This window comes from Homarus americanus, unplaced genomic scaffold, assembly GCF_018991925.1.
Source record: "Homarus americanus isolate GMGI-L3 unplaced genomic scaffold, GMGI_Hamer_2.0 scaffold40841, whole genome shotgun sequence".
In the NCBI taxonomy this organism is placed as follows: Eukaryota; Metazoa; Arthropoda; class Malacostraca; order Decapoda; family Nephropidae; genus Homarus; species Homarus americanus.
The window spans coordinates 98,449-160,459 of NW_024739413.1; the positions used below are offsets into that span (position 1 = coordinate 98,449).

General features: G+C 40.3%; 5 protein-coding genes across 7 annotated transcripts; all 5 read right to left on the reverse strand.

The window, feature by feature from the left end:
- Positions 1–2,590: 2,590 nt before the first annotated feature.
- Positions 2,591–6,082, reverse strand: LOC121874735 (adhesive plaque matrix protein-like). 2 transcript variants are annotated; one of them, XR_006090477.1, is made up of 4 exons: positions 5,977–6,082; positions 4,275–4,466; positions 2,793–3,689; positions 2,591–2,729 (listed from the first exon to the last, which is right to left on the reverse strand). XR_006090477.1 is itself a non-coding variant. In XM_042379013.1 (3 exons), exons 1-3 carry the CDS (start codon positions 5,986–5,988, stop codon positions 3,318–3,320), a joined length of 576 nt encoding a protein of 191 aa, XP_042234947.1. In that variant the 5' UTR covers positions 5,989–6,082; the 3' UTR covers positions 2,591–3,317. The 2 variants fall into 2 exon arrangements, 1 of the variants encoding a protein (XP_042234947.1); XM_042379013.1 differs by having other exon boundaries at positions 2,591–3,689.
- Positions 6,083–21,048: 14,966 nt separating this feature from the next.
- Positions 21,049–28,619, reverse strand: LOC121874737 (proline-rich extensin-like protein EPR1). Of its 2 annotated transcripts, none has more exons than XM_042379014.1 (3): positions 28,555–28,619; positions 25,981–26,412; positions 21,049–22,998 (listed from the first exon to the last, which is right to left on the reverse strand). In XM_042379014.1, the coding sequence occupies exons 1-3, from the start codon at positions 28,573–28,575 to the stop codon at positions 22,849–22,851; spliced, it is 603 nt and encodes a 200-aa protein (XP_042234948.1). In that variant the 5' UTR covers positions 28,576–28,619; the 3' UTR covers positions 21,049–22,848. The 2 variants fall into 2 exon arrangements, with proteins under 2 accessions (XP_042234948.1, XP_042234949.1); XM_042379015.1 differs by lacking the exon at positions 21,049–22,998 and adding an exon at positions 23,006–24,906.
- An 8,334-nt stretch (positions 28,620–36,953) lies between these two features.
- On the reverse strand, positions 36,954–40,079 carry LOC121874724 (cuticle protein 7-like). The gene is made up of 4 exons (XM_042379002.1): positions 40,020–40,079; positions 39,188–39,316; positions 38,540–38,674; positions 36,954–38,236 (listed from the first exon to the last, which is right to left on the reverse strand). Exons 1-4 carry the CDS (start codon positions 40,029–40,031, stop codon positions 38,111–38,113), a joined length of 402 nt encoding a protein of 133 aa, XP_042234936.1. The 5' UTR covers positions 40,032–40,079; the 3' UTR covers positions 36,954–38,110.
- A 3,525-nt stretch (positions 40,080–43,604) lies between these two features.
- On the reverse strand, positions 43,605–46,431 carry LOC121874726 (cuticle protein 8-like). The gene is made up of 4 exons (XM_042379003.1): positions 46,370–46,431; positions 44,605–44,679; positions 43,984–44,121; positions 43,605–43,857 (listed from the first exon to the last, which is right to left on the reverse strand). Exons 1-4 carry the CDS (start codon positions 46,379–46,381, stop codon positions 43,732–43,734), a joined length of 351 nt encoding a protein of 116 aa, XP_042234937.1. The 5' UTR covers positions 46,382–46,431; the 3' UTR covers positions 43,605–43,731.
- Positions 46,432–55,623: 9,192 nt separating this feature from the next.
- Positions 55,624–60,107, reverse strand: LOC121874744 (cuticle protein 21-like). Its single transcript, XM_042379026.1, has 4 exons — positions 60,025–60,107; positions 59,460–59,531; positions 55,961–56,098; positions 55,624–55,849 (listed from the first exon to the last, which is right to left on the reverse strand). The coding sequence occupies exons 1-4, from the start codon at positions 60,034–60,036 to the stop codon at positions 55,727–55,729; spliced, it is 345 nt and encodes a 114-aa protein (XP_042234960.1). The 5' UTR covers positions 60,037–60,107; the 3' UTR covers positions 55,624–55,726.
- Positions 60,108–62,011: the final 1,904 nt, after the last annotated feature.

Here is a 62,011-nt window from a genome sequence, read left to right on the forward strand (position 1 = left end):
CACATATACACATACACACACACACACACACACACACACATGACCTCTCTCTCACTGTTTACCGTTCCAGTGTGTCGAGCAGACGTCAGAATGAGTGTCATGTCTGTCTGCACTGTAGACGGGTGAGGTATGGTGACTTATTGTGTGGTGAACTGAACTGTAGTGAGATGTGATGAGCTATGGTGAGGTGAGGGTAGATGAAGTATTTTGTGGTGGTATGAGGTCAACTATGTTAAGGTGAGGTGAATTGTAGTGAGATGAGCTATTGTGAAGTGAGGGTAGATATAGTGAGGTGTAAGTGAAGTGAGGTTAGCTGTACTATGGTGAGGTGAGCTGAAATGAGTTGAACTAAGCCGAAATCCTGAGATGAGGTACGGCTGTAGTGAAGTGAAGCAAGATGAGATGAGTTGAACAGAGCTGGTAATGAGGTGAGGTGAGTGAAGTGAGTGAGAGAAGACACGAGAGGTGTATTTGTTTAAGGAGTCTACCAGGTAAAACCAGAAGGTAAACGTCACCTGTTGACCATATGTTAGTGAAAGTGGTACGAGGGAGGCAAGGAGGGTGGGGGGGAAGGGAAGGGGGGTGGGAGGAAGGGTAGGAGGGATGGAGGGTGGGCGTGAGGGAGGGGGGAAAGGGAAGGGTTGGTGAGAAAGGGGGGTGGGAGGTAGGAAAGAGAAGTGTGGGAGGAAGGGAAGGGTAGGAGTGAGGAAACGCAGTACACCACTAGTTTGGTGGGGGATTTTCACTCGTGTCCACAATTTACGTTTTTCCTTATCGTGGCTGTTGAGCATAGTTGCTACACATGGCCCCGCGGTTGATAAATGGTGATGGTAATGGTAATGAAATGGGTAATGATGGTAGTGGTGGTAGTGATATCAGTAATAATAATGATGATGATGGTACCGGCGGTTCCATGACAAACCCCCAACGGACAAAACCCCAATGGGGGTTGTCATTTGTCAACACTAACGTTACCTAACCTAAGCTTAAAAGTGTTTTATTTTATATTTTATATATGAGACTGGGGTTTTGTCCGGTGGGGTTTTATCCGGTCACCGGTACCGGCAATGATATCAGTAATAATGATGATGGTAGTGATATCAGTAATGATGATGATAGATATAATGCCAGTAATGATGATGATAATACTGGTTAATGATGATAATTTTACCGGTAATGATAATGGTAATCATTACATCAGCAATATTGATACACTGTGTTTTTTGTTCACCAGGTGAGGTAATTAAAAAAATGCACTGATAATAATAATGATAGTAATGATGATGAATATATTGTTTAGGAAACACAGGTGAGATTGAAATGAAATAATGATGATAATTACTGTATCAATATTTCTCAGGTGTTGTAAAATAGTTCCATGTGCTCATTTACCTTATAGATATATGTGTGTGTGTGTGTGTGTGTGTGTGTGTGTGTGTGTGTGTGTGTGTGTGTGTGTTTTATCTTTTTATTGCTATGCCTTGATTAATAACACTATACTTTCCCTTCCCACTTAGGCAACCCTAAAATAAACGTAATCAAAACAAAAAAATAAAGACTGGATGCTATAAGTCCTTGTATTTTCATCACATAAATGGTATAATTATCGTTCCAAATCCATTTTTAGTTAAGTGGATCTGAATGCTATTAAGAATCGAAGAGTAGAATCCATGGTCGAGTCAGTGATGTCAAACCTCTCTCTCTCTCTCTGTCGAATTTCCAATATTTTTTTTGTATTCACTTTGTGTGTTAATCGTCAATACACAGATAGAAACCTGAAGTGAAAACGACGTATTTTTTCCTCCCTGTGTTGTATTGGTAATGTTTTCGGCACCAATGTGGTAGATGTAAAGGCGTAAAAAGTGTACATTGGAGATTGGAAGAGCCGTGAACGTGGGATTGGTAGTATGTGATGGTTATTGGAGAGGCGAGTGATTATTGGAGTAGCCAGAGTTAGGTAGTGGCGTTTGTTGTTATAGTTGGGTTATAGTATAATGGTGGAGGGGGGGGGGGGTTAACCCAAGGCGATGGTGCCCAACCCTAGAGTATAGTATTTTATCCCACTAAGATATCTTTAACCCCTTTGTGTATGGTAACGTAAGCCTTTATATACTATGTCTGAACCCTTTGAATATGATGAGTACTCAGCGGTTAAGTCATTGTACTCGTGGGATTAAGTCAACGTAGCCATAGGGTTAAGTAATGTTTTTGGAGTTGAAGAGTAAGGATGATAATTGCTGATGATGAAACGTGATTGTATATCTGTTCCGTATTTCATGTGAATAGTTCATTAAAAGTGGAAAATCATAAGCCTTACGACTCGCTTGGGGCAGTGTGGACACAACGTACTGGTGTAGGAGGAGGCAATGTCGTTGACTATTTTTCGCCTTTAAAGTTGTGCACATATTTTTAATTTTCTGTTCATTTTCCTTTTTGTTTGTCTGTTTAATTATTATTAGTATTCAGACCTTTTCTGTTTATATTTGTATTTTAGAAATTGCATTAAGTTTAGATAGAACTGGTACACACACACACACACACACACACACACACACACACACACACACACAGGACACAATAAAACACCGTGTTTTATGCAGACATGTATGTGTTATTACGGTGGAGTGCAGGATGGCACAAACAACAATCTTATAGTGACTAGTGGTGGCCTCGACCTGCGAGATGTGTCCACCTGGGGAGGGGGAGTCCTCTTGGGGGAAGTGATCCACCTGGGAGTTCTCGTGGGGAAGTAATCCTTTTGGAGAAGTGATCCTCTTGGGTAAGTGATCCACACAAGGAAGTAATCCTGAGTGAGGTGATCCCGTAGTATTGAACTATACCTGGAGTCCTTATTGAGCAGTGATCCTCATTGGGTCGTGACCCACGTGAAGCAGCGGTCCTTATGGGGTGTTGATCCTCACGAGGAAGCGGTTGTCATGGACAAGTGATCCTCATGATGAAGTGATCTTTAGGGGGGTAACCCTTATTGGGCATTGGTCCTCCTGGGGAAAGTTACTCTACGTGAGGAGGGGGTGGAGGGTAGGGGTGCCTAAGGCCACACATTGAGCTGCCATTGATCGGCCGTCCACCTACGTCTTGTTCGTGGTTAGGTCTAGTGGCCAGCCATTGGTGGGGTTGATGAGTTGTTGGGATACTTCAAGTTATACTCGACCAGAGCGTGCTTCTAGGAGGGTGCCAGGTATGGGTTATATCGGAGGGACGTTTTGTATATTCTTCGTTATACTCAATCGGGGTAGGAACTTTATAGACGGGTCCTTTTAATGTGGGTATATCGGAGTGGCGAGTCGCATACCCCTTTAGTTATACTCGACTGGAGCTGGCTCCTCAGGGTATGACTGAACTGGGGCATCATAGACTGGCTCTTGGGGTGAGTATGAAGGTGATGGGGCGGGGTATGATGGTGCTGGGGCGGGGTATGATGGTGCTGGGTATCCTGGCTGGTATTCTTGAGTTTCGGGGTACTGGGCCTCACCCTTGTACTCGACTTGGGCCTGGAAGCCATTGTAGTGGTCGGCCTTGTAGGAGACAATCTGGGTGCGGCCGTCGGGGAGGTCCACCTGGTAGGACCCGACCACCTCCTGCCCGTCAGAGTTTTCGTTGTGGCCGTAGTTGGCGCCGGAGTAGCCGTCGTTCACGCCGTATTCAAAGGCGTATGGCTTGGGTGGATCCTGAAGGTGGAGGAACGTGGTAATTAATGATTAAATTGAATATACTAGTCGTCATGAGGCAGCTGGTATCAGGGTATCTTAAAACCTTACCTAACTCTAACGAACACAAGAATCTGTAAGAATCCTGATGTTCTTTGTGATTTTTTTATATTCCATTTTCTATTATTATTATTATTATTATTATTATTATTATTATTATTATTATTATTATTATTTATCGTTCAAGGTGTTGTTCCTCATTTTTCTGCATAATTGTTACGTCTTCACTCATCATACTTAAAGCATATATTGAGTATCCAATGCACGTCCCACTGAACCAATCACTTGCAGTTATAAACATTACATGACCCTGTACTTTTGTCATCTTATTGGTTAATCTTGTCCATCATATTACTCACTATCTGCCATTCAACTGATGTCTAATTATTATTATTATTATTATTATTATTATTATTATTATTATTATTATTATTACTACTACTACTACTACTACTACTACTACTGTATACGTTACTTGTATGATTACCTCTATAGATCATAACAACTAGGGGTAGGAGGCTGTGTATGAGGGTTGGTCACACTCACCTCCTCGTAGGTCTGTGGGTGGGGGGCGTACGAGGGTTCCTCCTGGTAGCGGGCAGGGTAGGAAGAAGGGGGCTCGTACGAGGGTTCCTCAGGATGTGGGGCGGAGTACGGGCCGTAGGCAGAAGGGGCGTCGTCAGGCTGGGGGAGGGGCCCGGCAGAGGCCACGCCCAACACAGCTGCTACCAGACAAACCTGAGGAAGAGAGAGAGGCAGAAAGCTGACATGTGTGTGAGTTTGTGACAGGTGTTTAAAAGCGCTGCAGCCACCACTTACATACAGTGGGGGAGGCAGCGGTTTCCCCCATTTATATTTTAATGGAGCTTGGTACAACTTGGGATAAATGGTCTTTTAATGGTACCTTAAAATTTTATAATAATAATTTGAACACTTGAGGATACAGAGTCGATTATTACTACACCTGGTTAACGGAAATCTCCTGTTGACGTTATATTGTTTTATTGTGCTTTAGCATCGAAGGTTTTTAAGAGGTTTATTACTGGGTGCGGTGGCCAAGTGGACACAGCGTTCGCCTCCTGTTCTGAGGGTCGCTGGTTAAAGCCCATGGCACCGCTTCCTATCGTCTACCCAGCTTTGACCGAGTACTTATCTTTGCATTTGAGGAAGTGAAGGCAATGGAATGTTATGCCGGCCACACTACCTCCTTGTGTTCCGAAATCAGGCTTAGTCTACAGTGTGCTGTTTCCACCTTGCTTCTTACGGGTCGTCAGGTTTGGGAACCACAATTTAAATACGTTCTTGCATCTCCAGTTAAGGGAAAGATGTACGAGACTCTGAGAATTCACCGTCGTTAAGCAGGGCCAGGAAAGTTTAAGGTGTGATCACAGCTAAACACTCACAGTAAGACCTCGAAATACACCGCCACTCAATGCACGCGGCGTAAACAATGATCTTGTATTAACGTAAATATATTATTGAGTGACTTGTCTCGTGGTGTTCCTGAGACCATCTGGCATGTCTCGAGACCTGACTTGATTATTATTAATTCACCTTGCAAAGTTTGATGATAAATACAGGTGACGTATACCCCTTGTCCTTTACACTGCCTCTTGTTACATACACCGTCCGAGTAGAGTAGTTAACATACACTGCACAACACCTTGGTCTAGTTCTGTCTTGTACGATTTATGATACCAGGTACATGTCCGGGTTTTCCCAATCAATTTAAAAGGTGTATTAGAAGCTTTATAGAAATACGCATATTAATACCTAATGGCACTCGAGCAGGATTATAATAACTCATTATGTTATGTTTATTAATTCTAAGACGGAATTTTTCTTTATAAAATTCTGATTGATACAGACTTCTATAATGAGTTGAAAAAGGAAATAAATTATTTTTGCAAGTGATTATTGTTGAATGAGTGGCCAGAGTCTGAGCTGCCGGAGTCAAATGTTGTTATTAAACACGAATTATTTACTCTTGGAATAATAAACGACCTGGAAATTTTAATGACTATTTGGTCTTTGTAGATTTGTGGGGGGATGGAGTGTGGGCGGGTTTTTTTTTATGTTGTTAAGGAGCTGTTGGTTAATGACCAGTTATTGGGTACTGGCTGTAGCATACGTGTTTAGGTCAGACAGTGACATCTGAAGGTCGTTCGTGAGGATTGACAGTGAAAACTTTTGTGTGTATTTAAGTTGGAATATTAAGAGGGAGACCAGCGAGAACCCTGTGTCTTACCTTGAGGTTCATGTTGAGGAATACGAGTATGGAGTCCGCGCTGTGTGTGTGTGCGTGGCGATGGCCGAGCAGCGGGTGAATGATGTCCCACCGGGTAGGTGTCCCCCTTATATACCTCTACGTCTGAAAGTGTCCACGACGACGCACGGGGGACACGACAGCAGGGGCGAGGAGCAGCTGTGGCAGGAGGACGACAGCGGCAATAACAGGAGGAACAGCGGCAGGAAGAGCCAGTGGTTAGAAACAGATGGCCTGACTTCATTTGGTAGTCACCTGATGACACACTTTCTGTTATGCCGCGTTTGTTGTCACGGTGTCTCACAAGACCAGCATTACTTGTTATGTTTGTGATGCACAACAAATATCTTGATTACCTGCAGTGCCTTCATGACGCACAACATTTCTTCTGATTCTTGGCTCAGGAGTGTCCTCTAAATACCTTATGTACTGTACATTCATAGTACAGTAGGAGTAATTGTGGTATTGGTGTATTACTTCGCAGTCGTCTATAGGCAACAGACATATTTATTTTAAGAGTAATTGTATGATTAGTTACTGAAACGATACACAGAAGGATGAATTAATAAAGCCGAGTTTTTTATGCTTTTAAGAATAAGTATTGAGGTTAATAACCGTTGTGGAATACTAAAATATGTGAATAGGAACTATACTGTTCTTAAGAGACCTGGTGGTTATGAATGATAGTGGAGGTGGAGCAGTTTGTTGTTACACGTGAAGCAGTTTCCTGACAGCCTGTTGAGTCAACATCACGGTGAGTGAACATGAGAGCTTACTCACCCTAGCTAACAAGACCTTCACTCTCACTGTCCTGCTACTTACTTCTCTCTACTCGTCCGTCATCTCTCCCCTCCCCTCAGATCCCTTTTTATACTACCAATACTGTTCGTGATATATCGGTATATATATATATCACCTCACCTCAGTCCTCGCTATACACCGTCTGTCTCTCTCCCCTCACTGCTCCCTCCTATCATACGGTGCTCTCCAGACCTGCTTATCACTATTACACAAAGTTACATAAAGTTACTCATCACATCTGTCCCTTACTTCCTCTACGTCATCCCTCTATAGGAGACGACCCATATCTTCACTACCTCTATTCTGCTGCTGTTTCCATGGTTATTTTGTTAATTAAGTTCATCCTATCACCCACCCCTACTCTCTCTTTAACCGTGACCACAACACACACCGTTCCCTATCATTCCGCCCCTGATAACGTGGGAGCTCCCATAGTCGAACCTCTATAGTTTCCTTCATTCATCTATCATCCTGATTATGGAGTCCCCTTCCCTCTTACAACCTTCCCTCACCCTACATATTATCTTACTTAGCTTGAATATAGGTTACTTAGTAGCATTATTCTTCAGAGGACACATTACCTTAGTCCATTAGCGTTGACAAAAATATATATAAGCCTACTATAGCGCCTGTGTATGTACCACCTCTCTTGGAGTCTCTGGCATGAGCCTTATGAAACTGACTCTAGGAATAATAGTAAACTGCCGTCGTATTTTAACAACATAAACACTAACATTTCATCATCCATGGTAGCTCACACCTGCCAAAGAAAACGATGACAGACTCAGGGCAAATTTATTAAATCCTACAGACAAATTTCGTGACGCTGTCTCTCACTATGGCCGAGAAGTGAGTAATTCTCGAGGAACTTACCTAACCTAACTTCCAGCGAGTGACAACGTGGCGAGACTTCTCTGTACGATTAACCACGGTGAATTTAATTATGGTCAGAGAGAGAGAGAGAGAGAGAGAGAGAGAGAGAGTAAACTAAGTATATATGTAGGATTATATGCAGACTGTTAGGGTTTGTGGGCCTCTGGATGTGGAGTGAGGGAGTGTAAGTGTGTGTGTGTGTAGACGATGGTCGGCGGGGAAAGTTTAGGTATTAACACTCAAGAGTAACCTGTAACTCGTGGTTCAACATTGACTCATTTCGCCTCCTGTGTGAGTCACGACCTATACACTCACACGACCTATACACTCACACGACCTATACACTCACACGACCTATACACTCACACGACCTGTCACCCCAACGACCCGGAACACTGCTCGGTATCAGCTTGAAAATAACTAGCTTGAAGCATCAAATGATAATGCTTTCATAATGGTAATAGTGATGATGATTATTAATAATAATAATTGTAATAATAAAGTTAATGGTGACAGTAAGGTTTATTGCAATACAACCGATGAAATATGAATAAAGTAATAACAATAATAATAATAATAATATTGCTAATTAAAGTAATAGTCAAAATATATAAAAGACAGCATGAGTATAGATAGGATGGTGTAGGTGTGGGTGGAGCAGCGTGGGCGTGGTTAAGACTGTGGGCGGAGGTGAAAACTATGGGCCTGGATGGGAGGTGCGTGGGCATTGTTGATACAGTATATAGGCATGGGTGGGCCGTGGGTGGTGTGGTATTGAATCTGGGAAAAGGGTGAAAGCTGCCCATCGCGAGGAGCCTCAGTGTGTGGTCACGACAAGACAAGTTCACTACCTGGTCGTCTGTTGTCTGACCCTTGATGGTGTAGGGAGCGTGAGTAAGGGCGTTAGTGCGTTTGTGAGGGCGTGAATAAGTGGCTTAATGAGTACATTTGAGTGAGTGAATGCATTAGTTGTAGATGGTGTGTGTGTGTGTGTTAGAATGATTAAACCATTAATCTTGTCAAAAAATCATCATCATCATAATTATTACTAGATTAAATATCATCCTTGAGTTAGTAAATTATCATCCTTTAATACTTAAACCATTATCTTGTTAAACCATCATCCTCGTAAGGTTTAAATCTAGCCTCTCAGATTCTTGTTTATTTATTTATTTATTTAATTAATTCCTAACCTGGACCCAATCTTCAGTGGCCATAGTGACATCGTTAGTTACAATATCACTTGAAGTTTTGTTCCTTAGGCATTTATATTCTTGAATTTTTTTTTTCTTCCAATTAAAATTATCCATCAGTCAGGTCATGAAAGTCAGTGGCGTTGTTTGTGTCGTGACGCGAGTGTGTATAAACAAGTAACTTCAAACTGCATTAGAATCAAAGGTTGAGAGTTTAGACTGACAGGCGAGTGAGTGGTGAATTTCTCTGGTAATTAACTTTGAAATAACTTGGCTGAAAACGGCCTGGAGCTTATGTGCTGTAGATGAGTTTCCTGTTGTAGATGTGTTACCTGTTGTTGTAGATTAGTTACCTGTTGGAGTAGATGAGTTACCTGTTGGAGTAGATGAGTTGCCTGTTGGAGTAGATGCGTTACCTGTTGTAGTAAATGAGTTACCTTTTGTAGATGAGTTATCTGTTGTCCGAGATGTTGTAGATGTTTTACCCATTGTTACAATATTGAAATGTTGTAGATGAACGATACTTCAAGGCCCTGTCCACTGAATCACTTTAAACCACAACAGAAACTAAGACTCAATAAACAATGCTTCAATACCCTCTAGCCGTTGAAGCACCACAACACACTAAAGCAGCAACAACAGCAACAGCAGCAACATCATGAGAGGTGTTGTCCAAGGTGGAGTGTGTGTGTGTGTTAAAGCAGTCAATTGAAGGCGAGATATGAGTTGGCTAGATTACCTTCCATTTGTGTTATTGGCTTTTAGGGGAAAGGAAAGTTGTTTGAAGACTAGAGGGATAACGTCGATACAAAGCCTGGGTAGCACTTTGTGGTTTGGAAATACTGTACCTGGAAACTGCCTCTCTGTAATAGGGTGTGGGTTATCAGTGCTGGAAGTGTAATTTATCTCGACAGTGACTCAAGTCCAGGTGATATTTTAGTTAGTAATTCATTCCAGGTACAGGTAATATTTTAGTTAGTGATTCATTCCAGGTACAGGTCATATTTTAGTTATTTTATAATTCCGGGTAATAATTTGGGTGGTTGTTTTTGTAAGTTGGAAGGTAAATAATAATCCATGCTGGCATATTTATTATTGCTGGTTAATTATTCCAGGTAGGCGGGTATAGGAAGGGTCTTATTTAGTCCAGTATTATGAAGTGAGGATTATATTTTGTTAATGAGGCTTTATACAGGTGGATGGAGGGCTAGAGAGAAGAGTGGGCGGATAGATAGGTGGATGGATGGAGAAATAGATAGATGGGTAGAATGATGTATAAGTAGATGGATAGATGGGTGTGTAGAGGGATAGGTGGATGGGCCTTTAAATCAATGTCATTCCGGAGTTGTCATGACACACACACACACACACACACACGTTACAAAAACAACATCGGGTCAACTTTGAAGCCTTAATATGACCTCGTAAAGGCCAAGTTCACGAGTCAAGGGCGAGCCATTGTGTTATTATGAGCACCTGTAACGAGGGTTATATAGAGGTGGGTAACCATTACTCCGTCTGTACCTCCGTCAGATTGTGGTCCCCTAAAGTTTGTGTAGAGAATGACATAGTGTTAATAAGGTGATGCTGTTGATGAAAAGGTCACGCTAATTACCTCCTCATTACCGTACTGGGTGACGTTGATGACTTGTCTTACCTGTTGGTAGGTTAATGGTTATGGAACATACAGTAGGTGTACTACTAAAAGGTTAAAGGGAAAAATTATTAGATAAATAAATATAAAACTTACGTATTTGATGTTTGTCCTCGCTAAGATCCACCCTGGTGATACACGATACAGTTTACATAAAAGTCTTTGGTAGGTTAATGAAGAAAAGTTCATTTAAAAGAGGCGTGAATAAGGTAGAATGCACATATTAGTTGTTAGAGGTTGTTTAGTTAAGGAATTTAAGATATTTTAGGACCTTGGGTTCTGTGGTGTCCCAATTCCGAACACAACAACGAGATACAGTAATTAGAGCAGCAAGGCAGATGACGATGATGGTGAGAGTGAGTGAATGACCTCGTCGAGTATCGGTAGGAAATAATTACCAGAGGAGAGGATGGTCGTTTACACAACAATTAACTCCTTCTGTTGTCACTTAACAAATAGTGTTAATTTAGCGAGTCGGCTCAGCACGATGGAGTTGAGTGGATGGAGCTCGTGGGTGTCCAGGGCTCGTTGGTGTCCGGGGCTCGTGGGTGTCCAGGGCTCATGGGTGTCCGGGGCTCGTGGGTGTCCGGGGCTCGTGGGTGTCCGGGGCTCGTGGGTGTCCAGGGCTCGTGGGTCTCTGGTGTGAGCGCTCGTCACTTGACCAACGACCCCGTAAAACTTACCTTCAAAATGATGATGGGATTAATGACTTGATTTCCTAAAACGAAAATTGTTCAATAGAATTATAATTTTTTCCTTCTTAAATTTACCTGAAGTGGTAATTAGTCTCTTCAAAGGCACTTTTATTACCTGTGTATTTTTTCCCTTTTGCGTATTAATGCCAGTTTGTCCTCTGTTTTAGTCAGTGTACATTTGCATCTTTAATGTACGAAAAGGGCAGATAAATTAGCACAGGAAGCATCACAGAAAATACAGAGAAGAATAACACCCTGGCTACTCTGTTGTTTTGTTAGTCCCTGTACACCTGAACATGTGGGGCAGCAGTACATTGTAGTGACGTGTGTGTTGTTGTTTTGCTACCCTCATCATCATCATCATCATCATAATACAGGACCTTGATGTGTCACTGTGACGCACTCAGGTGACATTGGTGGTTCCCGGTAGCTTAAACCACAGGTGCTTACTCGATATATGGGATCACTGGGAGTTACACGCTAGTAGCAGTAACACCTGAAACACCTCCCCCCATCAGAGACTATCTACCTGCAAGGAGTTAATATTGGTTAGCCATTGCGAAATATAACAGTGTGGGAGGGTGATTAGATATGCCAGAGATCTCCCCCTCCCGAGAGAAACATAGTGAGTAAAAAGACGTAATGAATGTAAGGAGGAAGGCAGATGATGGTGATGGTTAGAAGGATTGTGAACGTTTCTTATACAGCATATGGCAGTGGAGGGTGAGGGAGGTGTGTGTGTGTGTGTGGCAATACTGATGGATGGATGGAAGGAAGGCTGTGTTAGGAGAAGAGGAGGGATGGACAAGTGGATGACAGGAAGTGAAGGGCTCACAGCCACGCCCGTCCCCCGCCACAACACACCTGTTGGAGAGAGCCATCTACCTGTCTGGCACACACACACACACACACACGTCACTTAAACATGTACGTAGACGTGCTCATGCCCTCGTATACACACTTAACACGCAACCTGTACACAAGAGAGAGTGTGAGGAAGAGAGACGAAATGACTGACTGACGCGACTTTAAAAGATTGTTCAGTGACCACAAATATTCAAGCATACTAGTCTCTCTCTCTCTCTCTCTCTCTCTCTCTCTCTCTCTCTCTCTCTCTCTCTCTCTCTCTCTCTCTCTCTCTCTCTCTCCCCATTATGAGTCATCACATGTCGTGGGAAACCTAAGCTGTGTATGTCAAGTTTGTAATCGATAAAATAATGAGTTAATTATAATAACAAACAAACGCAAGCATAAAACCTGACGACTTTTTTCTGTTAATATCAGTTTAGTTCGAGAAGCCAGAATATCACAGCCAGTCTCGATTGTGATTTAATTTAATTTATCTTAACCTTGCCTTGCCTTGCCTTACCTTACCTTACCTTACCTTACCTTACCTTACCTTACCTTACCCTTCTTTACCTTACCTTACCTTACCTGAGCTAGAAAGTATTGTCCTCAAATCTCACATAAATAATCAGTTACTTCACACACACACACACACACACACACACACACACACACACACACACACACACACACACACACTCTACCATGTACGACTCGTTCCGTATGTGTTCGCCCATTATGGTCAATATGCACTCACAAAAACAATCCTTTTGATGTAGTTAGAAAAAAAAATAGTTAATTCAGGATTATTTTTCTCATGTTTCTGTACTTAGATTGACGAATATATTACCGATATATACACAGATGCTCTATGGCTCAGGGATGACTCGGCAAGACTTAATGTGAAATATATTGAAAAAAAGTAAAATATATTGAAAAAAAACTGTGAAATATATTGAAAAAACAAGTAACTTAGAATAGTATCGTTATTATATGGGAATTATCATATCTATACTGTATACCTAGATAATAAAAGTATATAAAGTTTATACACGATTATACAAAATATAAAACTAATAATAAAGATAATAATATTAAGGCTATATTAATAAAGATGCAGCAGTATTAAAAGTAAACCTGTACTTTCACGTAGATATTTATAAATCAGTGTGTGTGTGTGTGTGTGTGTGTGTGTGTGTGTGTGTGTGTGTGTGTGTGTGTGTGTGTGTGTGTGTGTGTGTGTGTGTGTGTGTGTGTGTGTGACAGCTGTATCCAGTTGGGAGGGGTGTAACGTCACCACATCAGAACACTCAGTGGATGTATTATTGTAGCTGTGGCGTGATGACAGGGAGATGTGAATGCCTTACCACAACTCCCTAGAAAGAGTAACCGATTCATCAATCATCTCTTTCTCCCCTTGTGGAATTCTTTGACTCTATCCCCCATCGAAATTTGACAGATCTACTTATTATGGTATTTAGTACTGTATATAAACCGCATGTCAGTCTTACATGCATAGAGGAAACGCGCCATGTCCCTATGCCTTACCCACCTTATAGCCACCTACCCGGGTAAAATATTGATGGGCTGTCACGCACTCAAAGGCCCTTGGGTATACGTGAACGATTTAGGGCTGGAAGTAAGATTAAGTGGCGGATATTACCTCATACCTGATATATATCCGATTTTGTATACCTTGGGGGGGGGAGGAGGGCGGATTACAGCCTATGAGTAGTAGTTTCTCTGGGGACTTCGCTGCTGACTGGGGATAATGTTATACGATATCCGAACATTAGTATCAGGAGGGATATCTAACCTAACCTAATCTAACCTAATTTAACTTTACCTAACGCAATTTAACCTAACCTAACTTAAACTAACGTCACCTAACTTAACCTATCTTACCCTGGTCTAACCAACTTAACGTTCATGTTGTCAGTATGCGGTTGGGTCAGTCAGTTGAACGTTCAGTCTGTTTGTGGGTGGTTAGGTCAGTCAGAGGAACGTTCAAGCTGTCAGTGGGTGGTTAGGTCAGTGTGTCATTTAGCTTGGTTCGTGAGGCTGCCGGTCGGGTGGGAGTGATGGACTTGTGGTGTGGCTGTGGTGAGGACGCCTGAGGATGTCACGCCCCTCTCTCTCTCCTTTATTTCATTTTCTTGTTCCTTTCTTCTTCTTTCCTCACACAGCCAAAGTGTGGAATGCTCTGCCTTCTTCTGTGTTCCCATACTCATACAATCTGTCTCACTTCAAAAAGCTGGTTTACCGACATCTTCGTGGTGTAGATTAATATGATCTTTTTCTTTTATATTTTTAATTTCTTTTTACTCTTATTTTTTCGCCCCCTAGGCCCCGGGAGGTAATGAACGAGAATAAGGGAAAATGAGAGAAAGATGCAACGAGAAAGAGAAAAACAGTGAGGGAGGAAAAGAAAAGTCTGAATGTGGAACGATATAGTGAAAATGAGATAAGTGAAGAGAGAAGGTTAAGGGTGGCTAGAGAGATAACGAGAGAACTTGAGGGAGAAAAGGGAAAGAGGCAACGAGGAGAGAGAGATAAAGTGAGTTAACGAGATAGACAAAATATCATTAATGTATGTTTCTTACCATAATAATTTGATAATAATAATAATAATAATAATAATAATAATAATAATAATAATAATAATAATAAGATTAATATAATATGATAATTATGCACTTTTATAGTTTTGTTTCCCATTTTAGAAAAGTCAAGAGTTTTGTTAGGTGTTGTGGTGTAAGTAACGAGTGATCTCTTGTGGTGTAAGTAACGAGTGATCACCTAGCTAGCGGAAAAGGTTGATTCATTCAGCGGTAAAAAATGTACTCCGCTTGGCCTCTAATTACGAGTGGGCAGCCGTGTCGTGCAAAGCGGAATTGGTTATTACCCCAATTTGGTTGACCATTACTTAGTTGAGTGAAAAAATGAAGGCCCTTTTAGTAGCTATTTTCAGTGAGGTGGCTTTTTTTTTATGCCAGTGATGCCTACCGTGTGTGTTATTGCATTTGTCTGTTTATCTGTCTGTCTGTTAGTCATTTAGATAGATAGATAGATCGATAGATAGATAGATAGATAGATAGATAGATAGATAGATAGAAGCATGGCAAACATTAAGTGTAAGTCTCCTAGGAAGTGTGTGTGTGTGTGTGTCTGTCTGTCTGTCTGTCTGTCTGTCTGTCTGTCTGTCTGTCTGTCTGTCCTGAGTTTAAATGAACCAAGAGTCTCCAGTTCGTTAGGTTTTTGTAAGTGTTATGTAAGAGAATAAATAACATTACGATATGGGGAACATTAACGTCTTGGGGTTACGTAACCTAACATTAACCGCCTGAGTGATAACGCGCCTTGTCATAACGTTAACCACTTGGTATTATTTATCGTTTTGTTTATGTAATTCAGAAATAATGGTATAGTTAGAATACAGAGATTACAAATTGATATCACTACACAAGCTGTATTCTAGATCGAAGTGGGGTGGTATTACGTAATCGTTTATGTATTAAGAGTAACAACATTTTATTTTTTACTTGTCGAAATTATTCATTGGTTAAAATTGTTGGAAAAGAACACACACACAACACTGACGTCTCAGGTAAACTAATCTATCTTTCTCCTTCCCCTTCCTTCTTCCCATCCTTCCCCTCCCTCCATCCATCTTCTGAGCTTTCTTTCTCTTCTTTACTCTCTCCCTGTCTCTCCCTTCCTTGCAACCCACCTCATCCATCTCTGCCTCCCTCCCTCGCCACTCCCCCCACCCATCTCCTTACTCTCCCTCCCTCCTTCCCTCCCATCTACCTAATGCATCCCCTCATCAACCCTCCCTCGGTCCCTCCCTCTCGCTAATGGGGAGGGAGTGGGAGGGGATACAGGCCACCTGACGCCTTCATTACATATTGCACAACACGCGTAAAACTCCCATTACAGTTCTCGACATTTTCTATCGTGTGTGTGTGTGTGTGTGTGTGTGTGTGTGTGTGTGTGTGTGTGTGTGTGTGTGTGTGTGTGTGTGTGTGTGTGTCATTATCGTTGGGAGATAGTACACACTCTCTCTCTCTCTCTCTCTCTCTCTCAATTTTAAACTGTATAATTTTAATGTGTTGTATAATTTTGTTGTATGATTATATAAAAAAAGTTTTCACAATTAAACCGTCAAGCTTGTCTGTGTTTTCCTGAGAAATTAACTGCATCCATTTTGTCTCGGTAATTTGCATAATGTTTAATGTGTTTTTTTTATGCTAGAACCGTCACGTATGCTAATCCATATTCTTCTTCAGTAACTCTTTAATTCTTCCTCTGTGTGTGTGTGTGTGTGTGTGTGTGTGTGTGTGTGTGTGTGTGTGTGTGTGTGGACCTAATAATAACAGCCCCTCACTGCCTCCCTAAGCTGAATTAATAGCAATTAATTACCACTGAATACACGTGATAACATTGTGGCTGGTTGGAGAGCATTTCAAGCAGTCAAGTATGAGCCTCAACTCAAGTACATTATATTATTTCATCCCAAAAACCAGATATGAAATTAAACCTCTTAAAAAAAATCGTTACTATTAAACTTGATACAAATTGACTATCTGTAGCTAAGAAAATTAATACATGAAAGCAATACAGCCTGAACAGTCAATTACAGTCATTCGTTCCTCTCTTACCTGTTATAACAATCGCATTAGTCTGTATTCTGAGTAAGTGTTGTAATTATCGTTAGGCACTGTAGATGTTCTCAGTATTTTAGTTGATTAGGAATAGCTGTTTCGTTTTCTGTTCACTCCTTCAGTATAATCACTTAAACTCTTGAGTATGATGACTTAACCCCTTGAGAATGGCTTAACCTCTTCAGTACGATGACTTAGACCTCTCAATACGATGACTTAACCCCTTGAAAATGGCGACTTATGCTCTTTAGGAACATCGTTTAATTCAAAAGGGTTAAGTCATGGGGGGGTGGAGTATGCAGTAAGACGTGGGAAGTTTACAACAAAACATCAAGATCTATGCAATAATGTATCAACAGTATGCAATAAATATCAACAGTATGCAATAATAAAATCAACAGAATGCAATAACAAAATCAATAGAATGCAATAAATATCAACAGTATGCAATAATAAAATCAACAGAATGCAATAATACATCAACAGAATGCAATAACACCTCAGGAGTGGGTGAGCGTTTTTCTTTGGTATGGAACACGAGGGAGACGTTTTACTGTAGCTTATTTCACGGGTTGATTACCACTGTCTTGCCTCTTCCTCCTTCCCACAAGAGCCGCCATAAACAACGACCCACTGCCTTACTTCCCTCCAGTTGAACGAGTAGAATGTTGCTAAATGGTGTTATTGAATGATGTTATAAATGTGTAGAATGTTACTAAAAGGTTTGGAGGTGTTGATTGATGTTAAAATGGTGTTGAATGTTGATGTAAATGGATTGGAAGATTACTGAGTGATGTGGAATGTTAGGGTCATTAAAAAAGATGCATAATGCTACCATGAATGTGTAGAATGTTAATATTAATGTGTAGAATTAGTTACTGGAATCACTGGAACCGCTCTGGCAGCAATAAGGAACATGTCTTATCAGTAGTAAGAGTTGTAATCCACGGTATAGAAAGTTTGTGTTGTTCGTCATGAAAAGTATAATCCTCATGTGTTATAAGAAAACACACACACACACACACACACACACACTTACACACACACACACACACACACACACACACACACACACACACATTCATATATTCCACTCAGGTTTTTTTGTTTTTTTATTGTTATTTAAAGGACAGAGGTGCGGTAACACAGGCTTCTCCTTCTCCCTTCCCCTCTGTCATGTTAAGGCACCATGGTAATCACTATTCTGGCCGCGTCGACGAGGTGACTTTTATCCCGTCTTGAGAGAGAAACACCCGAGGCCATGTTACAGCTGTGTTCGTCGCCACTGTTACCACCACAATCACCACCACCAATACCAACACAATCACCACCATCAATACCACCACCATCGCTGCCACTACTATAGCACCATCATTACCACTACTGTTACTATTACTACTGAAAAAAAGGTGAATGTGGGTCTCATAGGCTTGACTGCCCATTAGGGACAGTGTGGATACAGCGCAATATACTAAGCCTTCGGTACACAAGGAGGCAATATGGCCAGTACTGCACACGACCGCATTCACTTGCCTTAGTTGTTAACTTAGGTACCCATATACCGCTGGGTGACCTGGGAGTGCCTGGGGATCGAACCACCGACCCATAAAGCCTTTATCCACTCGACCGCCACTATTACTACTACTACCACCACCACCACCACCATAACTATTATTACCACTTACTCCCATAACTATTATTACCACTTACTCCCATAACTATTACCACCAACCTTCACCATCGTCGCCACCACCAGTACGTCTACCTCCCTATCACCACCACCACCAGATGGTAAAATTATACACTAGTGGAAGATGAAACACTACGACGTGTGTTTATACCTGCCTCTCACACATATTGTGGGGGAGTTGTGTTAATGATAGTAATAGAAGTCACAATAATAGGTAATACGAGCAGTAGTTGAAGTACTTACGGTAATAGAAGTAATAAGTGCTAGAAAAACACTAACCATGGGACTTCGTCTGGTACACTGGCTGGCTAACAGTACTTCTCCTCCCTTGCAATATAAAACGATTTCCCTCACGTTTCAGGAGCTAGTTACCATATCCCAGGTTTATCGTAGTGGTCAACCAGCTATTGTAGTGTATTGCACCCAATATTTTTTAGCAACTTAAGAAATTGCAAAGGGAATGAACTTTGGTTAACCGGATCTCGGCCCAATAAAAGTTGTCTTCATGTTTCTCAGAAGTTCGTGCGGTGATATTTTCTCCTAACTGGTTGACTTACAAAAAATAAATAAAAAAAATAAAAAACGCAAAAATAAGAGAAAATAATAAGATAAACGAGAGAAATAACGTAAAAAAATGACAATTAAGACTTAAAATAGGTAAACAATAATTAATAGGTTCACAAAAATTAATGTTTAGAATCTTTGTGTCTATACGGTGTCTGTAGTTACATGGTTCGGTGTGTGTCAGTGTGTGGGGAGTGGGTTAGTTATTCCGGACCATAAACTTAACCTCAATTTAGTTCGTGACTGAGAAACCAACACTGTAGAGGGCGGAGCAGGAGGGCGGGAACTGCGTATGATGTTACTATTATTATTATTGATTTCTTGACATTATTTTACTATTCTCTTTGTGTTTGTGTTTATCTGTTTTATATCTACACTATTTATTTAATTCTCTATTATTTTTCGTCTTTACGCTTATATTCACACTATTGTCTTTATTTGTATTACGCATTGTAAACACTCTTAAGTTTATTGAATGTGAAGTAGTTTTATAAATCTATCTTGTGTGGATAGGTAATAGGTATATTTCCTGATGGGTGTGGATCAGTTATGGATATGTGTGAATGTGGATCAATTATAAACATGTGGATATGAACCATTTATAAAAGTGTGGATATGAACCAATTATATACGTGTGGATATGTGGTAATTCAAGACACCTTATGTGGATGTCAAACAATTTAGGTCCCTATTATGTGAATTAAGTTTGGTTTCAAGTCAATAGATTAAGTTCATAATTATAGTTTTAGGTTTAAGTTTTTATTGTTTTGTTGATGCTTTAAATGGTTTACGGGTTTACTAATGACTTTTAACTCTTATTATTTACTTTTACTGAGGTAACATCTGTGCTGACATGGGTTAAAGTTGATTTATATCTCAATTATCTTTCTTAAGCCTTGAGGGACTTAGTGTTTTAATTATCAAGGTGTATTTTAGTTTTATATTTAGAAGCCTTAGCATTTTTATATGATTTTAGTGTTTTTGAATATATATGAATTATTTTGTCTCTGAAGCAACGTTATATATGGTTTTTTTTTTAAGTGTTAAATTTTGTTCTTGAATTACAGATGTTAACATTTTGTAATATTATGTTTATGCATAGATTAAACTTACATCTTCGAAGCTTATTATACTGTATATGATTCAAACAAATGATTTTATGTATTTATTTATATATTTAGTTTCATACTTTACAACTATATTATAAAACATTTACTGTTTATCTTAGGTGTGTAAACTTTTGCAATATTGAAATCTTTATAAGTTTATGTGATTATTAATGACTATAAGTAAAACTAATTTGGTTATCTTTTCTCTCCCAACAGGTAAGTGCGTCTGTGTGCGTCTAGGACTTTCACCTGTGTGCCTGGAGCGAGGAGGGTGCCGCCGCTACCTTCCTTTCAGGCAAGTGTACTAATGGGTTTGGGATTTTCCACAGTCAATTTGGTAAAAAAAAAAAATGTTTAATAATTTGATATTCGTGTGTGTATGAGAGAGAGAGAGAGAGAGAGAGAGAGAGAGAGAGAGAGTTTCATTATTACCCAGTTTCGGTTTCGCGGAAGTAATACAAACAGGTGAGACAGCTCCCAGAAGTACCTTTCCGATCGTAATTAGTTGTGGGATAGTGTCGAATTATCTCTCTCTCTCTCTCGTGTGTGTCATCAAGCCGTCATAGAGTCTAGTTGTTTTTACATCAGGTGACGGCTCTCAGCTGGCCAGGTGAGGCAGAGTGTGATACCCGGTGTGTATTATGCTGTGTAGTGCTTATTGAAGGATGGTCCTGTGGCTTTGCTGGACTGCTTAGGAAGTTATAGAAGGATATCACCTCTTAGTGTAGCGTTATAGAGCTAGCCTTAGGACGTATTGAAGGATGTTATTTCTAGTATGATGTTGGATGAGACTAGTTAAGGAGACAATCTTGAGTGGTTGGTTAAAATTAGCCTTGCTAGAAGACACTGAGATGCTGAAATGAATAGATAGATCCAACTTATTTTATCTTAGATGGGTTTGAAGTAGAAATGAAAGTTATTCTGTTAAATTTTTATTATATTTTTATATATATATATATATTTATTCAGTTATTTATTATGAACAATAACAAGTTTGGAGAGAGTCAGTTTTGCTTTTGATTTTTGTCATAGCTTGAAAAGAACTTCCAGGAGTGAAGATTTATATACATACCTTTATCGTCATTTGTTATTTTACCTTGACCTATATACAACGTCTCTGTCATATTTCATCGTCTATATTATCATCCCATGTCATAGAGGTTAATTGTACGAGTCCTTCCACACAGTCTGTATCACCTGTGTTCTATGGCTCAAGGTGAAGGTGTTGTACAAGGTGGTGATGGAGACAACTGATCACACAATCGGGTCTCTCTCTCTCATTCAGTTCAGTAATTTCACATACTTGACACATCTGGCTGAAGACACCATCTGTATAACACTGTCAGCACCTGGGGATTACTCTACCTGTGTTGCCGACCTACCTGACTAGATTAAGGAGTTTTTATTTGTATAGTCAAGTGTGAGTTAAGGTATAATTTTTACACTCGTGGGGTGACTATATAACTCAGTGTAGATGACTAGGTTATAGGGAGTCAAGTGTATAGGTATTTTAAGGCACTAATTTGATAACATTGTCACCACAAGGGAGTTTATTCTACCTGTGCTGTCTACCTGAGTATGTACTTGTATTTATATTTATATAATTAAGTACTTGAATCTGGATTAAAAGGTGGATAAATGTCGGATTATTTTTTTTCCCGAACGTGATGACACTGACAGGTAAAATATATGATAATCAGAACTTATGGTTTGGAATTATCAGTCAGGGGTTCAAGATGGTCGACGGGTCAGAGATTTTTGGTCAAGAGTAAAGCGACACATTGACAGCCAGGGGGAAGGTTAAGAGGAGTCCCGTTGTCAAGGATACTTAGGCTTATTATGGGGGGTGGGTACAGAGGGAGGAATGAGAGTAATAGAGAGGGGGAGAAGTGGGGGTAGTGGAGGAGGGAGTCGGGGGTTGGAAGGGAGGAAAGGAGGAGACAGGAAGAAGGGGAAGGGGTAAAGCCAAGGAGGAGGGATAGATGGGGATAAAAGAGGGAAAGGACGGAGAAGACTGGACGGGAGATGGTGAGACTAAGAAAGAGGTATAAAGAAAGGAGAAGGGGGGAAAGGAATGGAAGAGAGAGGGATAAAATATGAAGGAAGTCATAGAAACAGAGAAGAGGAAAGAGATTAAGGCTATAAAAAGGAATGGAAGAGAGTGGGGGAAAGAGGATGGGGGGGGTGTGGACCCCCCTTTTAGAGTAATCTTGGAGCAGGGTGTGACGTCTCGTTGCCATGGTGACCTCCCAGCATGGATGGATGGAGGCTGCGGAATTGTCGTGGTAAGAGGTGAGTGGTGGAGGGGGAGGAGAGGGGGAAGGGAGAGGGGGAAGGAAGGTAGGGGATTTAGTGGGAGGTGGTGGTGGCTGGGGAAGGAGGATGTTAGACTCCATTGTTGCATAATAGTAATCACCACTTTTTTTTGCCAGTACTTAGTAACGATCTCTTTGATGTGTGGAATTTTGTTAGTAATTGTTCTTGATAGTTGTAATTTGTAACTTCTGCCGCCTTTGTGTTAATTGTAATTTAACTTTTATCGCGATACGTAATATTTGTGAAGTTATCATCCAGTCACAGAGAAGATTTAAGCTGTTAGCCGGCCAAAGATGAAGGTGTCGTTTATCATCCGGCCACAGGTGAAGATGTGGTCTATCATCTGACCATAGGTGAGGATATGGTGTATTATCCGGCCACAAGTAAAGTTGTAAAGTATCATCCGACCACAGTTGCAGTTGTGTCATCCGGCCACACAGATATAGATATCAGCCTGCGACGTAGACGAGGTTGTGGTGTGAGTTGGGTTGACGGAGACTGAAGGTGCCAGAGGCTGTCCGTCCGTCGTACTCCTCGGCGTGAGTGAAGGCGCTGACCTCGCTCTTCACCCCGTACTTGAAGGAGTAGAAGTCTGGTTCCTGCCGAAGGAGATAATACGTTGAGGGAGGTAGTGTCTGCAGGTGTTAGTGACAGGTGCTCTCATTCCATCTCATTTAATAAATCAGAAACAAGGTAGAGGTGCAGGTACAGGTGTAGGGACATGTGTATATGAAATAGATTCTATCTAAGTGAAGGCATAAATACAGATGCAGGCAACCAGACACATCATTACAGAACAAATCATTAAACACAATAATAGGTCAATAAATACTTTTCTATCCCCAATAACATGTGGTGGACACGCACGCACACACACACACACACACACACACACACACACACACACACACTGTAACTCAGAAACAGTCAAAATAAAACAATTTATTTTATCTCTTCCACCAAACAAGTAATAACGTCAAGGTGAAAATATTGTAGCTTCTTAAAGAGATAAGGTGGAGGTGTTCCCCAGGTGCTCCGAGACCCTGACGAGGAACAGAGAGCAATCAGTCTTACTTTATTCTCAATTAACTTGGGTGGTTCAGGTGTAGGAGCCTCACACGGAGTAAGTCTGTCTATATAGCTGTTCGTTATCTGTCTGTCTGTCTGTCTGTCTATATCTATCGATCCATCTAACAGTTTATCTACAGTACATATTGTCTATTTTTCGTCTTTTCTCCTCCAGTTTTATATGGAATGAATTAAGGGATTTAGGAGGACACACACACACACACACACACACACACACACACACACACACACAACAAAAAAACTACTGCATTTAAAACTATTTCATCATCATTGGTGTTTTAGAGAGAGTCATAATGTGTGTTTACCGCCTCATGATGTCTGGTGTATTTGTTCGACCTTGTAAGTAATGAATTAAAGCCACTTAGTGAGATAGTCCCCCAGTTCCTTGAGTGTGATGACTTAATCCCATGAGTGGAAAGACGTCTTAATTAATTAACCCTTTGAATACGGTGGCCTGCCCTACTCGCCTTAATGGTGGTGATATTGTACTCGAAAGGTCAAATCATCGTATTTAAATGGAGTTTGGGTTATATTCAGTGGGTTAATTCAGAGTATTTTTGGGATTAAACCTTGGTACTCATTTATTCATGGGGTTCAGGTATTATACTCAGTGGGTTAATCTTGGTACTCTACTCAGGGGTTTAAATCATCGTACTCTGGGCTAATTCGTTTTTCTTTGGGGGGTTTAAAATATCATACTCGATTGGATAAGATTTCATAATCATAACTAATCCATTATACTCAGAGGATTAAGTCATCGTACTCAATAGGCCAATTCATTTCACTCTGGGCGGGGAGGAGGTTAAAATATCGTACTCAAGGGTGTAAAATAATCATGTTTTAACCTTTGGTGAATCTAGGTGTACACGGAATATATATACACCTAATGTAAAACCGATTCACCCTTACCTAACTCTTATTGTTCTCATTAAATTATAGGAAACGTTCATTGTTATATTTCAAGGTCTCCCGCTGCTCCTCCACCTGTCTGTGTGTAGGATAAAAGGTTAATTGGTTGTCCTTCTCCATGCCATTTATTTTGTGCACCTGGACCGGGTCATTCAGGTGAGGTTGGAGTCGATACCTTGAACATTATTAAGCTATGGGATTTTGTTCTTCAGATATTTCGTTGTTGGGATTTTGTCCGATTAGGTAGTTTAGTTGATGGGATTTTGTCTTCAAGTCGTTTGATTGATGGGGTTTTGTTCTCGGTATTTCAATTGGGATTTTGTCATTTTTGTATTATTTTTTCGTAGTGTGATATTGTATCTTTTAGTACTTTCGTCGTGTGATTTTGTCCTCCTTTCTACACCAATAGATGGTATTTTGTCCAGTGGGATTTTTTTTTTAAAGTAGTTTCACAGATGTTCTCTTTGTCATATAGGGAATGATAGTGTGTGTTGCAGAAATCTGAAAACCTGAAAGAGAAACAGGTGCATCAATATTACAGGTGTATATCCTCCCGGTATGTGTACAGGTGTATATCCAGGTATGCGTACTGGTGTTTATCCCGGTATTCTAGGATGTGCACAGGTGTATATCCAGTGTGTGAATAAGTGTATGTATATCCTAGCATGCAGTCAGGTGTATATCTCACTAATTATACAGGTGTTCATCCCGACATAACCTGAAAACATTAAAAAAAGCTGACACTTTTTAAGCTGGCACTAAGGTGATACATTGTAAACAAATTGACACTTTAACTGATACACATTACCAAAGCTGACATTCATGCACAAACTGACACAAATCTGACACTCGGCATTTAAGCTGACACTGTCCCGGCACACTGGACCTAAACTGACTCTTAAGCTGGTTTAAGGTTCCTAGCAAAAGAAACAGCTTAGTGGAGACAACAGGTGTTATTACAGGTAACATGTGTTTTGTTCTTACTCAGGTATTTTAACATTGATTAACAAATTACAGGTACGTATAAGCAACAGTTAATAGTGAAGTCAACAAACTGAAGTATATTTCGTGATACAGTACACGAGTCCGTCAGTAAAACGTCGTAAAAATCTGTAAATGAATGAAATTGCTGGAAAGTTCAATGAATATGTCAGTCAGTTGAAATAATTGACTCGGGGCCTGTAATTTCGTTTGAATATGCTTCTGTGGATAAAAAAAAAAAAATTTATAATTTGGTTAAGTCAGTCAGCATTTAAAAAATTTCTGTAAGCTAAAGTCAAAGAATAAAAATTATAATACAAGCAGATATTAAATTTTTTACTGAAATATTATCAAGTAAATGAGTCATGAAATAAAAATTTGTGAAAATTCAATATGAATCTTTAAATATACGGGATAAAAATTAACCCAAAAATCTTCTTAAAATCGTCAGGAAATCATACTATTATGAACTCAGTCAATGTAAGAATTGTAAACAGTACTTAGCCCAGTCAGTAGTAGTAGTAGTAATGTCAGGTCGCTGTCAGCCAGGTGTGTGCATGTGTCAGTCAGGTTATTCTCCTGGACCAGTCACCTTGCCATACCTCGTTGTTGACCACACCCAAGTCGCCAGTCTCGTGGGCTACTGCTGGCTTGTGGAAGAGGGGCGTCTCTGGCTTGTGGAGGAGGGGCGTCGCTAGCTTGTGTGTGTTCTTCACCCTCTGCGGCACCCGAGGGCTGTACACTGGCTGAGGTCTTCTTGATACCGGTGGGCGTCGAGGTGGGGAGGAACTGCCCAGGGATGGTCGGTGGGTGGAAGGTGTTGTTGGCGATGGAACATAAGGGGTGGTGGGCGCGGGGTGGGTTGCCAGTGGGGTTGGGGCGGGTATGATGGGTGGTGGGCGGTAGGGAGGGTGGTAGACGGGCGTGGGCGGGGGTTGGCCAGCGTTGTAGACGGGGGGGAGGACCTCAGGGACGAAGACTGCGGTGACTACGGTAAAGGAGTTAGTGGCGCACATCATCACTGCCAGTGTTGTCTGGAGGGAGTGGCAGTGTTAAAGAGACTAGTGGCAGTAAGTGGCGGGTGATTCATAAGTGATGAAAGGAAACCTCAACTGTGGTGAGAGTAATGACCTGCTGTGTGTGTGTCTCTCTGTCTGTCTGTCTGTCTGTCTGTCTGTATGTCTGTCTGTCTGTCTGTCAACTAGTCATGGTCAGGTTTTCCTCATTGGTTTCATCAGCACAAGTTGGTGGATTTACGCTTAAGCTGTGACAGGAAGCTGCAGGGGGAGTGATTAATGAAGGATGTACTTAGATAAAAGAGCTTAAAGGTTAGTAATTGTTTGTGAAGCTCCGGGGACGAGTTAAAGATGTATGAGAGGCAGAGAGTCCACTAGACTTTTGGGTGTAAATGAGATTCAACTTCCTAAGATATGTAAAATATATCGAAAGGTCTTTTGAGGTTCTTGACTTGTGCGTATATTTGCGTAGATGTGTCTTGAGTGCATAGAGTCCCTCAGATTTTAACGTATTAATAGACTGTCTTCCTTAATGCGTTCCTGTGCGTAAGTATACCACAGTTACAAACAGTTACGATTGACCAATCATTATCGAGGTTCTTCTGCCATCAACCAGTTACATTACGAGATAAGACTTAGAGGCACAAACATTTACCGAACGATGAGTAGTTTTTCCGGGATGAGTTATTCCTCTTCCCTGAAATTTGTGTAGGAAGTCAATTTACTCTTTTAACAGAAGTTTAGCGAGCTTGAAAAAACAACTCGCTGAAGTATCCACGATTCTAAGAATATACACAATAAACAGTTGTGTGTGTGTGGGGGTGGGGGTATGTGGGTGGGTGTATACAGTATGTGTGCGTGGGTGTGTGTGGGAGATGGTTGTTCCCGAGCTTAATACTGAAAATGCATTTAATTAATCTTGTCTGTAATTAATCTCACTACAATACACCCACCACCATTACGGGTGAAAAATTTGGGTATATTTTATAGAGTTTGTGTGTGTGTGTGTGTGTGTGTGTGTGTGTGTGTGTGTGTGTGTGTGTGTGTGTGTGTGTGTGTGTGTGTGTGTGTACAACAATAATTAGATATTACAATCATTCACACCCTAGGAAATACGTTAATTTTTTTAACCCTTTATGCACTATTAATTAACCCATTGAGTATGATGCAAATTCCTGTAATGAAATTAATTAAACTCTTGAGCATAGGATGACTAAACCCTTTGAGTATAGTGACAACCCCTTAAGTGTGATGTAAATCCCTTTATTACAATGAACTAACCCCCTTGATTAAGATGACTTAATCCCCCGAGTACGATGGCATTATGCTCAAAGGGTTTACAAATTATTGAATAAATCACATAAGTCGTGAACGATATTGTAATTGTGAATAATATTTTCGAAATATTAGACAAGTACAGTAGATGTAAAAAAAATGAAAGAAAAAATATGAATGAAAACAGGCGAAAAATGCTCCTTTCAATTTCTTAGGATAAAAAATCGTAAACGAATAGTAAGAAAAAATAAGGGAAATGTTACTTTGTTTAATTTGCTTGTATATTTAAAATTACTTATTGATTTTTTTAATAATATGAATTGTTATGAAGTGCTGTATATGTCAAATACAGTATATATATATATATATATATATATATATATATATATATATATATATATATATATATATATATATATATATATATATATATATATATATATATATATATATATATATATAATTAGAGTATGATCAGGCATGTGTATAAATAATACATGACCAACTATATGTATATTCATTTAATTCATTGACAACCATGTATATAGTTTATGTATTATTCGCCATGTGTGTGACTTACATGGTCAGTCATATGTGTAAAGGTGATATAGGCTCTGCTAGACATGTAATTAAACGTGAACAGCCAAAAATTAATTGGCACACTGTTAAACATGTGTATACTGTATGGTCAGCCAAGTGTATGGAGTAAATTTATGAATGAACAAACAAGTATGATCTTTGTTTGGGATAATTGTGAATGTCTCGTTTGAATGAATAATGCCGTGTGTGTGTGTGTGTGTGTGTGTGTGTGTGTGTGTGTGTGTGTGTGTGTGTGTGTGTGTGTGTGTGTGTGTGTGTGTGTGTGAAGGATAATAAGAATCTCACCAGCGTAGCGGCAGCGTCCATATTGTGGAGGTGGGTGGCGGAAGCCTACCTGAGGAGGAATGAAAGTCCAGGCGCTTCCCAACACCGTGTTTATATACCTGTGTGGTCCCTCCCCTCCCCTCTCCCCCTCCTACCATTACAGTTGCTCCTTCCCTTTCCTTCCCCCCTCTCTCCCTTCCTTCTCTCTCTCTCCATCCACCCCTCACCACTACTGTTGCTCCCTCCCTCCCTCCTTTCTTCCCACCATTACTCCTTCCCTTCCTCCCTCCCTCTCTCCCTCCCCTCTCTCCCTCCCCTCTCTCCCTCTTCTCTACTTCCATTCCTCTATCACCTTGAACTTTTCCTTCTCATCTTTCCACTTTTCCTTCTTCCTCGTCCCCCAGCTTACCTTTTGTGGGTGCGTGAATGCCTATGTGATTGAGCGAGTGAAGTGCATGAGTGAATGGAGTGTGTGTGTGTGAGTTAGAGAAGTGTGTGTTAAAGAAGTGTGAGTGAGTGAGTGAGAGTGAATGAGTGAGTGAGTGAGTGATGTGACGTGAATGCGTGATAATAAAGGATAAACAAAACGAAAAAAAAAATTAAATACACCCAATTACGTGTCAATAAAACAAGTCATCTGCTAAACTTAAGTAATAACAACAAACACTAAAAAAAACACAAACATCAAAACACCACCTCATAAACCCAAGCTCTCGTGTGAATGTTGCAAATTACATAAAACGCAAAGTACGATTTCAGTCCAGCTGTCGATTGCTTTTTTGAAAGTTGACGGACGGACGAACGAACGAACGGCCGTAATGACTAATAAAACGAATTGTTTGCAAAAAAATAAATTAGTCTTGATTTCTTCTTCTCGGCCTAATATTTTTCCTGATATTTTCTGTTTAATTCAATTTCATTTTGTTAATTGAGAATGCTATAGCGGTACAGGTGTTAATTAAGGATGTTAGTACAGGTATATGGAGGTTTCAGGTCAGTGATAATTTACACACACAGACACACACATATTTCTCTCATACATATATACGTTTACACGACAGTATACATGTGCCTAACAGTTACAAGGATGGATGGATGAGGGTGTCAGGTGTGTGTTGTTAGGGGGTGAGCTTATTACGTGTTTAGGGTGCTCCTTATCGTGTTACTTGTGTTTACAGGAGAGGTAGGAGGAGGAAGAGAGGTAGGAGGAGGAAGAGAGGGAGGAGGAGGAAGAGAGGGGGGGAGATGGGGAGCAGGAGGAGGTGCTAATGGGTGAGGGGGGTTTGGGAGTTGTATATGTGTGTGTGTGTGTGTGTGTGTGTGTGTGTGTGTGTGAGGTGTGTGTGTGTGTGTGTGTGTGTGTGTTTTATCGTTGTAACCATACACTGAATAACTAGTATTGATTGATATATTAAAATTAGACGAGAAGATTATATACCATCTTTGGCAAATTAAGTTTACGAACAGCTTCAGTTTCACCTGGAATTAACTTAGACTTTACCTGAGTTTGAAGTCTCGTGTGTGTACCTGGCAGCCCCCGTACACCTGCAGCTCGCATTCATGGTCCTCTGATCAATGAAACTGTTAGTGTTTGCTGGCCACGTAGCTCAGTCTAGTTTGATCACGTTTACACTTTGAGCAACTTGTCAGAATTAACCCATGAGTTCTGGCCGTGAAGTCAGCCCACCAGGTGTTTCGGCAGGTATAGGTAAAATAAATTCGAATAATGGACTTGATTTGCATTTGGTTTATGTGACTGATTCTGTGGTGGTGTTTTAGTTTGAGTTACATGATTTGTTTTGTTTTTTTAATTTCCCATTAGTTAGTCACCAGTCCTGTCAATATTTTTTTTACACCTGTGAACTGAACGGTTATGTCTCTCTTGTTTAACATCCGAAGTTTTTAGAAGTTGACGCGTTTCATTGAGATTAAAACAAGACGTTGATATCTTTTAGTCTTGCTCCAGTTAACTAATATTACCAGCTTTATAAAGAAGTGTCTTTACACTGTCATATACTGTATTAGTCTCATGGGAATTATTGATACACAACAATTATACACCTGTGGTAGAACTAACTTATACCATCGTCATCAGGTCAGGCGAGTCTTCATTACCCATCATGTTCTTGTGGTTACTGAAGGTGAGAATATGATGCTTAGTTACATTTTCCACGATTGTCTTTTTGTACAAGTTCCAGTGTTGGTGTTGCCTCCAAGAAAGTCATTGAAATTCCTTCATAATTCAGTATACTTATTATATTAACGCTTCTTTGGTGTGTGGTGGTGGTGTGAATGAATAGGTGGGTTACAGGGTGTGTTATTTTGGTATGAAAGGTTGGTGTAATAGATGGAGAGTAGGGGAGGGTAAGGTGGTGAGGGGTGGTGTAGATGAGGGAGGAGTTGATTTTAAGGTGATAGGAGGTCAGGGAGGAGTGGATGGTAACGGAGGAGTCACTGGTGAGAGAGATGTGGATGGTGAGGTAGGAGTCATTGAGGAAGGTGTAGATGCTGAGGAAAGAGTGTGTGTGTGTGTGTGTGTGTGTGTGTGTGTGTGTGTGTGTGTGTGTGTGTGTGTGTGTGTGTGTGTGTGTGTGTGTGTGTGTGTGTGTGTGTGTGTGTGTGTGTGTGTGTGTGTGTATGTGTGTGTGTGTGTGTATGTGTGTGTGTGTGTGTGTGTGTGTGTGTGTGTGTGTGTGTGTGTGTGTGTGTGTGTGTGTGTGTGTGTGTGTGTGTGTGTGTGTGTGTGTGTGTGTGTGTGTGTGTGTGTGTGTGTGTGTGTGTGTGTGTGTGTGTGTGTGTGTGTGTGTGTGTGTGTGTGTGTGTGTGTGTGTGTGTGTGTGTGTGTGTGTGTGTGTGTGTGTGTGTGTGTGTGTGTGTGTGTGTGTGTGTGTGTGTGTGTGTGTGTGTGTGTGTGTGTGTGTGTGTGTGTGTGTGTGTGTGTGTGTGTGTGTGTGTGTGTGTGTGTGTGTGTGTGTGTGTGTGTGTGTGTGTGTGTGTGTGTGTGTGTGTGTGTGTGTGTGTGTGTGTGTGTGTGTGTGTGTGTGTGTGTGTGTGTGTGTGTGTGTGTGTGTGTGTGTGTGTGTGTGTGTGTGTGTGTGTGTGTGTGTGTGTGTGTGTGTGTGTGTGTGTGTGTGTGTGTGTGTGTGTGTGTGTGTGTGTGTGTGTGTGTGTGTGTGTGTGTGTGTGTGTGTGTGTGTGTGTGTGTGTGTGTGTGTGTGTGTGTGTGTGTGTGTGTGTGTGTGTGTGTGTGAGTTATGAGTGGTGTGGTGAGGAAAACACGGGTATTCGCTGAGAAAAAGGAAAACAGTAGCCATTTGTCCATCAGTGAGTCATAAAAGTTTCTTCCTTCCCGAGTCTCACGTGTGTCAAAGTTGTCATTAGAAGGGCGAGACTCCCCCACTCAACCTTTTTATTATATGTGATTGTGGTAAGGCGGGTTCTGCCGGATGGTTTCTCTTCTAGGTGTGTCCTGTGAGGCGGGTTTTATCGCTAGAACTCTGGAATGAGTTCTATTTGAGTTCTGTTGCATGGGTTCTGTTCTGGTATGTCTTTTATAACGGCCAGTGTCAGGCATTTCGTATTGCTGATCGTGTGTAGGACAACCCATAGCAAGGCTCCTTTAAGACTGAGTTCGATGGGTTCTATTATGTCAGGTCCTGGTCAAGCTCGTGACTGTGACCACAATGTTACTGCGGGACCACAATCTTCACCCTGCGGCACACCACACTCACCGGAGCGCCTAAAATATCCCCCCTAAGCCCTCATTATAGCTTGTTGCTCCGACGGGGAAGTAGTCGCTTGGCCATTTCTCAATACTGTGGAGGAGAATAAGCTTAAACACGTAACTCGAAGGTCTAGCCTGATTTTTTGTGTAGGAACAGACGGAGATAGAAAATGGGAAGAAAAAGAAAGATTGAGAGAGAGAGAGAGAGAGAGAGAGAGAGTTGAATATTGGAAGTGACGACGTTTCTCCTTACATGATACAGAAGGACCAGAAAGGTATTGTGTTGATGAATATTGTTATTTTAATCAACACTAAACCAATCTCAACCTGACTATCTCCCATATTGTCAATCATACTGTAATACGCATCACTACCTCACTCTCACATATTGAATACAAAGTTGCATCTGTATTCTCTCCTAAGATTCGTACATTAAACAATGACTCAACAGATAAGTTTAAGATAATGTTTTGTAGTCATGGTAGATTCGTGGTTTAATTTTGGCGTTTTAGCATTCAATTTCTCTCACCTCTTTAAAACATTGACGGTACGAATATGGATCTAAGGTACTGGCAAACTCGTTATGTGTTATTCAATTTTACGACGACTACTATGATGTAATTTTACGAAATGTCAGATTAACGTCATGGTTTTGGGTTGATGAGCGGCCATTATTAGCGAGGTGTTAGTTGAGTAAGGAGCGTGAAGACGTTCTAACCTGGCTGGAATGTCTAAATAAGTGTAAGCCTCAAGACGTGGGAGGGTGTGGCATACTTATGTGTTGATGATGTAACTTTCTCACCCTTCCGCTCTTTCTCTGTCGCACACATAACTAACTCGTCTTTTCACACTTAACCTGTTTATTTTGCTACTGTCTCACCCCTCATAGTAGCTCCTCCTGCCTCTCACACCAATCCTGTTGTTATCGCATCTGTCGCACCCTTCCATCTGCTACTCGCACCACAACACGGAGACCAGGTATGAGTTATGTTGATATTACCTGGAGGGGAATCTAGGCGTTGCGTCACCTGTACATGGATAACTCCGTCACCCAGGAAATGAAATGTTCTGGGGAGGGAGAGGAACTTGGCTTGGGTGATGGTGATGGTGGTGGTAGTAATAGTGGTGGGGGTGGTGGTAGTTAGTTGTAGTAGTAGTGGTGGTGATTTTAGTAGTAGTGGTGGTGGTGATTTTAGTAGTAGTAGTGGTGGTGGTGATGGTAATGGTGGTTCTAGTAGAGATGGTGGTGGTTGTTATGTTAGTAGCAGTCGATAATAATGGTGATAATAATGATGGTGGAGATGGTAATGATGGTGCTGGCAAGGGTGCTGGTGAAAGTAGTGATGGTGTTGGTAAGGGTGGTGATGATGGTGGTTCAGGTAGTTACAGCTGTCAAGGGGTGGTGGTCGTAATAGGTGTCGGGGATGTCAAATTACCATATAAACAGCTGTCCTCCAATGGTCATCCCTTCTCCGTTACTGCCAGTTCCGTCTGTCACCTGCCACTCCCTGCCTCACATTTCCTAATATCTCTCTCTCTCTCTCTCTCTCTCTCTCTCTCTCTCTCTCTCTCTCTCTCTCTCTCTCTCTCTCTCTCTCTCTCTCTCATAGGCCTATGGACAGTAGTTGTACTTAATTCGAGGCAGGAACTACTTGTTGAGGCGTCTATGCGTCTACTCTTCTTCCTCATCTCAACATTTTTCGTTTTACTTTTGCTCTTCTTCTTCTTCTTCTTCTTCTTCTTCTTCTTCTTCTTCTTCTTCTTCTTCTTCTTCTTCTGGTATTGTTGATTTATATTTTTCTTCTTTTCTCCCCTTTTTGTTCTTTTCTCATCTTTCTCTATATTTCCTGATTTATTTCCCTCTGATTTCAACTTTTTCTTTCATCCATTTTCTTTCCACTTCTATCCGTACTTCTCCTGTCTTCTTTCTCCCTCTTTTTGCCTCTTATACCTTCTTCCTCCTTTTTTGCTCCTTTCACTTCTCCTTTTCACATATGTCCTGGGTGTTTTATTGTCTGGGTATTCCTTCATGGGTGTGATTTATTCATTATTGGGGTAAAGGACGATGCCACTTCAAACTTGCCACCCACGGTCCTCGGCACCCCTCTGTCTGCTCTCTGGTGACGAAGGTAATATGGACTCCGTGGAAAGAAAGGTCAGACATCTAAGTCCCGGGGTCAATAGTTCTTTGGTCCCAGATGAAGTCAGGGTTCAAGGTCAGATGGTATCCTACAGCGAGTGAAGGTCAGGCGTCAAGGTCAGTGCTAGGGTGTTACTCGCTCCTAATGAAGGGTCAAAGTTGAAGGTCACACCAGTACCCTTCTCACTTCGGTTCGGGGGTCAGATAATGATAATTTGGTGTACTGGCCGAGTGATGCCCCAGTTTATATATCTCACTTGTCTATACCTAATCTCAGGTCATACCTCATTTAGATATATAGTACATTATTATAGAAGGTGGTAGAGACATAGGAGTCTGTACATCACTCCTTTATGATATTATAAAAGTTTTAATAAAATTAATTAATATGACTCGTGGAGTGGGCTTGTATAACAACAATGCGGAAATGTGGAAATTTGCCTCTGGCTTTCCTACTCGTGTTAAATTTAAAAACAAATAAAATATAAATCAGATTGTGCGCTACCTTTCTATGTGACAGGTTTAGTTACATGGTTATATTATTATATTATTAGTATTTGACAGACTAATGGATATATTTCATAGAGTGGAGGGGAAGAGGTTCAGAATTGTTTTCGACTGAGAAAAAAAAATAAAAATAAATAAATAAAAATCTGTAAGTTGTTTCATTATCGTTGTAAGTCTTCAACATGCTTCTACATGTAAGGCTTTTAAGCACAGATGAAAAGGTCAGTTCCTGCATTAGATAATAACTAGTAAACATTAAGGAAATAAACCTTTCTCTGCCACGTGTACAGTGTTGCTAGAAACACCACGTATCCTGGGTGTGGGGTAGTTCACAGCCCTGGATAATTTTTACTTGACCATTTATATATAAACTATAAATATGTACAGTATTTACATTTAATCTCGGCCGTGGGGTTAAAGAATAAAAATCCAGCTTTGTTAAGTTTGTACTGAACGTGTCTACCATATGGAGACCCTCAGATGTAGTCCAGATATTAATAGTTTATTTCAGTGGATTATTTCGTTTCCTCTACCTGTACTCGACGTCCTTGGATTTAATGTCATGCTTGGAGCTACGAAGAAAACATTATCATCTCGACAGTAAGAACCTTCCGCTGGTGCTGGTGGTGGCGGCGAGGGTGTTATTTCCCGGTCGACCATCTGTCTCGCCTCTGCTTGGGGGACGAGGAAGTCATTTTGCATGGTTACATTGCACAATGACGTAAAGAAACAAATTTTTTATTTGAGTGTTGCACCGAAAAAAAAATCACTTTCACCGCGGGATGGTGTGTGATAATGTTGAGTGATACCTTTGGGCGATGGTGATTGAAAGTGAGGGAGAGTAGCGAGGGAATATGGTGAAGGAGAGTGCAATTCTATATATGGTTGTTAACTGTAGACTCATAATGTACTGTAAGTTTGTTGATAGTACAGATGGTGTCGCTATTCATATAATCCATCTGGGGCGTCTAATCATCATGTAACTACACTGAGGACACTGCAGATCGTAATGCTAAAGTAGTTTAATGAACCCTGAATTTGTACCCAAGTCAGTGACCGAGGCAGGAGTGTGTATACCTGAATGAGAAGACCACGTCCGTGCATCCGTCCGTCCGTCCACCCGTCTTTCCGACCGTCCGTCCCGTCCCGATCATTGTTTGTTGTCCTCCAGGCACACGGTGGTAGGGGGTGGGGGACGGACACTCATTTTCTGGGACCTAGTTGGAATATAAAGGTAATTTCACGCTTCTCATGTGACGCCGCTACCTCTTCCAGGGTCCAGAGCTTCGAAAATTACTACTTTAATTTTTCCCTGTATTGAGAGATAGAGAGGGTCGTTATCAGGTTCAGGTCGTGGGCTTGTCCTTTATCCAATCGTGGTCGGGTCGTCATCCAGTCGTGGGCGGGTCGTTATCGAGGGGGGAGGGGAGGTGTTCATCAATCCTCACGTATAAATGACTCTTAATTATAGAAACATCTGCATTTAATATTAGTGGAATAAATTGTAGTAAAGTTTTATTAAAAAGAAACATTAGGATGAAACATGACAAAAATGCCGTATCAAATATGTTCAGTATTCATGATTTAGTAAAAGATGAACAGTTAATAGTGTGAGAGTAACTGGTGATACGATGCAATGAAAAAAAATAGGAAAATCATTAACATAAGTGGATTGTAAACAGTGTGTGGGTGTGTGGCAACAAAGAAAACGGTGTGTTGAGTGGGAAAATTTACACCTTAGGGGTAGCTATTAAATATTACATTTAATACTGACGTTACAGTTAACCTAGATCTGTAATAACTTAAAATAAAAAAAAAACGTGAAAATCCCTTGACCGCTTATGAGTTAGAATAAGGAAAGTTAGGATTTGTTTGAGATTACAATACATACAATACAATATAGGTACTTACTAAATCATCCAGGCTGTCAATCATACACTTATTTTTATTATTTTTATTATTATTATTCACTGTATCGTGTATGTTAACAAATTGGATGTGGAAACTATTGGGTTAAAAATCAACTAATCTGTTTTTATAACTTTATTTATTTATAACAATGGAAAGGGATTTAAAGCTTATATGGATATTGTATATACCGAGGTGTTTTATTGCGAAAAAAAATTATTAAAATTTTCTCTAAAGTGTTAAACATTTCGGGCAGTCATTCACACTTGATATAACGTTATAAAAAAAATTATATGAATAATAATAATTTGTAGTTATTATTTTTGGCTCAGTTTTTCAATTACCAAGTTATTAATTAAGTCAGTACGCCAGGACAGGGGAGCTTAACTCTACCCTAACTGAACCAAAAAATACCCGATTGATTTACAGTCTGCTGCTCTGTGTCTGGGTCACCGGCGACTTGTTTTTATTATTCTCAGTCATTAATCATCACTGTGTTTGTCTTTGTCACTATCAGAAATATATGTGAAAAAATACCCCACCTTTACCTCTCTTCTGAGATATAGAGGGAATATACACAAAGGTATTATCATTAATATTACCTGTGTGTTCGTTAATATATTACACACCTCCCAATTAATATCGTCCAGATTAACATTAACACTGCCTGGAGAATATATTATCGTTAACAAATGAATGAATATATTCCCTATACATTGTTACTGATGAATGTAGTGAGTGGGACCAGGAAGTGTTGACGAGTGTGTCTGTATAACCTGTTACTACAACTACTGCCACAACAAGATACCTTATGTAGTGAGACAAGTTCATGACTCGGTGACTGTTAAGGTGGAGGAGTTAAGAGGAAGCCACTAGCAGCGGGGAGGTCAACTTTAGTGTGTAGGATGTGTCTCATAGAAGGAGGATCGATGTGTGGAGGTGAAGGTGATGGTCATAGTCAGTGGATGGGATTGAAGGTGATGGTCATGATCGATTGGTGATCCTGAAGTTGATAGGATGGTGATAGTGGGTGACCTTGAAGGTGACGGTGTCATGATCAGTGGATGACGCTGAAACTGATGAACATGGTCGTGGTGGGCTTGTGCATGTGGTTGGGATGAGTATGACTCGTCATGAATTGGTAAATGGCTGAAAGGTGACCGTAGTCTTTGAAGGTGAGGTGTGACGGGAATATCTAGGGCGGCAGATGAACCTGAAGTTGACGCTAACGTGTGACGGAATTGTAAAAGGTGGGTGGCTGGGCCTGAAAGTGACGCTGAAGGTGACGTGTGATGGGACTATGAAGGGCGGGAGCTGGGCTTGAAGGTGATGGGGCCGCCGTACTGGGCGATGGGGTGTTGGGCGTCACCATCAAACTCCACGTCTGCCACGTATCCGATGACGTGGTCCGCCTGGTACTTCACCTGTGATCGAATAACAGTGTTTTATTATGAGATCACCCAACCTAACCCAACCAAGTCAACCAAACCCAACGTAACATCACCTCATTTGCCCAAAATAGAATTAGGGTGATTAATCCTAAGGTTAAATATGCTAGAGAGGATATTCTTCAGGTGATCCTTTGCAAGATAATGGAATTGCCGAGTTGTTGCAGAAGAATGAATAAAATACACCAAGATGCAATAACAGTATCAATAAAAAGCAACAGATAATAATCATTAGATCCACAATACAAAAACTAGAAGGAAAAAAAAATATGGCGTTACGGTTTGGAGGCGGCCGTCGGGGAGCGCCACGAAGTACGACCCCTTCACCAGGTGCCCATCAGAGGTCTCGTCCTGGCCATAATCAGCGCCTGCGTAGTCGTCCTTCACCCCGTACCTGAACGAGTATGGCCGACCCTGGTGGACATATTTAATTAGTTTTATTACCAACCTATCGAATGGTAATTTTTTTTTATCGTATGAATTTCTAACTTACGACAATGCATTAATGTTTATGAGTGTTCGTAAGTTCCTGTTATGACTGAATGTTTAAATGTTCTTGAAGTGGTCGTTCAATTATTATTTTAGTTAATAGAAGTTCATATTATGTTTAATGATTTTTTGTATTAGTTCAAGAGTTTCATTTTCCATTTTTTTTAATAAGTTAACAAATTTATTATCATAGGGCATTTAAAAGGTCATGTTAGTGTGTGTGTGTGTGTGTGTGTGTGTGTGTGTGTGTGTGTGTGTGTGTGTGTGTGTGTGTGTGTGTGTGTGTGTGTGTGTCCCGTCACGATAGTCACCCCTTAAAAAAGCAATTCACAAAACCCGCACGGTGTAAATATTTCAACAAGTGACAGTCGACTCTGGAAAGCAAGAGACATAAGGTAGTGGTAAGGGACAGGTAACAGAGAGGTGAGGGACACAGACCTGCTTGTAGGAGGGCTGGGAGTAGGGAGGGGCGTAGGGTGGATCTGCTGGTAGGGAAGGGCGCGCTGCCACTACCCCCACTAACAACACTACCACCATCACGCCCACGCAGATCGGGAGACGAGGAACCTGTGATAATGACGAGGACGACATGATACATTTTGAAGGTGACTAATGTTGTTGTTCTTCATTCTATTGTTATGTGCCTTGTGATAGCTTAGGGTAAATAATAATAAGAGCAATTAAAACAAACAGAAAATGGTGCGTATAAAATTTTTCGAATATTACAGATAATTGTCCATCAGTGCGGAGGAGTAATAGCCTTCAACTCTAAGAAAAAAAAAGATTATGAAAGTAAAAGAAATCGTAACATCTACTCTTAGTTTTACCCTTACTCATCGTTAGTAAGTCACCGCCGTCAGTTGTAACTTCAGGAAGGTTTCTCGTGTGTTGGCAGATAAACGCTGTCACGTTGGCCACAGAAGAGCTTAATGTTCAGCTTTAAATGACCGCAGGAGACTTTTGAATTCATTATCTTCCCCCAATCCTGACTATAGGGGAGGGGGGGGGGCTAGGTTACAACAGACTGAATGCCTGTAAGTCTATATCTATCATCAGAAGTTGTCTCTATAGTTAAAAGGTCGTAACTTAAACTATTACAAAAATATTCAACTAAAATTCACTTCACGTGGTATAATTGGGGATGGATGATGCGCTTGTGTCGAGATGGTTCCACTCCGATGATGTCTGGCCGAGTTATGACTGTGTCGTTCTTAATATAGCACAGGTGAGTTTCGTTTGTAAGTTGAGGTGCGTGAGATGTAATAATAACCTTAGCAAACATACTGGAGAGGAGTGCGAGAAGTGCTGCCAACAACCTGGTAATGGTGACTGTGATCTCTTCCCCCTCCACTTGCTTATATACCAGTTCTGACCACCCATCCTCCCTCCCTCCCTCCACCTCCCTGTGTGAGTCCCTGCCACTCCCACCAGAGAGGTTACGGCACCTCCTCCCGTCTGGCACTCACAAGGAAGTTGGTTATTGGTCAATAGTGCCTCGGGTGGTCCATATTACATCAGGGGATGATGAGTAATTACATCAGACACTTTGAGTTGTATGTTTGTGAAAGTAGTCTAGTGTATATGGACTAATTATAATGTGTTTAAGTCCTGTATAAATTGTAAGATGGTGGGTTTTTTTGGCAGTTCACATTAGTAATACGCTCGTTATATTCTGTTTTGTATTTTTATTTTTATTTTTTCGAAAACTGAAGATTATAATTAGCTTTACTGTATATCAAGAGGAACGGACAGCCTGTTTAACTCGAGAGGGAAGGGTAACAAATATCTGGTGAGGCAAATGGACAAACAATGGGCAGACTCAGAAGCTATCGTATTGAAATTAAATCCTGCGGAGTTTGACCCTCCCTTCCCAGGGTAGAAAAAAGTCTCGTCACTCGTTGATGTTTCTGTTAACTGATGACAAATTTCATCAGTGTAATGTACGTCAGTATCCCTGAGGTGTATTTTTATATTATAATAGTCCTCCTGTGTGTGTTGAATGACCATTTTTTTTGTATTTTCATCAGACAACTTTGTAACAGTATACCATTTGTTTAGAGAGATTTGACTTTCAAAATTAATTTTCTAGTGAAACAAAGTAGACTTGATCATGATAAGTCACACCTGTAGTACTTTAGCTAAAGCAGCAGCAGAAGTAGTGAATAATTTGATGCTATTACACATTGTGTACGTTAATTATAACAGCTCATGATTTATTTATACGAATTACAGGTTTGAACGTATAGAACTGAATATTGGACGCCCCAGCTTTTTTTACCTGGATATTAACCACTTTGACTTCTTCACTACGGGGACGCCACTTTTCGTATGTAATTTAGCTGACGCCAGACGATTTTTATTCAGCACAGAGGCGGCACCAGACAGAAGGGGTGGTTAACGCCACCTGGGAGAGTTATGCTATGTTCAGTTAGGTTAGCAAGTGAAATAAACTCGTTTGTGTAATCTTTAGATGATCCCAAGAATCAGATACAAGTACCCACGTACGTTTACATATTTACGCAAGCCCTCTGTTATATATTATGACATGTTGTCTCGACCACTCATAACCATGAATATTAAATAAATGGAAGCACGGTAACTAAACAGAAGCCATAACAAGGAAGTCCTAACCACAAAATCCCTCGCCCTTCCCACAACGTCTGTATTCGAGATAAAGGAATTAGCCGCTTGTTGGCTTTCACTAGTATACCTGTATATCATACGTACGCGCTGGTGAATAGTGTAATTAGCTCACCATAAAGACCTGTGATGATGGCAGGAGGAGGGATGTGTGGCAAGGTGCGGTCTACCAGGGGACTCCTTGGCTGCTGGGTCCTCTGTTGTTTTTTATGTGTCGTTGTGTTATCATTGTGCACCTCCTGATTTTTTCCTTCCTCTGTTGATGCTGACCACCGGCTGCAACTCTATTAATAAACCGTTTATTATTATTATTATTTTACACACGCCAAAGCTCATACGCAATCCCAACCACAACTCCGAATTCCCTCTCCCTCCTCTGCCCCTGTCCATCATCCCTTCACCTCCCCCATTACTTTCACGATGCTCTCTACTTCAGCCTGCTGCAACGCGTCAAGCACTGTGCATGTATGTATCTGCCAACTTCCAAATGTACAGTACACTCGAGTGGGAAAAAAAGTACTGTATTCGCTCAGTAATGCAAAAAACAAAAAAATATTAATGGTCTCTCTCTCTGTTTATTTTTAAAATGATTTATTTGACTATCGGTTGACTATCGGTTGACTATCGGCGTTGTCGTCATATAAGCTTGTCCATAAGTCACTGGCTTTTGCGTTGTCGTTGTCGTCAGCCTTGTCGTTGAAGTCATAGGTGTTGATGTCGGATTGTCAGTTTCGGTCGGCTATTTACGAAGTCGTTGTTGCGTTGTTGTTGCTGTTATCAGGTATCGATACTGAATGACTGCCGTTGGGTTCAGGCGTTGTAGGTCACTGGCGCTGAAGTTTTGACAGACTGTGGGAATTTGAACATCACTGGCGTCGATGTTGGCACTGGTGTCGATGTCGAGGTCTAAATTAATGTCAGTCGAGCGTGCGAGAAAACAAATGATCGTCTACTTATGTCGTATCTTTTTTATCCTGACATTTAAAAGCCACTTTGAGGCTGACCTTTGATTTCTGTTATTTTCAGAGTATTTATATTTTTATGATTCTTGTTATGTTTAAGATATCTTTTATTTAACGATACATTTTATTTTTACGATATATTTAATGTTTACGATGCATTTTATTTTTACGATACATTTTATTTTTACGATACATTTTATTTTTACGATACATTTTATTTTACGATATATTTCATTTGTAAGATCGTAATATTTTTATTTTATGTGATAGTTAGATAAATGGAAACTCAAAATTATAATGTATTATAAATCAGGCGTCTGCAATACGATAATATTTTTTATATTTTTTTTTACCTTATTAAAGTCGTTATGTTAGAGTTACAATATTTATCAATCACTTACAATATTCACCTGTGACTTGAATTCGTATTATTAAACAAATCACGTATTTTTTTTTATATTTAATATTAGTTTCCGTCATATTTGAGTTGGGATTTGAAACATCAAAGTAAAAGTTCTCATTGATGTCTTTGTAGTCAGGTGATAATTCTTCCTCTCTGTTGCTCCAGATAAAGGAGGTGAAATATCTGAGACAAGGTGATCAAAGGGGGGAAAATTTTGTGAGATGCTTCCCCTGCGTGACCCCGATCTTTTAATTGGTTCACTTGTTATGTGTGGGCTGGAGAGCGTGTGATCCGTCTCGTCTTTACTGCAACACCTTTACGGTTCTTTGGTAACTGTTGCACCTGCTACAAGGGATTATTGTTACTATGGCGAGGATCTTTATATTCTTATCCCCTTGTTGGTCATTTTGTTGAGTAATTTTGAAGTTTTTTGAGTACTATGCCAACCTCCTGAGTACAGCAAGTAAACCAAACGAGTAAGATATTTAAAATTTTGAGTACAATGATTTACCCCTTGAGTACTATGATTTACCCCTTGAGTACTATGATTTACCCCTTGAGTACAGTAACTTCTCGACTAAGATGACTTAAACTCTTGAATACGATGTCGTAAATTTGTACCGAAAGTTTTCTCTCGGTGAAGTAAAAGTGTTTGTCCTTCACTGGTTCTATTGTTAATTAAAAAGAGTTTGTAAAGTGTTAACCTGGTTTAGTAGTGTCATCATGGTTGGAGTTGGCCAGTATATTCGGGAGGTTTGGAAGCAGTATTGTGAAAAAAGCCTTGAGGGAACAGTTCAATAGAGGTTAGAATTTTAGAAGGATTTAGGATGAATAAATAAAGTTTCTCAGGTAGTGCTAATTAGTATATTATTTTGATCTAGTGTTTACATAATTTAGTAACCTGTACAGATGATGGTTACAGGTGCATTGACAGCCTTCCTTGGTAGCTGTTGGTGTACACTCCTTCCGGCCGGCGTTCAGTGGTATCCCCCGCCGTTCTGCTTGAAGGTGACGGCAGGACCATAGTGCTTGGGGTGTTTGGCCTGTCCGTCGTAGCTGACCTTGGCCACGAAGCCCTTGTAGTGGTCAGCTGTGTAGTCCACCTGGGAGGGGAGGAGAGCACATGCGTATGTTTAGTATTTGACAATGTTTTACTTCACAAAATAAAGCAAATCACCGAAATTCAGATGCCGTCCTTTGAATGATACTGTTTTCGCATAAGAACATACTGTTTGTTTGCGTCCGTCAGGGAGCGCGACGGTGTAGGAGCCATAGACAGCATCACCGTCCGATTTCTCGTTCTGTCCGAAGTGTGTGCCCTTGTAGTCGTCGTGGACGGCGTAGTTGAAGTGGTAGGGTAGAGGCTCCTGGGAGGGTGTAGGTGGGTAGTTAAAATATTTATAGTGAGCTGACGAGTGGGCAATGTTAATAATTATGTTTTTAGGCTCTGTGTTGATTATCGTAAACAAGAAGTCATATTGGACTTCATGAGCTAAAACGTGTTTACGTTTATCACTATATCCGTTTTCAATATCTCTACTGAAAGCTAGTCAGTACGTGGTGACAGTAGGATGGCCAGCCATGTGCTAGATCACTACTGGCTACTACAACCTTACCATAGTATATTGCTCTAAGTTATTGCTAGTTCACCTCTAGAGAACTGACAAAACAATCTATATTCACTGTGTCCTGGTTTGTGAATGGCGTTCGCCATACATAGTTCTTATACGGACTTTGATAAATAAGTTTTAATATATCCCGTCACACCATTGGATGGTCAAGTTACTTCAGTGCAAGAAAGAATAACACTCACAGTGTAACATAACAGTGTCAGAGGTTTGTTTACTTACGGAAGGGTAGGCGGGCTCGTAGCCGTCTGGGTGAGCCAGGGCGCCCACCACCACCACCAACACAGCTACAGCAACCTGGTGAGATGAGAAGTAAGGTTCAGACACTTTATTCACAATTATAAGGAAAAATGGTAAGTGGAGGTGTACACTACTGGTTACGGTGTGTTGACAGTGTAAGAGATGTTGTCTTACCTGGTTATGAAAGTTCCAGGTCAAATGGGACCGAATACTAATTCTTGTAGACCCACACTACCGCACCATCCCCAACTATTAGGCTTTGGGCCTGTTAGGACTGCCTCCAGCCCTGTTGGTTTGGGTAAGTTAGAAGTGAGACCTATATGACCTGTCAGTTCAAATATAATAATCATCGTGATCGACTCCTGTAGAGAAGAGTGAAATAATGTCGTTGACAGACTTAATAGTGAACCAATTTACGAAGGGTATGGAAGGAATACAGATCGAAGAATTCATTGTAAATTGTCACTGTAAACAAGTTGGTCAGGATCCTCGGTGTTTGGTTTACTGGGAGGAAAATAACGTGTTGTCGTGGTGTTGTAATGAGAGTGTGACCTTTATATGGATTTAAAACACCAAGTCATCGCATCTTAGTCCCTGACCGCTCGATTGTCCCGAGAAAAAGTAGGACTGAGAGGCACAAGGATGGCTCTGGGATATAAAGTTAATGTCTAGTAGGAGTCTTTAATGTCTAGTAGGAGTCTTTAATGTCTAGTAGGAGTCTTTTATGCTGTTCCAGTCATCCCAGTTTCTCGTTGGGATAGGAAACATATTTTAATGGTTAATCTTTTTTTTTTCTTTCTAACATGAGGATAAGATCACCCTGACTAATAACACAGTAGTGAAAGTGTTAAAATTGATACCGATATATTGAGTAAATAATTAATGTCGGTTTATAATACTTGTACAGCTACGATCATATAGGTAAGGGAGAATGGGATTTTTTCACTCCATTTTAATCAATTTTCTCTCTATATTAATTAGGTGTTTTGGTCGTGTGCTGACATAAATGACAATGCAAATGAACCTACATTACCTGTACGCTTCCTTACTTTATGATAAGGCCTCAGTGTTGAAAGAATGTTTGACCTCATTCATTGCTAGAAATAGATTGCTTACTATATTATGACAAAGCCAAAAAAAAAATAAATTAAATTATCACTATTATAGTTAGTATCACTTTTTTCCCCATCCCATTTATTTTCTCCAAGTGAATGACGTTTGGGTTAAAAAAGAGAAAACCTTATTTGTTTCGTTAATGAGGAACAACCAACTTAACAACTTTCTCCCTAACGTCATTAATCTCCAGGTAAACTCCATCCAGGAGTCTTTACACACCTGGGGCTGAGAATGACTATAAATAGGAAATCACTAATCAGAGCTATTTTACCTCGATCACCAATTTGGAGAAACTTTAAAGTACTAGAAAGTCAATTAGCGCTAATGGATCTTGTTCAACATCTGTAGTGAGCCTGTTATCTTGATCAACACCTGTAGTGAGCCTGTTATCTTGATCAACACCTGTAGTCAGCCTGTTATCTTAATCAACACCTGTAGTCAGCCTGTTATCTTAATCAACACATCTAGTGAGCCTATTATCTTGATCAACACCTGTAGTGAGCCTATTATCTTAATCAACACCTGTAGTGAACCTATTATCTTAATCAACACCTGTAGTGAACCTATCATCTTAACACCTGTAGTGAGCCTATTATTTCGATCAACACCTGTAATGAACCTGTTAACTTACTTGGAAGATCATTTTTGGGGGAGAGGTGAGTACAGGTAGATATGTATCAGCTGGTGAGGTTGACGAGTTAATGACTACAGCTTGCCCCATTGGTCTTTTATATACCCGCTGAGAGGTGGTGCACGAGCCAAGGACACCCACCGTGGCTCTCCCTTGGCGGCCGTGTCAGATCAGTGTCACGCCCTACCAGGCACCTCACCCTCACGCCCAACATGACTTACACTCGCTTGATTTGTGACGCCACTGGTTTAGTCACAGTCTGCTGGTGTTGAAAGATACTAGTGGCGAGTTTTAAAGTTTGGGTGGTTAGGGTCTTCGCGTTCAGAGGTGTCACTCATTACTATACTGCCTCTCTGTCTCTCTGTCTCTCTCTCTCTCTCTATTCAGTTTATATTCGTTTGCTTTATATTATATTTTGATCATTGACTCTCTCTCTCTCTCTCTCTCTCTCTCTCTCTCTCTTAATATTACTTTTATTCTCACTCTCGTATTGTTTGTATTGATTCACGAAGAGTCTTTAAGTGTCCTTTGCTGTAGCGAGTTGGAAAACACTTTCTTCACCTGATCTTGACACGACGTTCAGGTATGTATGTGGTTGGTAGGCCAGAGTACGTGTGTGTGTGTGTGTGTGTGTGTGTGTGTGTGTGTGTGTGTGTGTGTGTGTGTGTGTGTGATCACTGAGCCAAGTAGAACACCCAGTACTAGACGAGACCCACTGTTATGTCACTCTTCTGTTGTCATACATAACACTATCCGTCTATCAGTTGACTGTGTTCTATCCCATCTATCAGTTGACTGTGTTTTATTCCATCTATCAGTTGACTGTGCTTCTTGGTTATTTGGTGAGAAAGACCTACAATACCTGGTAGAACAACACCTACGATAGCTGGTAGAAAAAGACTTACGGTAGCTGGTAGTATTGGTGTTCAATGTATAGTCGATTTAGCTATAGTTCGTTTAACACCGGGTATGGCTCAGTGGTAGTGACGATCTATATATTACTCCAAGATCAAGGGTTCGTATCCCCGCTGATGGAGGTTATAGGAAGTTATGTGTATGAGTAAGAGAATTTATATACGTATCTGGTTGTATTGTTTGTATTTTCATGATTATTTTATTTATTCATGATTTATTTTATTAGTTTGTGTTTGTGTATATTTTTTTTATTTTTTTATTTTGTAGTCCAAAGTTGTCAACAAGCTTTAATATATTTCCGTGAAGAATAAAATCTCACCCGTAAGGAAAATTGTTTCTTTGGGGATGTGATGGTTCAGGCTGGTGTAATATTTGTAAATCGTTTCCTCCGTCACACACAGACACAGACACAGACAGACAAGGCTCGTCTCGTCTCGTTGTTTCTTGCCAACATTTATCACTCTTCCTCCCCACTGGCGGCCGCTTGGGGAGATCTCTTTTAACTTTTTGAGTAAGCGGCTCTAGACAATGCGAACTAGGTCATTAGGATAGTGTTTTGTGTGTGTGTGTAAAATATCTGGAGATTGTGTAAACTATCTTAGTCTCACTTGTGTAAACTATCTTAGTCTCCCTTGTGTAAACTATCTTAGTCTCCGGTGTGTAAACTATCTTAGTCTCCCTTGTGTAAACTATCTTAGTCTCCCTTGTGTAAACTATCTTAGTCTCCGGTGTGTAAACTATCTTAGTCTCCCTTGTGTAAACTATCTTAGTCTCCGGTGTGTAAACTATCTTAAAATACTCTTAAATTATTTTGAAGATTTTCTTTGATAAAATCTCATTAACCTTAAGACAACAATGCCTAAGTCATTCTAACGTTATCTTTAAGGAAAACTCTCAAGCTATTTTAAGAGAGTCGCCCCTCGGTAACGTGAAATAGGTTAGTCATCCCGAGATAACTTGAACTTGGTCAGTCATCCCGAGATAACGTGAATCTGGTCAGTCATCCCTTGATAACGCAAACTAGGTTACTGAAAACATCTTAAAAGGTGAACAATTTCCAAACGTTAAATAGGTGGTTGTGTTAAGACAATGCTAGTCAGGGTTCATTTAAAACTCTTTAAATAAAAAAATACCTCAAACGATTTTACAACAGTGAGCGGCAGATAGTGTAGGTCCGTGTACATAAAACAGTCGTTGAGGAAAGGAAAGAAACGTTTTTTGAGCCAACTGGGTCATTTAAAACAGTTCGGCAGTGAAATACGTAAAACTTTTTAGTGACGCCAACCGTAAGAGTGGGAGTATGTTGTAATCTTCCAGTAAATAATATCCACTGAAAATCATAATCAATACACTCTGGTAATAACAATAAGAAAATATCGTGCAAAATAAAATAAACAATAATTAAATAAAATAAAAACTGCAAATAATATCAGTCAGGTCAGGAAAGGCGGCATTGGACCGACTAAACTCATGTAAAATTAGAATGTTTCCCTTAAATGTAACTTACAGTGTAGTAATTTTTCTACCATTAAAAGTAGTAAAAGTTTAATAGTTTGGCGGAAATAACTGGATGGTTTAAAATTTCCTGGAGGCTACCTTACATAATTATTACTATGTACAGGATACGAGTCGTGTGTGTGTGTGTGTGTGTGTGTGTGTGTGTGTGTGTGTGTGTGTGTGTGTGTGTGTGATACATCATGGTAATCCCGGTATCTAACTGCAAGAAGAAACATAAACGGGAGTTATGCGAAAAACGTAAAGTCTTATATATTTTTGTGGGAGTAAGTTGAATATCTTTATGGCTATGTTGTTCTGGGTGTTTCAGCTACTGGGGATATTTTTACCGGTACTGAAATAGAATGTTGTTGTTGTACCAGTTTTAATTTATTCAGCTGCCTGGGTTATTATTCAGAATTCATAACAACACACAACTTGAGATTATAACCTTCTAAAATGCATAGATTCCACAGACATTACAAAATTACCTGGATTTTTTTTTTACAATATATAACACCTGGAGGCTTATGAAGGTAAGGGTAGTTCAAACAAATTACCTATGTGACCCAGAATAAGATGCCAGATATTGCGAAGTATCGAAGGAATTTTGTCCACAACTGCAACAATGACGATGATAAATTAACATCGTCAGATTTTACCTCCATATACAACAAAGGTATTGAAGTCAATGATAGTTATAGAGACGACCTTCATACCTGTTATCCCTGTGTGCACTATGTCTCCCAGTTAGGACTCACCTCACATACGATATACTATGATAAAAAAGGAAGTAAATTTTCTTGTACAACATCTCATTCCCTTACCGTCATGGCGGCTGTAGTATCATGTTATTTTTTTTATAGTAGTTAATCGAACAAATCATAACTACTCTATTCTCGCTAACTTTCTCTGATTTAACTAACATATCCCAGAGTAATTAGGTTAGGTTAGGTTCAGTTGCTTCGTTTGATGTGTATTAAAGTTTGTAGGATTTTTATGGCTAGCGTGAGTAAAATCAATAGTCTAAAACACTTGTATAGTAGAATGCGATGAGTATAACAATATTTACTCTATAAAGCTTGTAGAAATAAACACCAAATAAGGGTTAAATTAGACCGCGATACTAAACTAAAGTTGTACCCAGCCTAAAGTTGTACCCGGCCTAAAAAAAAAAATATCCCGAGCAAACCTAATAATACTTGGTCTATTTTAAGTAAACGAAGCCAGCGGTGCATTACGTGTGTCCAGTGTGAGTCATGGTGTACTGTATATCCTTATGACACATTGGACCTGAATATCATTACTAACATTGTGGCAGGCTTCAGGTGGGAAAATTATGGAAGCCTTAATAATATTGTGTTATGATAAAGCTCGTTGGCGGACACAGTGGCGGTCATAATGCTTTGGAGTGGGAGTTGGTGTTGAATTATTTTTTGGAGTATTTTTTTTTTTAATTGGGGAGTAATTCTCTCTCTCTCTCTCTCTCTCTCTCTCTCTCTCAATGCCAGACAAGCGTTATCGTTCGTCCTCTCTCCACTCCACCTGCTGTAGCGGTCGTGTTATGGCGAAGCAGTGGAGCCGATTATTCGCTGTTGATCAGTTTCCAAGAACCTTTATAAAGCCTTGGAGTGACGTCATTACCTCCATTGTGTCTTACCTTACAGAAGAAATTTGATTTACTCGGAGTGATGTTTTTTTCTTCTCTTTCCACCAATCACGTTCATCTCTATATTTTCTATACTCCCCAGTCTGTTTTTTGGTCAGGGCAGGTCAAGTCAAAGGTCATGTTTACAGTACCTGTTAGTCTTGATATGGTCAGGGCAGGTCAAAGGCCATGTTATGCAGTACTGTTCGTCTTGATATGGTCAGGGCAGGTCAAAGGTCATGTTATACAGTACCTGTTACTCTTGATATGGTCAGGGCAGGTCAAAGGTCATGTTATACAGTATCTTTTAGTCTTGATATGGTCAGGGCAGGTCAAAGGTCATGTTATACAGTACCTGTTAGTCTTGATATAGGACAGGTCAAGGGTCATGTTATACAGTACCTGTTAGTCTTGATATGATCAGGGCAGGTCAAAGGTCATATTATACCTACAAATCTGCTACGTGGTCAGTGGTCAGGGTGGGAAAACGTATAATAGTATCAAGAATGTTTCGATAAGAGGAATTTTGACCAAGCACGTTGACTTATCCATTTTCGTTGCCTGACAGTTTGCTATTTGGGTCCAACAGGTCAGAGGTCACGGGAGACGCAATAAACATAATATTATTAGGGCTGCTTCTATTTGTTAATCTAATTAATCCGTAGGTTCGTGAGTAGAAGGGTTGGTCATTATCCTGCCTTCGGTCCATAGTCTCAAGGGATCAGCGAAGAGAGAGAGAGAGAGAGATATTCCTCCTCTTTCCCCTTACCCCTCCTTCCCCCCACTCCCACCCTCTTTACTTTTGCCTCCTCTTTGCCCAAATATTGTCTTTGTTCATACTTTATACATATGTTCACTTTCACCTGTTCATGTTCAGTATACATGTTCACTCTCACTTGTTCATATCTGTGCCGAAATTTCTGTTGGCTTATTTACATTCCTTATGTCTACTGTAGTAAAAAAAATCGTCTTATTAATTAGTGTCTTGATGAGAACAGCAGAAAATTTAGTAAAAAATAAGAAAGGTGTAGCAAGTAGATATATATATATGGACCCTTGTTCTACTTGGTCCAAACCTAACCTAACCTAACCTAACCATAGAGATTGGGGGCATAGTGTCAGTGGTTCCCAAGTGCTAAATATCCGTAGTCGTAACATTTAGTGGGGAAGGTGAACATCACCCTCGGGAGAATGTAATAGATCTCCCTGTAATGTATTGGACGAGTTTTCTGTGGAGTTAAACACGGGAACTAGACTAAATGAAGAAATTTTCACTCCGATATTAAAATCTTCTGATGTTTTTATCTCGTCTCGTCACACTTAATTTAAACGATACGGTGAGACTTTACTGTCAAGGAGTGTGATTAAATTATTTTTATCATTCCAAGATACGATGATATATATATTTTTTTTTGCATGGATGTTTTAGTATTTTATATAAGAAGAAGGTGTTGATTTATCGCATGTTGGTGAAGTTGGTCCAATATACATCTTTCCTGACCTAACTGATATGGTTTTTCTCTTCAGTATTCTTGGTCATTGTTGTTACATATCCGAAAGTTAGCGTTATAACTGACATGTGACTGGCATGTGACTGGTGGCGCCTTATATACCTGATGAGCGTAACGTCACAAGTACCTGTCGGAGACCCAGTCAACAGGTTATAACTTGGGGCTGAGGTGAACGTTGGCTCCGCGCTCTCGACTGTTCAATCTGACTGGTCATGTGACTGGTGGTGTGTTAGCCAGTCGTATTTCCTCGTTCATGATTGCTAGTCCAATAAGAGGAATATTATGAGTTTTAGGTGAAATGAGCCTCAATTTTTAGTGGGTCAGGACCTAATCATGGGGAGTGGCACCCTTTGGCTGTGTTCTTAGGACTGGTCTTCATATTCACGTTTAGGTTCGGTTCAAGTCTGTTAGGATTGGGGTGTCTTAAGACTGGGGCCTCTTGGGACTGGGGCCTCTTGGGACTGGGGTTTCTTAGGACAGGGTTCACTTGGGACTGGGTTTCTTAACACTGGGGTTTCTTAGGACTGGGGCCTCTTAATAATGGTGCCTCTTAGGACTGGAGCTCTATTAACAGGTCTCACACACCCCCTGGCATAGCTGTAATACGTTTTGATAAATATTCACGTACAGTGTTGTGGCGTTATTAGTGCTATCTTCTCATCAGTCGTTTAATTGCTTGTTGATATGTTATAAAAAACACAAAAACATTTACCCAGTGAGTTTTTACACATTACAGCGTGTGACAGTTGGCATTATAACTTTTTAGGTACAATTTTGGACAACATTCCCTCGACATTTTATACAATAACTGCCATCAACTACTTAAGGGCCAATTATAGGGTAGGTAAGAGGGATTAGTATTTTAACACTTATATTTGTCTCCGTATTATAGGATTTTCTTCGCTATAATGACAGTGTATAATATGATGAAAGATAGAGTTCACCAGCCAAAAATCAAGCATGATCCATAAGTATTCCACCAGATACTGTATTGCTAAGGATGGAGGCTGGTGTTGTGGGTGTATAGTGTGTGTGTGTGGGTATGCGCAATATTTTTACTTGTTTCAATTACTGTTTTCCACATTTGTCTTCCACTACTGTCCCTCGGGTTATCTCCTCTCCCTCTCTTCCTTCATGTTTCCGTATCCCGCGATTCACCCAAAACAAAAATGGGAGAGAAGTAATTATAATAGATAAATAGAGAGTTAGTTACAGCATAATAACATCGTAAAGCCCCCGCCATCAGACGTTCCTCCATGGGGTAAATCGGATGAATAATTGCTCAAAGGATTTTCCGCCAATATTTTATCGTAAAAAATATGGACGACACATTTTTAATCTTTAAATCCTCTTTACAATTTATTCTCATCATCCCCCGACAGATAGCGTGAGTGGGGAGATATAATCATGGTAATGTTAGTCTGTGTAGAAAAATGGTGTCCGTACAGGAGCTCAAGTCTTATCTGTTTCATTGATACCAAGTTTCTTGTATCAGTTTATGGATGTTTTTGTTTGTGGTATTGGTGAAGGGTGTGAGCCTCCACGGTGGCTTTAGCTTCTATATTAGAATAAGTTGATGCAGAAAGTCGTTCAATTGATCTGTGGGACAAATAATGGAGAGATACTTTACCATTATTTGCACTAAACAATTAATATACTCAGTAACTTGTTTTAGACTAAATATCAACACGGGAACCACCAAGTTAATTTGTTTTTCACTTTGTACCGCACTTGTATTATTATGCCTCAATAAACTGTTTCAATTGCATCTGTTACTCTCAGTCAGTCCGCCTTCATTCAACCAAGCCACCGTGATGACCTACTGTACTCCTCTTCTTCACTCCTGGCCACAAGTACTTCATAAGACTTAGAACTGGCAGGGAAACTGAATCGTATTATTACACACACACACACACACACACACACACACACACACACACACACACACACACACACACACACACACCAGCATAAAACACATCAACCACCTTCAGGGCATCTTTGGTATTATAATAAATCCCTGTGATATATACTCGTATTTGTGTTTATTCGAGGACGTCCGCTTTCAGCTCTCCTTCCTGAAATACTGAGCAGCTTATATAGTTGTCATGAGTGTAAACATTGTGGAGGTTTATCTATTGACATTCCTGTTGGTGATCTTTTGTCTTTAGATAACACTTGAGTAATCTGGCGTCGGACAGTTATCTGGGTTTACTGTATCGTGACTCTTGTTGTGGTATAGTACTGTTCTCTTGTTAATGGATGGGTATTGCTTTCTGTCATTGAATAGCTTACTAATATGGGATATCTGAAGCGACAGCAGTGAAGAGATAATACACTTGTAATAATAATAATAATAATAATAATAATAATAATAATAATAATAATAATAATAATAATTAACGGTTTATTGAAAGAGAATGGCAGCCGGGAAGCTGAAAATATACAGTTACATAATTGGGGAATGGCTCTCTTGATTTACAAATAATATACAAGTAACATAAGTGATACAAATATGATGTCTAATATATTATAGGAATAGCCGTGTGTGTGTGTGTGTGTGTGTGTGTGTGTGTGTGTGTGTGTGTGTGTGTTCTGGCCAGTCGAAACGGCACTATCGTTTTTCGTCAAACTTGGTGGAAAAATTGCAAAAAATTCGTAGAGTGGAACAAACCTGGTCCCATGTCGACGGTTTCTTTAGGAAGGCCTTAATTAACCATTTTATTTACACTGGAAAACGATGCAAGTCTACGGACGTGGCGCACCCTCATTCGCTGTACGCTGTCAGCCGGACGGCAGTTGCGCGCTAGCCAAGCACGAACGTTCAAACTTTCACCGGGCACGAAGGGCCCGCGATCACTTGTATAATAACTAGGTGGGGAGAAGCTCAAACTACAGGGCATTTCAACATAGTGGCAGTGCAAAAAGTAAGATAGACTGGGAGTGAATACGCTGGTTGATTGCAAGTTATTGATAATATTTACAATGGTTGGGACTGGGCTGTTCTTTTAGTGATCAGTTCGTGCTCGCATGGGCTGGGTGCGGTTGTGGTGTCGAATAGCAATTCTCGGACGAGGGATCTCGGGTGGTAGTAGGGGTTGTTGTCGAGGATGGTGCAGAAGCTTCTCACCAAATTTGCAGATGAGGTCGTGATGATGGTCAGTGAGAGCCGAGAGGGTCACTGTGTTGAGCTCTTCTTGATATGTGGAGTAGGAAGGGGAGAGAATAATCTTGCAGGCATTCTTTTGCACTTTTTCTGGGTGTTTACGTTGTGTGGCATTTAGGGAGGAAAACCAGGTAGGGGAGGCATAGGTGAGCTTGGGAAGTATGCATGTTGAGTAAACACGGTGTTTCCGGCCACATTACACCATAACAGGTTAATGCTTATAAGAGTAAAAACAAAACAGAATAAACCTTCAGTATTACATCAGCTTGGCTAAACGAAAACAGCGGTCATGCTACATTAGGCAGGACATAAGCCCTATTTTGCATATAGGACCTTAATCTGGCACTTAATTTTCGGGGAGGATATAGTTTTTGTTGCTGATGCCCCCAACAAAACTCAGTGACACTTGATTTTTTTTTCTGAAGAATTAGTTGCTGGAGACTATGTTTATAAGTAATAGATACAGCACGTATAAATCAGCATTTGATTTCTTGAATAATGATTAAAAGTAAATACAGTGTAAGCCTGTAAAGGATGTTTATTTATATTACAAAAATATACAAGGTGAAACAAATTCTGGCACGGCTTTGTGAAAGAAAGTGTGAGAGGGGGTGAAGTGGTTCTCAGTGGCCGTAGCCTTGGTGCTTGAAGGTGATGGCTGGGCCGTAGTGTTTAGGGTGCTGAGCCTTGCCGTAGTAGCTGACCTTGGCTACGTAGCCCTTGTAGTGGTCAGCTGTGTAGTCCACCTGAGGGAAAGAGAAATGATTTAACATAATATAACTTCTACTGTGGGTGTGGATATTAACCAAAAAGATGTGTTTTGACAAGTGTAAACAGTGTGAGGAGGTGGGTCGTACCCTTTGTTTGCGACCGTCGGGGAGGTCGACGGTGTAGGAGCCGTACACAGCTTTACCGTCGGACTTCTCTTGTTGGCCGTAGTTGGCGCCCTTGTAGTCGTCGTACACGTTGTAGTTGAAGTAGTAGGGCAGCGGCTCCTAAGGGTGGGTGTCGTTAAGTGCTTATTAATAAGTATAATTGTGTTTTAAGATAGGTATATGTCTTATTAATCATACAGGTAAACACAGTATGGAAAAGGACTAATATATTAGGTAAAGGTGATTGGTACTCACCGGTTTGTAGACTGGTTCATAGACGTCAGGGTCAGCTAGGGTCACGCCCACCACCACCAGGACCACCAACACCTGCGGGCAGACTTGGTGTAAGTGTTCCTGTGTACTTCTGCTTATTACCTCATTTTAAAGATTAGTTAAACAGAGGCTAAGAAAATATATTAAAAAACTGACACAACAAAATCACATGAATTGTACCGGTAAAAATTCCTTTAACATATCCCAACTCTCCATTGACACCCTTAACAGTTGCTTTGAATTGCTCCAGTTGTAGTAATGTACTGGTTTGGTGAAGTGCTTTTCAATTAATATATTTACATGTGCAAACGATCCTTTTATTGATTTCCTTAAAAGCTCTTTCCATCGGTATATTACTTGAAGTGATACGTAAATTATTTTAATATTTCTTAGTATTTCAAATGCGTATAAGTCACTTTAACTAGTATAGTGTGTACAGTTGTGGCCCTGGTGTCCACAAGGTGTTATTTACACAGTACACTACATGTTCCTTCATAGTTTGCAATACTATGATGTTACTGACTCGGTAAATCATGTTTGCTGGAGTTATGATTCGGCTACAGCTGAGAACTGTGAGTGAATGACTGGGATGTGACTGGTGGCTCTTTATATACGTAGTGTGGGTGACGTCACGGGTGTGCTCGGCCAAAAAGTGACTAACTCTGGGTGGAGGTGCACGTGACTGTTCCAGCAGACTGATGTAGTGTAATTGTTATATTTCTTCCATTGTATTTATTACCATAACTCAGTCGTATTTACTCATTCATAACCGATTATAGCAGAGGGTAGAGGCACCACACCTTGGGTAACACCTTGTATATTCACTCTTAAAATGTCTACTGTTTATTGTATGAATATGTTTTACAGTATTCGAATTTGGAAACAAAATTTGAGTTTATGGGAGATGTTTGGTAATACAAATGTTTGATGTTTAATGTATAACACAATCTTTTTAAATCACTGTGGAAGATAAAATACATGAACTGTTGGTGTACCGCCCTGGTAGTAATGTGGGGTTGAAAAATATATAATGTAGAATAATGTCAGTGAATGTGACGCTCTGTGATTATAAGGGAAATACAATTTAATTATAATATTTTAACGGAAAAAGCAAAATTTTATTGTACAAAATGTATTTTTAATCACTAGTACGAGAATATTATACCGGGTACATTATGTTATACGTTGTTACACGATATATTGTGGTGCACATTATATATATATATATATATATATATATATATATATATATATATATATATATATATATATATATATATATATATATGTGTGTGTGTGTGTGGGAGAGCAGAGGTCTAATGGTAAAAAGTTTCGGTGTGTTTACTTTAGTTGGGTTAAGTTTGTGTGTTTGCCTCAGTTGCTGACGTAGTGGGCGAGTATTGTGCCCTCCAGTGTGACTATGGCATTGCACACAACAATATCAACATCCTGTCTTAGGGTATTTCAAATTATAATATTTTTTCATTATTAATATTAATATTTTTTATCATTATTAAACATGCATTATGGTTATCAATATTAATTTTGCTTGTAATCAATAACGAAAACTTGACTTTAAAATAACGTAACTAGTGATCAATCACAGCTGTATTAAAATAGTTTTGGTTTTCCTTAGTAAGGAAAAAATAATTATATGACCTTAACAGTTTAGCTACGTGTATGATGCAGATTTATAACCTTAATATTATTGCATTTATTCTGCTCACCTTATAATGTTGGATTAAATTATAAATTTTACCATGTTCATGTTGTATTATTTGAAACAATGACTTGACCATAGGATTATTCCCTTTAACATATTTTTAACTAAATTATAGATAGTTAGATAAATGCATATTTTAATGTTCTAGTTCACATCTTCAAGAAGCAGTTGTGAATATCTCGTTACGATTCATTTTACATTGCATATATCACACATTGATGACGTAATAATCACCTGTAGAACTTTTCAAACTAATACGTTAGTTACTAATCCAAGTATTTTATAACGATATGGACAGGTGTAAATTATCTCCTTCCATATTAAGTAATACAGTGCATGAAATACCTTAACTTGTTTATTGTGAAGTGTCTGTGTGTTCCAGTGAAAGTATCCAGGACATGCAAGTTAATGATACAAGGGTGTCTGTGTGTATGTGGGTATATTTTATTTTTTTATTTTTTCTATTGTTTCAGCACCTGTCTCTCCCTCTTTACCTGTCTTCCACCACTCTTCCCTACTGTTTGCCATCATTGTTCAGGCTCCTGTAACCCTTGATGGAGAAATATAAAGTGGGAGAGGATATTAAAGATAATGCATACATAGATAGATGGGCGGGCGGGCGGGCGGGCGGGTAGATAGATAGATAGATCCGAACTCATATCCATTTGTAATCAATGATCGTAGTACAGTTAGAAGTTGTCACACATTACATGAATGAGCTTACTGCTGTGTTCAGTTCTGATGCTTTTAAGTAACACTGCAGTACAGGAGAGCCAGATAAGCAGGAAATACCGAAATACGAAAGAGCATTTAACCTTTTAAGCTTAGGATGGAATATAAACTTGTAGGTAAAGAATATATTTATTTATTTGATATTTATATACAACTTAGAGTGCACGGCGTGATAAATGTGTGAGGGCGAGGTAGTGAGGAGTGGTTCTCAGTGGCCGTAGCCGTCGCCTTGGTGCTTGAAGGTGATGGCTGGGCCGTAGTATTTAGGGTGCTGAGCCTTGCCGTAGTAGCTGACCTTGGCTACGTAGCCCTTGTAGTGATCAGCTGTGTAGTCCACCTGAGAGAAACAAAAGATTTATTAGAATTCAATTCTACTGTTGACGTGGAACTCAAAAATATTTGTTTTGACAAGTGTAAACAGTGTGAGGTGGGTCGTACCCTTTGTTTGCGACCGTCGGGGAGGTCGACGGTGTAGGAGCCGTACACAGCTTTACCATCGGACTTCTCCTGCTGCCCGTAGTTGGCGCCCTTGTAGTCGTCATACACGTCGTAGTTGAAGTAGTAGGGTAGCGGCTCCTGAGGGTGATGTTAAGTGGTGGTTAGTAGATATCAGGTACTCAGGTAGGTACAGTATAATCCAAGGTGATATAAATTTGCTGTTAACTTGTGTGCTATAGTTAACCTTTCTCATAAAATAGCTTAGTGAGTTAATACTGTATTAAAACTTTGTAATTCTTTGTACTGTACACTCACCGGTTTGTAGACTGGCTCGTAGACGTCAGGGTCAGCCAGGGTCACGCCCACCACCACCAGGACCACCAACACCTGCGGGAGGAAGTTATTTCATATTTATTTTAAGATAGAATTATTTTGCTGGTTTGTACTTTTTCACATTAAGGTACCCGGAAACATTATCTGTTTGTCTTTTATAATATATTTTTACGTATATTGAGCCTAACTTATAATATTGCACACAAAAATAAAGGTTTGCGTGCCAGAAAGAGTTGGAATTGTTAAAACTTTGGTAGAAAATGCTTTGTTGGATGGCACACGAAATTTTTGTATTTTCGTTGTATAATTTGTGTGGGTTTGTAGCACCTGTTATCGTTTCATACTTTGCTGTAGGAAACGGAAAATTTTATTTCAGGTTATTGATTAAAAATATTCTGAAGGGCTAAGTTGTCGCTTCAGTGGTGTTCATATTAAGTGAAGGAACAGTTGGCTTGGGAAAGGAAGCTGTGAGTGTGTGTGTGACATAAAAACACGATACATTAAAACGAGTTATAACCCTTAACAGACTTATTATTACACTACTCACTTTGGAGAACATTTCGCGAGTTTTGTGATACGTAGGCGGGTGAGTGCCAGGTCGATATGAGTTGTGTTTATCTAACCTGGTGCTTAAATACTCATATCCACCTGTTACCTACCACACCTCACTCCGTTACGTCATGGCGGCCACACGTTCCTCGCCCACGTACCTTTTTGTTTTCGATCTACACTGAATTATTTTTCATTCACTGGAACGGAATTTGGTCACGTATTATGTTTCAAATCTGTGGGCGGTAATGACTCGTGTCGGATCAACTATTGCTAGGTTGGGTGTTGGTTGCAGGCAAAGTGTTGGTTGCAGGCTGGGTGTAAGTTGTAGACTGTGTGTACATTATAGACAGGGTGTAGGTTACAGGATGAGTGTTTGTGGTGTGTTGTATTTCACATTAACGGGACTAATACTTATCTTATGAATTATAACCCAACAATAAGTTTTGGGTTAACTGTTCTCCATCACTTTACCCCGAGGAATATTGTCACAGATTTTTTTCTGCAAAACTTCCACACACGAGTCGTGAATGTACGTGTGTGTGTGTGTGTGTGTGTGTGTGTGAGAGAGAGAGAGAGATAAACGCAACATGGCGATTAGACGTTGATAAACTACGAACTTAGCAATTAAGGGTCACTAATGCCTCCTAAAACGATTGGTCTTACCCCTTTCCTTCTCACCTGCCCTCTTACTTTACACTCCCCAACCCTCCTCATTCTCCTCCTTCCTATCCCGCTACCTTCCCCCTCCCTATCACTTCCCCTCACCCTTCTCCGCCTCCATTTCACCCTTCCCCTTCTTATCCTTTCCCCCTCCCAATTCCTCTCACCTTCCTATACCCACCCCCTCCTCATACCCCCTCTTCTTCCTCCCTCTCACTCTCCCCTTCCAAACCCTCTCACCCTTTCAACCCCCTTACCCTCCCATTCCCCTTCCTACCCCTCTCCCAACCCCTCTTCCTTTCCCCTCACCCAACCCCTCCCCCTCTCCCCGCTCTTTAAAAGAATACATAACACGTAACTAACATGACATTTTACACAACACATAACCATTGGTCACCCGAAAACATTCCTCGTTTTGGGGGATACAATTCGTTATAAATTCCGTGTGTGTGTGTGTGTGTGTGTCTGTGACGCCCAAACTAGTAATCAAACATCATATTCAGTGAAAATCGGTGAAATTTGGAGCTCTGGTCGTTATATTCCTCACCCTTCATATGTGTGGTAGAGCAGAGCTGGTGGCGGTGTGTACATGGTGATGGCGTGTGCAGGGTGATGGTGTACATGGTGGCGGTGTGTGCAGGGTGATGGTGTGTGCAGGGTGATGGTGTGTGCAGGTGATGGTGACATGGATGGTGTGTACATGGTGATGGTGTGTGCAGGGTGATGGTGTGTACATGGTGATGGTGTGTACATGGTGATGGTGTGTATATGGTGATGGTGTGTACATAGTTGTGGTGTGTACATGGTGATGGTGTGTACATAGTTGTGGTGTGTGTGTGCAGGGTGATGGTGTGTACATAGTGGTGGTGTTTACATGGTGATGGTGTGTATGGGGTGATGGTGTGTACATGGTATAATGCGTATAAGGTGGTGATGCATTCATTGTGGTAATCGATAGTGTGTACATTCTGATGGTGCATACATTATGATGGTGAATGGTGCACATATTATTATGGTGCGTACAGTGTGTGTGGTGATGAGGCGTGTATTATGACATTGGTGTTGTGTATTTTTTCTTCCAGTATGAACTACGTCTCGGCAAAAACTGTTACTTTCTAATCATAATAAGAACCGACGATTTAATTTTTTTTTTTCATGGTAGTTAAATTTAATAGAACTTCTGAGTTTGGTGGACTTGTGCTTTGGTTTCTATAATATATAAAAACTTAAAAGAATAAAATGTTCATAATGTTGTTCAGGGATAATAGTTTTTAAGTCAACATTTGTCATAAAATTTAACAACAGTCCATTGAAAGTTGATA

Bases quoted from the DNA above. Each gene is read 5' to 3' on its own strand.
- LOC121874735 (XM_042379013.1), bottom strand. The intron at 3,690-4,274 runs GTGAGTGTGACC...CTCCACCTTCAG, and splicing joins ACCCACAGACCTACGAGGAG to GATCCACCCAAGCCATACGC.
- LOC121874737 (XM_042379014.1), bottom strand. From the start codon at position 28,575: ATGGACGCTGCCGCTACGCTG. The intron at 26,413-28,554 runs GTGAGATTCTTA...CACTCCCTCCAG, and splicing joins TGGACGCTGCCGCTACGCTG to ACAACACTGGCAGTGATGAT. The intron at 22,999-25,980 runs GTATGGCAAGGT...CTCCTTCGGCAG, and splicing joins TGGGTGTGGTCAACAACGAG to GAACCAGACTTCTACTCCTT.
- LOC121874724 (XM_042379002.1), bottom strand. The intron at 38,675-39,187 runs GTCTGTGTCCCT...TATGTCCACCAG, and splicing joins CCCAGCCCTCCTACAAGCAG to GGTCGGCCATACTCGTTCAG. The intron at 38,237-38,539 runs GTAACGCCATAT...ATTCGATCACAG, and splicing joins CCGACGGCCGCCTCCAAACC to GTGAAGTACCAGGCGGACCA.
- LOC121874726 (XM_042379003.1), bottom strand. The intron at 44,122-44,604 runs GTAAGTAAACAA...ACACCCTCCCAG, and splicing joins ACGAGCCCGCCTACCCTTCC to GAGCCTCTACCCTACCACTT. The intron at 43,858-43,983 runs GTATGTTCTTAT...CTCCCCTCCCAG, and splicing joins CTGACGGACGCAAACAAACA to GTGGACTACACAGCTGACCA.
- LOC121874744 (XM_042379026.1), bottom strand. The intron at 56,099-59,459 runs GTGAGTGTACAG...ACCCACCCTTAG, and splicing joins ACGAGCCAGTCTACAAACCG to GAGCCGCTGCCCTACTACTT. The intron at 55,850-55,960 runs GTACGACCCACC...TCTTTCCCTCAG, and splicing joins CCGACGGTCGCAAACAAAGG to GTGGACTACACAGCTGACCA.